Source organism: Physcomitrium patens, chromosome 4 (assembly GCF_059467195.1).
Source record: "Physcomitrium patens ecotype Gransden chromosome 4, ASM5946719v1, whole genome shotgun sequence".
In the NCBI taxonomy this organism is placed as follows: Eukaryota; Viridiplantae; Streptophyta; class Bryopsida; order Funariales; family Funariaceae; genus Physcomitrium; species Physcomitrium patens.
The window spans coordinates 15494041-15566129 of record NC_143413.1 but is presented as its reverse complement, the minus strand read 5'-3'; the positions used below and the strand labels follow the sequence as shown (position 1 = coordinate 15566129).

The 72089-nt window shown below is 33.2% G+C and overlaps 3 protein-coding genes, 1 long non-coding RNA gene and 4 other non-coding genes across 12 annotated transcripts; 3 read left to right on the top strand and 5 right to left on the bottom strand.

The window, feature by feature from the left end:
• The first annotated feature begins 3105 nt into the window (after window positions 1-3105).
• Window positions 3106-5167, top strand: LOC112280867 (uncharacterized). 5 transcript variants are annotated; one of them, XM_024516763.2, is made up of 6 exons: window positions 3106-3289; window positions 3528-3770; window positions 4111-4242; window positions 4446-4502; window positions 4663-4744; window positions 4914-5167. In XM_024516763.2, the coding sequence occupies exons 2-6, from the start codon at window positions 3558-3560 to the stop codon at window positions 4916-4918; spliced, it is 489 nt and encodes a 162-aa protein (XP_024372531.1). In that variant the 5' UTR covers window positions 3106-3289; window positions 3528-3557; the 3' UTR covers window positions 4919-5167. The 5 variants fall into 5 exon arrangements, with proteins under 5 accessions (XP_024372531.1, XP_024372532.1, XP_024372530.1 ...); XM_024516764.3 differs by having other exon boundaries at window positions 3150-3289; window positions 4114-4242; XM_024516762.3 differs by having other exon boundaries at window positions 3150-3289; window positions 4093-4242.
• A 530-nt stretch (window positions 5168-5697) lies between these two features.
• Window positions 5698-8140, bottom strand: LOC112280866 (uncharacterized protein At4g37920). Its single transcript, XM_024516759.3, has 6 exons — window positions 7657-8140; window positions 7182-7451; window positions 6884-7052; window positions 6475-6719; window positions 6035-6225; window positions 5698-5929 (listed from the first exon to the last, which is right to left on the bottom strand). Exons 1-6 carry the CDS (start codon window positions 7957-7959, stop codon window positions 5743-5745), a joined length of 1365 nt encoding a protein of 454 aa, XP_024372527.1. The 5' UTR covers window positions 7960-8140; the 3' UTR covers window positions 5698-5742.
• A 1346-nt stretch (window positions 8141-9486) lies between these two features.
• Window positions 9487-11163, bottom strand: LOC112281118 (mannose-P-dolichol utilization defect 1 protein homolog 2). The gene is made up of 2 exons (XM_024517315.3): window positions 10978-11163; window positions 9487-10824 (listed from the first exon to the last, which is right to left on the bottom strand). Exon 2 carries the CDS (start codon window positions 10683-10685, stop codon window positions 9963-9965), a length of 723 nt encoding a protein of 240 aa, XP_024373083.1. The 5' UTR covers window positions 10686-10824; window positions 10978-11163; the 3' UTR covers window positions 9487-9962.
• Window positions 11164-36609: 25446 nt separating this feature from the next.
• Window positions 36610-38556, bottom strand: LOC112281783 (uncharacterized). The gene is made up of 2 exons (XR_002969692.3): window positions 37555-38556; window positions 36610-37080 (listed from the first exon to the last, which is right to left on the bottom strand). It is a non-coding gene; the product is annotated as an uncharacterized LOC112281783 (long non-coding RNA).
• Window positions 38557-38569: 13 nt separating this feature from the next.
• TRNAI-AAU (transfer RNA isoleucine (anticodon AAU)) lies at window positions 38570-38643 on the top strand. Its single transcript has one exon. It is a non-coding gene; the product is annotated as a tRNA-Ile (tRNA).
• Window positions 38644-38649: 6 nt separating this feature from the next.
• On the top strand, window positions 38650-38721 carry TRNAC-GCA (transfer RNA cysteine (anticodon GCA)). Its single transcript has one exon. It is a non-coding gene; the product is annotated as a tRNA-Cys (tRNA).
• An 11162-nt stretch (window positions 38722-49883) lies between these two features.
• TRNAC-GCA (transfer RNA cysteine (anticodon GCA)) lies at window positions 49884-49955 on the bottom strand. The gene has a single exon. It is a non-coding gene; the product is annotated as a tRNA-Cys (tRNA).
• A 6-nt stretch (window positions 49956-49961) lies between these two features.
• Window positions 49962-50035, bottom strand: TRNAI-AAU (transfer RNA isoleucine (anticodon AAU)). Its single transcript has one exon. It is a non-coding gene; the product is annotated as a tRNA-Ile (tRNA).
• Window positions 50036-72089: the final 22054 nt, after the last annotated feature.

Sequence of the window (72089 nt, the reverse complement as noted above, 5' to 3'; positions counted from 1 at the left end):
ATATTCTTAGAATAATTCAAGATATCATTTAAGTAACAAACAACAATGTCATCAAGAAACTCACAAAAGACATCATTCAATTAGTACATTTGTAAGTCCAAAAGACATGATATTATATTCAAAATTCTCATACTTGGTTTGAAGTATAATTTTTTATTCATCTTCTTTTTTAATATGTACTTGATTATATGTTCCTTATAGATTTATTTTGGTATAGTTCTTTATTTAATTGAGTTAATGAAGAAGTCTTGAAATCAAAGGTAGAAGATACCTATTTTTGATGAGTGATCTAGTTGAGTCCTTGATAGTCTATACACATCCACAAAGATCCATATTTTTTTTTCAACAAATAAGATGAGAAACCATATTAGAGATTTAGAATAACAAATGAAGTTTTAGCCAAGTTCTTACTAATATATTCATTGAATGCAATCAACTCATTTTGTAATAGGCTATACATTGGTCCAAATAGTGGTTGAGCTCCTTCTTAAAGGTCAATGGAACAATCATAGAAATAATATTCTAGAAGAATATCTATATTTTTCTTCTCAAAAATATCTTAATAATCTCAATATTGACTTAAAATGCCACTTGAAATCTTTTTTTTATAAAAAATAGGTGTAATATGTATAGCAAAAATTGATTCTTCTTTTGTAGCATACATGAAAGCTCTTGCACCTACTAATAAAGATTTATACTTATTGGACTTATGGATTTTTATTTAATTAGTAATTTTTTTTTATTAAACTATGAAAAAAATTAAGGTTATATGAAATCCAATCTATTTGGAGATTATATTTTTTTAGCCACAATGATCCTAAAAGAACTAAATTAGAAATAGATCTAACAATATTAAATATTATTAAATTATTATGACTATTAGTTGGTATATTTAAAGGAATAATTTCATGGATTACATTTATTTATTGTAGAAATCATCAAAACTTTGTTCTTGTTCTATTAAACTTCTCCAATATACTTATCCTTGCCTCCCTCATACTTATAGTAGCAAGATTTTTCAAATTTAGTTGTAATTTGATTTACTTGCTTTTCTTAATTGTACAACTTCTTGGTGTAGTCTTTGAATTTTATTATTGACCTCTTCTATATGCATTGGAATATTACCTCTATAGTTTAAGTTAGAGATATATGAGATTTCCACTCTAAGAGTGTAAATAAGCTCATAAAGATGTGCAATGGTTGCAAATCTATTCTCACTTTCACTGAAAGTAGCATTTAATTTTTTTTCTTTCATAGACAATTCAAAACAAATCTATAAGTCAAATTAGAAGAAGATAATCTGCAATCTCTAATATCAAATGAACATTTCTATGAAAAAAGATAGTTTACTTGTTTTAACGAAGAAATCATCGTTAAAGAACTAAAATGCTAGATTGAAGGTGGGTAGTCTACATCCTTCAAAATACAATAATAGAAGTGGAATAGTTTACTCACTTCTAACAACAAGAAAAGAATAATGAATAAGCACTCATGTTAAATTATATTGAACCAAAAGATCAATACACTCTCATGTCACTTGAAAAGGTTAAAAAAACACTCAAAGATGGTACAGTATTAAATTAAAATGGCTATTATCAAAGACAAGAAGACTAAAAAATCTTGAAATGAGACTATGGACTAGAAGGCATTAATAAGAGTAAAGAAGGCTTCATTCTTGCCTCCATATATTCTATTTAAGTATAAGTTATATGGTGATGTTGTATCGAACCTTTAAAACATGTCTAATTTGCAAGATACATGTTTTAATTTGCAAAGAAAGTTTCTTATATGTGCACCACATTGATAGCTTGTACCATAAGCTATAAATACATATGACACATGACTAACTTGATGGCCAAGTTTCTAACCTACCAATCACCTATAAATACATTTAAAGGTGAAACCGTATCTATGAAGCTTCTAATAAGCTTTTCTATAAGATATTATTAAATTAAACTACTTTTATCTATTCATAATATCTAGATAACTTTTGAAGTGAATATGTATGTTTGTGACATATCATCAAATAGTTACAAATTATATTTCTTGTATATATTAAGATATATTTTTATTAATTTAATTTTTAATTATATATTAAATATATATACTAAAATAAATTTCATCAATTATAGATAAGTTATTATAATTATGCATATGATTTCGATTTCTTATATTTCTCCCAATATCTTTAATTATAGGTTAAAAGCATGGAATCTCAAAGTCTTGTGATTAACATGCAAGAAAACTACTTTACAATTCAAAAGTTAGAAAATATGAAATATATTTATAGCATAGAAGAAACTCACTATGAAACCACATATAAAAGTTTAGTAGCAATTTCAATGAGCCTCCTTACTAAAATTTAAAAATCAAAATCAAAATCAAAAAAATTAAAATATATAAATAAATAAAAGAAGTCACTCTCAAGTAAGGAAAGGATACTCTGACCTAAAGATGACTCCTTTGGGCGCACTCAAAAGGCTTGCACTGATGTTTCACCTTATCTAAACTCACTTGACATCATGTACAATAGACTATACATTTACTGGTAAGTCACAATGACTCCAGCTTATCATTCATTCAAAAGATTATTAAGAGTCCAACCGCAAAAAGCCAAAAAGTGAGGTGTGTGCCGTGGTAGTAGCCCTCCAGGGAACTGTGAAGTCACGGAAGTGAGTCCATGGCCTGGGTCGGAAGTAGGCCCTTCAATTTTGCCAGCTCATTTCGTCACCCCCCATCCCTCAATCAATCAAGCCCTCCCTCGAAGGTCCACATCGGACTGAAACTTTAATAACTGGCTTTGTAATTTTTATACTTTAGACTGAGTGATGCAGAGAGCCTCGTTCCCTTCGCTAAGTTGGCGTCTACGTGGACAACCAAGTGCTTGACGTGGCAGTCCGCTACCACTGTGACGTGTCCTTGATGAAGCGAGCTCGAGTCTACGTGGACGAGCACCAGAGAAGGAGGACGAACGAAGTGTCTCGTCGAGGTGGACGTTAGCAACTGACATATCGCCGCTCACAAGACCGTTGTCTCTATTCGTTCAAACGGCCAGAAATACGTATTTATCCACGTATTTGTACGAGGCCGTGTGGGTTCTGAGTATTTCATGCTCCGATACCAACAAAGCTATCTCGCAACAGTGAGCTCTGAGTCATCGGTTGTTACTTGATTTCTTCACCCGCAAATTTCCCTCCGCGTGCGTCAGTTGTGGTTGTTGTCTGCGCTTGCACGTCCAAATTCCAGCTTAGTTTTTCTTACACCGCAATGCGCTTTCTGTTAATTTAAGGTGCGCGTGAAACGGCTTCTCCCTTGCACAGGTCCTGTTCGTAGCGCCTGCAGGGGTTTTGAAAGTTGATCAGACGCGATAGCGTTGCTGTGTGTTGTTTTTTTAATGTGCTAGAGTCTTTTACAATTGTTCTCTCAGTTGGTTGCTGCAGTTGTGAAGGGTGGCTTTCTTGTGGTTAGTGGTAGGGGGAGAGTGGTGGGTGATGGAGGTTTTGACATGATGAGTGCGTATCTCGCAGGATTCTTGAGGTGAACCGGTCAGGCTCAGCATGTCTTCGTGGAATGCGCCTTACGCGACGTTGCATGATCTGCCTAAGTATGAGAAGCGACCCGACGTCGCTGGAGCGCCGTGGTCCAGGGACCAGGCTGCTGTTAAAAGCTCGCGTGGTCAAGATCCCCTTCCCTACGTAACTTGCAACTCGCGGACTGCTCCCTTCGCCACTTTCCACAACACTCCTAACGAGGCTGACCCGAAAGCCGAGGTAACCTTTCTAGCCATGAATTTACTCATTTGCACCTTCATATCCAGTGTGCTCGTGCAGGATATGGTTCTAATGCCGAGTGAAAAAAATTGCGCAGATGTTCCACTCATCATATTTTTGTTCTTGTGTGTTCGCCATCACGTGTGCTGCAGTTTCTTTTCATGTTACCGTACGAAATCATCATGCATGAACTTAGACGGTCAAAACATTCTTTACACAAATACGGTTTTAACAAAATAGAAACTTATGGTGTCAAATAGCATGATCTGTTGATGGAGTCTCTTGATATTTCTTGTAGATTCTCAGAGATTCTCAACCTCAGGTGGTTAACGTATTGCAGCAGTGTGCATCAATACCTGAATCTTTTCTAGTGCATCAACGGAGCCCCATCAATGGCTTTCAATTCCTCAATGAGCACAAACATAGCGCACCTTCTGACATTTCTCATGATACTGATCACCACCTAACGCAGGCATGTCCACTTTCATATAATTACTTTCGATCTTCTCCTCAAGATTGTAGACATCTAGCTGAGAGCGGATTTATACGAGAGTTGTTTCATGAACTGTATCTTTTCAGAGCACTCTTCAAATTTTCTGATGTTTATGAATAGTAGTTCTGTTGGTCTCCTCTTTCACGGTAAGGTTTGGAATGACGATTGTGCGGAATTTGCAGGCCAGCCTATCAAAGATTCACCAAGCTCCTTGGGATCGTAACGATGTACACTACAAGGTAACCTCCTCCTCTTCGACCAGATTGCTCCATGCCCGATCAGTAGTTTCGCGTAATAATCTGTGTGTCCTTCGACTTACCCCTGTTCAGATGTTGGAACTCAGTAATAAATACCAATGAGCATATGGTTTTTTCTCATTGGTTAGCTCTATCACTGCAGGTCCAGCCAAGATTCCCACATGGGGAGGACGAGCCACACTACACCTCTTCTCATGCACCGTACGCAACAGATTCTCAACGAGGTACTACACTCCTCCAGCAACACTGTTTAAGGAATGCTTGACCTTTGTTTGGGCATGATCGTGAAACGTATTTCCCTAGAATTATCTTTCTTCCTTGTATTTGCAGTTTACATAACTAAATTAAGGATGCTTCTTCATTGCTAAGGTGATGTAAGTATGCTTTTGGCAGGCTGAAGTTGATGGGAAGCACTGCACATTCAACTGTTACCAGTTACCATGCACCTGTTGCCACGAACTTTTTGATTTACTGGCACGTCGTGAACATCTGTATGGATCGAATAATAGGATATATATAGACCACGGCTGTAGACGTTGTGTAAACGATTTGTTTGCCTAGCTTGTTATATATTTTTCTCAGTAGAACCATGTTGATAACTCTTATTGGCAACGTTCATATCTAATACAGATATTCCCATTCTGCTCCGACTGTGTACCTTTATTCATTTGTTCTTATATCGTAGTGACGTTCTGGTCACTCTATCGAAGTCGTGATAACTAACTGATAAGTTCGGTTTTGTATATCAATCTACCCCACATCTATGCGAGCTCACTATGGTGCTACCGGCTCTATACTGCCAACGGACAACGGCTAAAATCTCATGTATTCAAACAAATTTTGATTTAAAAAGAAAATGAGCAAACGATTAAAGAAAAAAGAACAGAAAAAAATAGCACAATGTAACATTATTATGAAGAAGGGTGTGTCATTCAATCTTTACAATTGAATCTAAAAAATGGAAGTAAAATGTGGTGAAGCTATTGTTTGCCCATATGGTACCGGAGTGGATAGTAGTTGTAAAACAAAGAAATTTCTGTTTGTAATAAAATGTTTAAATCATAAAAACACAAGTACTTTAACACTACTTTCTATGGAAAAGAAATACCAAGAAAATATATAAAAAACTACCACTAAAAGTTATTCAAGAAGTAAAAAGAAAAAAATATTACCATACTGACTAAAAAAAAGATATTTTATTCAATGACACGAAACCTGTTTCTCATGGGTTTTCAAAGGACATGTCATGGTCTATGAATTGTTCTTTTATCACGTCCCTAAGAACCTCCAATCTAGATATGACAGTAGGATTTAACAAAGATTGAGCTTCTTTAATAAGTGTACCTCTTTTGTTGAGATAAAAAGCATCTAAAATGATGTTAATCCACTTCAGTAGGCTGTCCGGACTCCTATAAAACAACAAACAGAATATACCAGGTCAGTTAGATCGGAGAATGCCGTGTTTTAATTGCTCCAAAGCCACTTAGTTGAAGAGCAAAACAATTGATACTTACGTGTAAACCCTGCCGACCTCGTTCCTCACATCCAACTCATCACCAGGTGAAAATGCCGTTGTCATCTCTGCAAACCGTTTACGAGGATCGTCTATGCTAAGAAGGTGATATATTACTTGAATCTCTTTCGGGGTGCTTTTGGCGATGTTTTGCCTTGCAACAGAATACAGATAGAACATAACATCCTTAGCCTGCAAATCCCCCAAATCCAACAAAACCTCTATTAGCGTAATGGACTAACATCGACGCCACTTGCAAACAGAAACCTACGACTACTGAAACATGGAACCCATTGACTAGCAATAAAGAGTGAAACCATGAAAAGAAGCATTACCAGGGCTCAAAAGCTGAGGTAACGTCGTCAGCTTAGAAACCCAGCAAAGAGAGTAAAGATGACTGCATGACACTCTTTAACGTTGTGTTAGACATAAAAGACTAACCTCGTCTGTCATCAAGGTAGACACCTTCGCTGAAGCCCAGGCCTTCGTCAGTAAAGCCATAAGCGTAGAATCCAATTGCTTGTTCTTTGCGAGGTTTTCAATTCTTTCCGCTGCTTCTTCCAAAGAAGGGGCACTCAAGATTTCGTAGTATTTCCTTTTTGCCTCTTCTATGGATTGGCTATCTTCGAATGCTCTGTCATGTGATTCAACAGATATGAGGATCTTTGAAGCAATGGTTGCGATTTCTGTAACACAAAACGTGTACTGATCTCAGCACTGGAACAATTAGCCATTCAAATCAAACATATCAAACAATTGCTCACGGTTAAGCAGTAATGTAAAAGAAATAATGAGCTAGTATTCCTTGGAAATTATGAAGCAGAACGATGGAAGATGAGTGAACATATACCTTCTCTTCTATTCCACTCATTTTTATTAGCCTCGGTAAGTATATTTAGATGCTGAAAAAACTCTCCAGTGAATTCCTCCCGGTGCCGTGCCACAATGGCATCAAGGTCTTGTGGTGATTCTTCAACCATGGCAAGAATTTTATTATGATGCTGCATATCCTCGTCCACCTGTCAAATCAATCACTACCAAAACTCAGACCCCTACATCCTCCATGAAGCGGAACTATACCAAAAAATTACAACATGTTGTAGTCAGTTGCTCCGAAGCGATCAACCCCCTAAAATCCGACAACTCACTGATTTCATCTCCATCGCAAGCTTAAGGAGGGCCGCCTTTCTGTTGGGATCGTCCGCCAACTTAGCCTGGCGATCACAGCGCCTAAAAAAATACGGCCTTATTTTATTCCACTCCGGGTTAGTAATGAGAACTCGCCACTGCCCGGGCTTCGTCCGCTCCGTCAAGAAAACTTGTATCAACTTATCACATACGCTGCTCATTTTAAAGCCTTCCTCTACTTCAATATCTTCCATATCTCCAAATTCGCTATCTTCCTTAAACTGAGGCACCTGAGCAACGCAAGAAATCTGGAAAGGTTACGAAGGGCTTGCCAGCGGCGAAGTGTTCAATCTCGAACATCAAGATTTTGCGAGAAAAATCAACAAAACTAGAGCCTCAAATTCACAAAATTTAAACCCTTGAACCCTAAACCCAGACAAAGAGAGACCACCCAAAACTGTGATTAAATGCCTTCAAGCAAATGAGCCTTCGGACCTTGAGTGCCAACTCACTGCCTTCCACGCAAGAATCCGGACGCTCTCCCTGAAGAACCTTATCCTCATCAGCATTAGTCGCATACGCCCCATTGGGCGCAGTCCAGCACACGAAATGTTGGAAATTTCTCCGACGACCGCAGCTAGATCTAATCCTTGCAGCCTTCCAAAGCAGCTGCGCCCGAGAGCTGAAATGGGCTAGCGATAGCGACGCAATTGGGACCTTCAAGCTCCCAGCCGTCGCTTGCTCCCTCCAAACACAAGCTCCCGGGGGCAATACCTTGCTGGCTAGACCAGCTGCCATACCTCCCACCCTGCTGCAATTCCACACCCAATTTTTCGTAGAACCCTCGCCGATTTGTTTGTTACTCCTTCAGATTTCGCAATTTCGCTTCTCGCGCTTCTGCAATCCCACATCGGCACACAGAACCATCACTAGCGACGTCAAATTGGAAGAAGCACCGACGGAGAAACCTTCAAGTCAAGTCCCGGATGGATAGACTTCCGCTTTGAAGATGAATCTTGAGGTCTTAGGGTAATGCGACGGCGCAGTAACTAGACCGACGGTGAACTCAACGGCGATGAGGATAACTTCATCCAATCGCCGGGTCTTCTACATTTATTCGTCGAGTTCGTGTTCTGGTTGTTTAGTTCTCAAGGTCATCATTTCATGTTCGAAACAATAGTGGGTTTCAAACATGGCCTTTTTGGCTGATATTTCACCTCTGATGCAAGTTCAAAGTGCCCCGTGATACTTCAAAATATCACTTGATATTTCACCAAATCACCCATCTCGCGAGGTGGGTGATTTTAAAATTGAAATATCAAAAGAAGGACAAGTCAAATATCAAAAATTGTATAACTTGTCTCAACTCTCTTCCCTCTTTGAATCCATACTATCTTTGACTCCATACTATGAGGGTAATAAAGTTTGAATTAGGAGAAAATATTAAGGGGTAATAAAGTTTGAATTAGGAAAAAGTATCAAGGGGTAATAAAGTTTGAACAGTGATATTTTAGATTTGATATTTTGAGTGATCCTGGAAATATTAGGTACTAAATCCCAGTTATTTGGTTTTGCACAAGTGCCATGTTTGAAACCCCCTAATGGACAATTCTGCAAACTTGAGTGAGATAACAAGGATTCTATATATCAATATGGCTTTGAGGAATTGGGATTGGATTATGAAGCCATTGGGCTAATACATCTTAAAAGGGAAGTTGGTAAGAGGGACAATGATTTTAATTCCAACTTTGTATTATTCTATTACCATTTGTGAATATTTCAAAAAAAAAAAAAAATTGTTTGGACTAAGAAAAAATCCAGAAGAGATCTTCAATTGACATGAAACATGCAGCGTATGCTTCTATATTGATAATGATGGTCGTTAATTATAATTATAATTATATATGACTTTTGTGGTCTATTTCAAACAAAAACTAATCAATTTCTTTTGTATAAAGCATTATTTCACAATGAATTTCAGAAAAAAATACATGTAATATTTTAGTAATTTTATATTTCTAAATTCTGAATAAATTCTGACCTAAAATCGTCAGTATATAGATCTTTCAAAATGTTATAAAACTAGATTTTTTTATTTTTATTTTTTTAATTTCAATATTTCTCTCTCTTGGTATGAAAACCACATGCACACAAAATAAAATTATATTTTGAATAGTTTAAAAAAATTATGTTGTTATAAAATAACATTTAATACCGTAAGCTGATTGAGAACCTATTCTGAGAAACAAAAGTTTATAATCGCAGCAGCTCTAATGAAAGACTAATATTTATAAGACCAAAGCTTAGTACTGACTCACAACCGAGTTTCTGAGAAAAAAAAACAGCTGAACGCAGTTTGCATACTTGAACAATCTTTACCAACGAGTTTACAGCAATCTTTAGGACAACGTACGTGGTTAACAAAAATGAAACTGCTCCATAGAGAAGCTTATATGCACCGCCAGGGCTAAATAATATCTGAAGGCCTCAGATACCTATCCTTCACAACACAAGGATCATGGGAGGAATAACGCTAAAACTACACTGTCTCCTTGGTTCAGTGAAGTACTTCTCTACAGGTCATACAACCAACTCAGTCAACACCAGTCTTTCGTTACATTTTGCAGCTTGGGATCAATGGTTTCGAAAATAACTAAGCCTGCACAGCAATATACACTAGAACATGTCTCTATAGGGTAAAAAATTCTTATCAGTAAGTTCGAAAAATTGAGGTCCCTGATGACACAGAATCTCGAAGAGAAACATATGAGGGACACGGAGAGCACTCGGAATAAATACATCTATTCCTTCTTCTCAGTCTTGCGTTCTGCTTCAAGCACTCCAGACTTTGACTTCGGTGCGTATGCAACCATTTGCGCTACCACGATGCCGTTTGTTAGAAGACCAAGCAAGCAACCAACTAGCATGCTGAACGGAGCATTCTCCTGAATGCTAGTGAAGGTGCGCACCACGATGCCTACTAAGGACATGAGATTTGTGGTGAAGCTTAGCTGGCCCGTGCTCTTGTTCTGGAAGTTCTCGTATATCTGCGGCATCCGAGAGAAGAAGAAAATGGCATGTTGGCATGCGTAGAGCGCCTCGAAAAGAGTGGCGTCGAGCTTGCCTCTTAGCAGCGGGGGCACTAGTGCGCAATACAGCGCAGTCTTCACCCAAGTGGACGGGCCCTCGTTGGGGGAGTAGTAGTAGACTAAGGCCAAGCAGACAATGCTCTGAGCTAAAATGAAAACAAGCTCACCGTATGCGGAGAAGGGGAGTTGCTTGAACAAGCAGTAGGCCAAAGCGATCGTGAATCCCGCCACTTCAAGCTCGAAGGATGCCACGCTCAACCCCTTGATGCTCTTATTCTTCGCAATCACGTAAATTTGGGGCACCTTAAGGAATACCGAGGTGACAATGATAAGGTAACCTAGAAACTTCGACAGCAAAGGAAGAGCGCAATCCCTGGAGGGTAATTGGTGCCTCTCCACGGAATCCATCACGCAGGACAAATCCATGCCGGCCATCTCCAACTTCAACGTTGCTCTCTTACAAACTCCCTGTAACGGAATCCACACCTCTTGTTTAAGCTTCACGTCGAACGCGAATATATTTTCACCAAGTTCATGTTAGATCGTGCAGCTGCACTCACTCACTCTCCTGAACCTGCAGCAAGTGTTCCAGAAGAAGCACTTCAGAGAACTGGGTGGAAAATGTAGCGACTGCAATCGACGTTCGGAAGCTCAACCAGCTGCAAGCTGAAGCAAATTGGTTGAAAGCTGAAGACAGTGAGAGGAAGTGCAGAGTTCAGTGACGGACCTGCACATTGTAAGTGGATCTTTGGGGCATAAAGAGTCGCAATGAGATCACAGAAGCAAAGAGTTTGTGACTATTTCGCAGGGCCAAGGCGTTTTTCTTCGGCACCAGCGCAGATCCAACATATCGGTGCCACGCTCTAGATTTGCAAAACTTAGTATACCACGTGGAGATTTCATCACAGGTGGCGGTGACTATTGTGAGCTGCGTTGAGAGAGTCGTGGCAATGCAGATTTATATGTCTAGGCATCTTTTGGGAGGGGGATAGGAGCCATTTGTCACCGGCATAGCCATCAGATTCTGGCAGTTTCTATTGCAATGGAGCACTCATCTCCTTTCGGTAGTGGTGTAACATCCACACGGATTAAAAACTTAAATTGAAAAGGAAGATTTCTTTTGTAAAAAATAAAACTCAACATGTGCATGCATTCACACATGCATTTTATATTACCTATTAACTGGATTACTTGTATTTCTTTGACTTCTGTAGACATAACTTGCTGATCTCGATTTACACTTAACCCATAATGGGAATTAGTTTGATTAATATCACTGTTTTTATCCACATCAAAGAAATCAGAATCCTGTGAAATATCCCATCCTCATCAAGAAAAAAATTATATTTATATTTATAATACAAATTAGTTAAATATAAAAAACTTTTAAATAATTGAAAGTGAAAAGATGATTGACCTTAAAATAATGTTATAATTATAATAAAAATATATCTCCTGATCTATTAGCTGTTGTATATAAATATAAATATATACATATGTATTAGCATTAGCACCTTACTTTGTTTCAAGAATAAAATGTTGAAGTGAGATAAAGAAGTATAATAAAATCTAAAAGAATAATCAATTTTAATGCAAATAATATATTTATGAGTCACATAAAAATGCTCCAACATCATTAACATATATATATATATATATATAAATACATGTACACATACAAATCTAAATATAATAGAAAAGATATCAGAATTGCCTTTAGAAATTTTTTATGGTCTTTATTATTATAAATAAATAGATTTACTAAATATTTAAAGATTTGATTTTATATTTTTTATATTAAAAAATACAGTTATAGTTTAATTTCAGAATTATAATAATATAATAAAATTATAATTTTTTTTATTGATTATAATTTATTCCTAATGTATATGTATATATACATAAATAAACATGCTAAAGATACTTTAAAAAAACTATTCAATTTGACATATGTATGTATATGTATTTATATAGGAGAATGTTAAATCAACCTTAACATTTATTAAATCAATCTACCTATCAAAACCATTATTAGATTTCTTATCTTCCATCTATTGTTTTCGATCTCTATTCAATATCCCTTGTTCTATGTTCCTAGCCCTATTCCGTATTCCATGTATTTTACCTCCATCCCCTCTTCCTCTGTCACTATTTCTAGCATCCATTTTTATTGCTAGCCTATGTCTTAACTTCCTTATTTCTATTCCTAGTGTTTGTCTTCTATTCTTGTTTCCATTTTATAGAGAATAATATACAACTTTCAAAAAAAATTATGTTTTTAACTTTGAGAAACCAACCCTAAATCCCAAAATCTTTATTTATGGATTTTATACATAATGCCTATTTCAAAAGACTTGTACATTTAAAATTTTGAGTTGGAAAATTTTAGATTCTACAAGTACATAGAACACAATCAAGTAATCCAACAAATTTAAATTAAAAGAAGATATTTTATCTTTTAATCGTAATTAGATTACAATGCAATACTATTAATGTTTTAGTTACCAAACAATTCTATAAAAAAAAAAAAAAAAAAAAAAAAAAAACTTTGTTTGAGGACACTAATGCTATTAACAATCATAAGAAATAAGAATGAAAAATAAAGGTTGGAAGTATGGATGAGTGCTAGGAATAGATATGGGAGTTGGGATGGAAATTATGATGGAAGACAAGAAAAATATAGACAAGATACATGGGTCTAATATTGATTTTGATAAGATGGTCAATTTAATAAGTAATGGGATCAATTTAGTATTCTTATATATATGTATATATATAAAGAGAGATATAAAACCTAAAACTCTAGTTGATATTGCTCTACCTCAAGTGACTCTCATATGCCTTAAATTGATTTAAAAATATGCTTAAGACTTATTTGAAATTCCAATACTTAACTCTAATATTAATATAATAATAGAATATATATATATATAAATAAAAAATAAATATTAAGAATTAAATAATTTTTTATATAATTTTTACTATTTTTAAATTAAAAAAATTATAATTTTTTTTATAAAATATTCATTATATCCTTTTTAACCACTACTTTTTATCAAAGCAAAGAAAGACAAAAATACATACAAAAAAGAGACATATTATTAGCTAGTTATTTATAAAGAGGTTATATAAGATGTAGCAATATCAATTAAAGATATAGTATTAATAACTCTCCATCTTTTTTTTTTTTGCTTTGGATATATATAAAGATTAAAAATATTAAATAATTATATTTTTTAATTATTTAAACCTTAATAATTTAAAAATATTAGATTAAGTAACCTTAATTAATTATATAAATATATAATTATTATATTTATATTTCGAATCCAATCTATTATATAAAAAAATATAGATAAAATACAAAGAGACAAAGAAGTCATTTGATTGGTTATAAAGAAGAGAACATAAGAAATTCAAGGACCATAGGAATTGAAGAACATAGAAACACACAAAATATAAATAAAGAAATAGATGGATGTATCAAAAACTAATGTATCTATGTCATGGACATATATTTACTGTAATTATTACCTAGGTGATATGAATAGGTAGAAGTAAGTAAAAGTAGATTAATTTCATAATATCTTCTAGAAAAGCTTCTTAGAAGCTTCATAGATGTTGCTTTGACTTTACATGTGTTTATACTTGATTGATAGGTTAGAAACTTGGTCAAAAAATTAATCACATGCTACACATGTTGGTAGCTTGCGGAACAAGCTAACTATGTGGTGTCCACATAGAAAACTTGTCTTGCAAGTTAAGATATGTGTTGTACAAAGTCAACACATTTTTGAAGGTCCTATAGAATGTCGCCATATAGCTTTTACGTAGATAATATATATAGAGGCAAGAGTAAAGCCTTCTTCACTCTTGTCAACTCCTTTCTTACTTCTAGTCTAGTTTCAAGGGTCTCTAATTTTCTTATCTTTTGGCAATAGCCATTCTAGTTTCTTTCTTAATATACATATTTAGTTATTACTATTTTATCATCTTTCTTTGAGAAAAGTCTCACTAATTTATTTGTTTTTATCAAGTTCTTGTCCTTGAAAAATTGATAAGAGTGCACTTACAATATCTATGCTTTGTCTAATCTTGATTAAGAGTGGATTACCCCTTTCTTTTAATAAGACATAAGCATATTAGAAGTTGCAGATTATCGTCTTTAAAATTGATATTGTTTTTAGTATTTTCTTTTTTCTCAAGTCTTTTCTTCTATTTGTCTTGAGTAATATTAGACATCTTTTCTTTTCTAAGTATTATCATGGCAAAACTTGCTGAAATGAAGACTGCAATGGCATAAATGTAAGAACAATTAAAGGAGTTAATGCTTGCGATATATTAACTCAATTTATTACCATAAGAATCAATAAGATTGGTAGGAAGTGAAGATATAGAAATGATTGGAGTTGGTTCAACATCTGTACCAAATCATGTCCTTTTTCCTATAGTAGAACATCCTTCCAGTGTTTGAGAACCAAGAATTGTCCTACTCAAGAAGTTTGATGGCACCAAATCAAAGTTTTGAAGATTTATCAATCAAGTACAACTTGTGATTGAACTTTAATTCCAAAGCTATCCAACTCTAAGATCGCAAGTTAAATTCATTGGTATGCTTCTTTCAAGTTCAACATTATCATGGTTTTCATCTTTTCTTGAATGATGAGATCTAATATTGGATAATCTGGAGGCTTTTTTGACAGAGTTTCGATCTATATATGAAAAACATGATACAATTCGTGTTGCAACCAACGAGATCTATATTTTGCGACAAGACAATCGATCAGTAACATTGTATATTTCATAATTTTGAGAACTTGCAACTAATATCAAGTGGGATGATGTTGCACTTATTAATCAATTTCTCTATAGATTACAATATGAGATAAAAAAATTAATGCTCAACTTATCTGATCCTCAAATATTGAGTCAAAAAATTGACTTTGCTGTAAAGTGTGACAATTGTGTTTTTGAATTTTGATCTGAGAATCGTACAAGTGGACCTCAAAATTACTATAATTCAATAGCAACATTAACATCGCTTCAATACATACATTCAAAAGTAGACAATATGTAAATTGATGGAGTATGTTTCAATCATCTTATTGAGCAAGAAAAGACTTGTTGTCATCAAGAAGGATTATACTTATATTAAGGAGAACCTAAGCACACTGCTCAACATAGCCCTTAAAAGTAATGCAACCATAAAATGAGAAGTATGACTATCAAAGAAGATAGTATGTCGGAAAACAAGTTTGTCCAGCTACAATAGGGACCTTGCAGCTGGAACCTTGTATAACACCTAGTGAAGGTCATATTTTCTCTTCAAAATCCTCACTTTGTTTTACGATAAATATTATTTTAGGACCTAAACATCACAAAGCCTCTGCCTTGCTAGATTCAAAAACCTCAACATGTTTCTTAGATGAAAAATTTGCTAAAAAACATAGCATATTTTTAGTGAAGAAAATTTAATCTGTTCATGTAGAAGTCATAGATGGTCGTTCATTGTCTTCAAGAGATGTTACTCATGAAATCCTTCCTATAGAAGTAGCAACTAATGGTCATAGTAGCTTTGTAATATTTAATATCATTAGATCTCTTTTTAATCCAATCATTTTAGGTTTATCATGGTTAGAAAAATATAACTCTTAAATAGATTGGACTTCTTGTAGTCTTGATTTTTTTGAAAGTATAACTAAGAGCATAGGTAATCAAGTAAAAAGTCATAATTCTAGTACAATTAAACCTTTATTTGTAGATGCAAGAGCTTTCTTAGATGCTGCAAAAGAAGGATCACCTTGTATTATTTATGCCGCACCTAATTCTACTGATAGAAAGACTTCAAGTGGCATTCTAAATCAATATCAAGATTTTTAAGATGTATTTGAGAAGAAGAATGTGGATACTCTTTCAGAATATTATTCCTATGACTGTTCAATTGACCTTAAAGAAGGAGCACAATTGCCATTTCGACCAATCTATAGTTTATCACAAAATGAGTTGGTTGAAATCAAGGAGTATATTGAAGAGAATCTGGCCAAGAACTTTATACTTTATTCCAAATCTCCAATAGGAGCTCTAATTTTATTTGTGAAGAAAAAAGATGGGTCATTGCAGATGTGTGTTAATTATCAAAGATTCAATAAAATCACCATCAAGAACAAGTACCCGCTACCTTTGATATTTGGACTCTTTGATTAGTTGAATTAAGCTAAGATCTATACAAAAATAGATCTATGAGGAGCATATAATTTGGTACGCATCAAAAAAGGAGATGAATGGAAGACTACGTTTTGAACAAGGTATGGACATTTTGAATACAACATCATGCCTTATGGACTTACAAATACACCAACAGCATTCCAACATTTAATGAATGATGTCTTTGAGGAGTTTTTAGATGATTTTGTTGTCTGTTACCTAGATGACATTTTAATTTATTCTAAGAATACAAAAGAATATAAACTTCATGTTCATCATGTGTTACAAAAACTAAGAGATGCGGGACTCTATGCCAAGATAGAAAAGTATATATTTCACACTATTCAAGTCGACTTCTTAGGATAAATCATTTCAAATGATGGACTTAAGATGGATCTTAAGAAAGTTCAAGCTATTATGGATTGAAAGATGCCAAAAATGATAAGAGATGTTCAATGCTTTTTGGAATTTGCTAACTACTATCAAATCTTCATCAAAGACTTTTCTCAAGTTGCATCTCCACTTACATGTTTGACTTATAAAGAAAAAATCCAATGGAATCAAGAAGTAGAAGTACCATTTGAAACTTTGAAGACATTCTTTGTTTCTGCACTAATCTTGTATTGTTTCAATTTTTCTAAGCCATTTTTTATAGAAATGAATGCATCAAACTTTGCTTTGGGTGTCGTATTGTCACAAATGGGAACATATGATAAACTTCATCTAGTAGCTTTTCATTCCAAAAATATTTCAGCAATCGAGATCAACTACAAGATCCACGACAAAGAACTTCTTACAATCGTGGATTTGTTTCAAGAATGGCTCCATTATCTAAAAGGTGCTTATAGTCTTATGAACGTGTATACAAATCACAAGAATCTTAAATATTTTTTGTCAGCATGTATTTTGAATCATCGCCAAGTTCGTTGAAATATGTCTTTGTAAAGATTTGAATTCAAGATCACTTATCGACTAAGAAAACAACAAAATTTGTCAGATGTACTCTCTAGACAATCTTACCTTCTACCAAAGGAAGGAGATTCTACTTTTGAAAAGCAACAATATCATATTATGTGTTGTTTTCCTCAGGAATACATCAGGAAGATAGCTATAGAAGATGAGATTGTGTTTCACAAGTAGCCAAGAAATTCTAATAGGTTTTATTCATATGAGAAGAATATAATCTAAATTTCAATTAAAAAGTACAAAAAATACTCTTCTTAGTTGTCTTAACTATACATAAATTCCAATTACCTTGTTACTTTTATATTTAAGCAATTTAGTTTTTTTTTTTTTTTTTTTTTTTTTTTTGAAAGCTCCAATCTTAATCAGTGAGCTTTAATAAGCTGTAACATCTAATCCGACCGTCCACCTGATGTATAATTTTGCATGTAATTTTTAATATAAGTCTTTTATGTGTTTAAGAATTTTTAGCCCAATCCAACTTAAAAATTGTGAGAAAACCTCCAAAAATTACACCAATGTCACTTGGCCACCAACTTGAAAAGTGAAGTAAAAATACTAGTAGTGATTTCTCCTTCTTCAATTGTTAACTTTAACTCAAAATTGGATTACAGCTTGATCTTCAAGTCCTTCAATACCATGCCAAATTTCACCTTAATCGGACTAGTATATCTCTAGATATCACAAAAATCCTACCCAATTCCAAACTACCAATTTCTAAAATCTTCTTGTGGTAAAAAATAGATATCTCTAAACCATAGTGTTAGATTATCACAAAATTTTGTGTACACTTAGCACACCTAATAATCCAAATAGTTTCAAATTTTTAATTATAGATAATCTACCAATTATACAAACTAGCCAAAATTGCTAGCCCTAAATATATTATATAAATTCCAAATCACTAATACAAACCTTCACTTCGAACAACAATTGCTAAGTCTTCAAAAATCCTCCCAAAACAATTCTTACCTCTTTGAAAAGAACTTTAAGCTAGCTCTCAAATCATAATCTTCAATCTTCAAATGAATCTCTAACTTGCCGTTGGCAATCATTTTAGTGACTAGAGGTATGATTTCAACCATGTTTCACAAATGGTCAACCTTTGAGTATTAATCTAACTTATCTTAAGGATTTTTTAGCCCAATTCTATCCTTAACTTGATCCTAGTATCAACCATACCAACCATTTACCTCTTCTATCCTAATTTTATCTATTTATTGTCTTTCTAAGGTAGTAGAAGAGTCTCTACAACCTAGAAGGTAAAATTACTAACTTACCTTCAACCTACTAACTATTAAGATAAAAAATAACCTAAAAGGCTTTTATAAAAATCATATTTAGATACCTCAAATTATTATTTAATTTATATAATTAGATATTAAGTAGAAATTTAATTTTTATTATAATTTCACTATATAGTCATAATACATCATGACAACAAATAATTCTCTTGAAGCCAAAGCATTTTCATCTTCAAGCAATGAAATCAACACCAATTGTTGATTCAACTTTCATTAAGCAAGTTTAGTCAAGTATGTCTTTTGATCCTCTTATTCATGATATTAAGAGAAATCCTTCAAAGTCTCATGATACTTCTAAGTTTGAATTCAAGAAAAATCTACTATATTTTGAAGGATGCCTATATGTTCTAGAAGATGAAGTTCAATTACGTGTTCTTCATGCTCTTCATGATTTTCCAATAATAGGAAATTTTTAGTACAATAAAACTTTAAAATTAAGATCTAAAATTTTTTGGTGGCCGCAAATATGGAAGGCAATCAAAGTTTTTGTATAATCTTGTGATGTTTGCTCAAGATCAAAAACTCTTCATTATCGACCTTACGGACTTTTTCAGACATTATTCATTCCAAAACAACCATGGTCTTTTGTTTCTATGGATTTCATCATGGATCTTCCAATCTTAGGTTTTTATGACTCTATATTCGTGATAGTAGATCATTTTACCAAGATGGCATATTTTATACCATGTACAAAATCTATCACATGTGAAGAAATAGCTAAATTCTTCCTTGACAATATCTATTGCTATTATGGATTATCCAAGGATATTATATCAAATAGGAGAACTCAATTTGTATCAAGATTTTGGTAGACTCTTTTTAACATTCTAAAAGTAGATATAATACTATCTTTGGTATTCTATCTTCAATCAAATGTACAAACAGAGTATGTTAATCAAGTTTTGGAGCAGTCTCTAAGATTTATCATCAACTACCAACAAGATGATTGGAAAATTCTTTTACCATTGGTAGAGTTTGCTTATAATAATATAATATATTCTTCTATAAAAAAAACACCTTTCTTTGTCAATTATGATTATCATCTATGACTTGATACTTTTGACATTTCAAAAGCTTATAATCCTCTGGTAAAAGATTTGGCAAATCATTTGTCAAAGGTATATGCAACAATGAAGATAAAGTTAAAAGAAGCTCAAGAACAATAAAAGATCAATGTGGATGTCTATCAAAAAGAACAACCACCATTCTATATGATTAAGCTAATACAATGTACTTCTTAGAAAAAAGAATAAAATGATAAAAAAAAAATTAATTAATTTTTTGTGGTAGTTTGTGATTTTACATATCCGTTTTACAAAAGAAGCTCTTGTAAAGGAGAGGAGAATCTAGAGACACTTGGGAATCACATTTTCCAAGCATTGAAAAACATCAGTTTGTTGTTGATCATTGTATCTAATTACTTATCTTCTATTTACGCAGTCGAATGGGCTCTTCCTGTTGTATTATTTTATAGCATATTCTCAAGAGGTCTGTCCTGGTGCTCAGGACTCAATTGTAAGTGGAACACTAATGACGAGTATCATCAAGCAACTATTTTTTCTAATTTCAATCATGTTTGGATCAGTTTTTTGCAAGGTGAAAAAATTAGAATATTTTGCAGTTACATCAAAGTGGAAGTGGTTAATATACAAAGACTACTCAAAATTAGCCACATTGTCTGTTCTTCTAGAAATTTCTTAACTATCAACTTCCTAAAGAAAAAAAAAAAAAAAAGAATTTTTTAAAAAACAGAAAAAAAAAAAAAAAAAAAAAAAAAAATGATTCTATAATATGGTCTATATACATGTTTAAAGAATACAAGGACATAGAGCAGATAGAAGTTCACAAAATGGAGTATCTTCATGTAACAAATGAGGTTCTATTTTATTTGAATGTAAATCTTAGTACTATCTATGCACAAGAGAATTGTTTCTATGTACTGTCTAATGACTAATGTTAATCAAATCAACATGTTAGAACCAACTAATATGTCTATCATATATGTATGTTAATAATGATTTTCAATAGATTTTTATTTTCATGATGATGTTATTACCTAGTATAGAATAGGTAAATAAACTTGATAGTAAGTTATTGGTTGGTTATTGACAATCTTGAGAATTAAACTTATGGTTAAGTAGTTTAGCTGGTAACAGTAGGTTGTTAGTGAAATAAACGGTTAAGAATTCAAAGGGTCATAACCTTTGGAATCCATTGGCCAACAGATCATCTTTTTGGTAGGATAAATAAGTTGAGGAAAGAGAGATCAGAGCCACACTGTGAGAGTCATAAGTCAAGAGCCAGACTATGAGAGTCGTAAGTCAAGGACCAGACTGTGAGAGTCGTAAGCCAAAGGCCAGACTGTGAGAGTCGTAAGCCAAGAGCTAGAATGTGAGAGTCGTAAGCCAAGAGGCAGACTGTGAGAGTCGTAAGTTGAGGGCCAAGCTGTGAGAGTCGTAAGTCGAGAACCAAACTGTGAGAGTCATAAGTCGAGAGTCAGACTATGAAAGTCGTAAGCCGAGAGTTAGACTGTGAGAGTCGTAAGCCGAGGGCCAGATTGTGAGAGTCGAGAGCCAAGGTACACTTTGTGCTACCACTTTGTTTTCTTTACTTTTATTATTTACTTATGAAGAATTGTGATTGAGAGAAGTATTATTGAATTGATAATCGAAGAATGGATTATGGGTTGAGCTAAGACAGAAGTAGTAAGCCACGGTGTTTTGTAGTTTGATAATTGATTTTAGATAGCCAGAGTACAGTCAATTGTGACACTAATAGATCCAATTTATATAACCAATCTTTCCCTATGTTTGAACCCACTTCTATTAGTTTAATTGCTTTGGTATACTAAAGCTTGAATACAACGAGAACAACATTTTGGCGCCACTGTCGGGGAAATGATAACAATATGAAATGTTAGAAATTAATTGTATGAAAAGAATGAAAGATTATAAGTGATAATCATGAAGGGAAGGATTATCAAAGAATTAATCGACAAGCGGAAGAAAGACAGGAGCGATTACGCATAAGAAATATCCTACGAGAACGATAAAAAAGAATTACATGTCCAAGAAAAACCAAAAGGAGAAAAATTCAGATTCAAATAGTAAGGAGACCAATGATAATACCAATAGCCACGGGAGTGCCAGAAAAAACAATTGTAGTACAAATGGAAGCACTAGGAGACTGAACTATAAGTATAGCACTATTACCTACTTTTAGTGGTTGCTCGGGCTCTGATCTCGATTATCATATATCTCAATTCTTGACAGCTTGCATGGCTAATAATGGTAGAACTGAAGACATTTGGTTGAGATGGTTGCCAGCAACTTTAAAAGATATAGCTTTTGAATGGTATATTTAGCAACCAATGGATAGATTTTCTAATTGAGAGGCCTTGGGGAATGCCTTCCTAACCCATTTTAAACCAATTGGATTTGAAGATCGGCTTCGAGAAAGTTTTATGAATAGTAAGATATTTGCGAAGAAATCCGTAGAGTCCTATTATGGCCGGATCGTGGATATACTTTGTAAATGGTCAAATAATCAACTGCCAGATGCATTTATATTATCGATATTAATTAACGGTTTGCATCCACCAGAATTAAAAATATTTGTAAAAGAGGCTCGATCAGCTATGGTAGAGACATTGTTGGCACGAGCAAAGTTGTGGGAAGAATGTCATTATGACCAATTGTTAATAGTGGAGGCCACGATAATTCCAAGTTCAGAAAGCCAAAAAATACAACCAGAAAATGTGTTGATGGGTAATTATTCAAAAATGGTTGCATCCAATGTGAAGAATGTTATGTTGCAACAACCAATTAATGCTATGCCACTCTAAGCAATAGCGCCAATAACAATGATACCTTATTTTACATTACCGAAGTTGTTCACAAATGCAATTATTAAAAATCCAAATGAAGCCTTGTTATTAAATCTAATAAAGAAGATGGAAGAATTGGCCGTGAATTTGACTAAAAATAAGGAGAAACGACATAAGCCTTCTAATATGAGACCTAATGTATGGTGTAATAATTGTAAGGGACAAGGTCATTTTGATACGAAATGTCCATCATCCAGACAAACGGGTGTTCAATGTATATTTTATAGAGGAAAGTACACTACTTAAAATTGCTGGCATTTACAAAGGCAACAATAATTCAGTAATTAGACCATGATCCCACCGACTCCATGGGAAGTCAATCAAGTTCAAATGGAAAATACGTATGGATGGAATGGAAATCGATCTAATTGACAAAATCAAATATTCAATAATTTTTAAAGTTCCAATTTTAATCAAGGATCTGCATCAAACTTCTAGAACTACAAGAAGGAGCAGCAGAGATATCAGTAATATGCTCCACCGGTGTCATCAAATCAAGTACCCTCCGTACCAATGGGACAACCAGGGTCATTTTCTAACCCTACATGGAACAAGTCTAGTAGGTATATACCGATGGAGACACCCAATATGTTGGATGGAGGTACAAGAAGACCACTTTGTTATTTCCGTTGCAAACAGAATGATCATTATCCCAGTGAATGTCCCAATCCTAGAGCCAGTGACAATTATGCACCAGTATGTGTAAATTGTAAGAAATCAGGACATACTTATCAATAATGTAATGCTCCGTTCAATTTCAATAATCGAGATCAGCAAATCCAAAGTCAAGAAAAAATACAGGAGATAAATCAAGGTCCTCAAGATTCACTAGTTCATCGGATAGAAGTAGTCCAAGCTGTCTTTACAAGAAGTCAATAAAAGAAAAAATGACCAATTCAACATTTGGATGATCCAAAAGTGACGAGCCAATTAAAGCCAATTACGGGGACATCCAATCCAGGTCCTGACATGGGCCCCTTACTCAGTATAAGACCTGAATCGGTTGTGCAACCCAATGAGGTACCAATTACAAAGGCTTTGGTTTCGTGTTGAGCTCTTTCATTTTCTACATAGTTTCGGGAAACATCATTTCCGTTGAAAGATCTTCTAAGAGGCGTGAATTCCAAATAACCAATATCAGCCCAATTGGGAGAACAATCTTATCTGTTGAAAGAACTGATTTTACAAGCTTCATCAAATTCAGTTCCAATAGCTCTATCAATATCCAATATAGAAAAAATCAATTTACTTGCATCGGTATCTAGGACTGGGAAGAAGAAACGAACATTGGAAATTACCACTAATACAGAACCATATGATATTCTAAAAGATTTGGGTACCATACAGCCCACGACTCCATGAAGCAACTATTGGCGGTAGCACCTAAGTGCCAAACTATCTTGAATTCTTCATTAATTTGTCGTAGATCTCGAAATAAAGAAATTCGAGAAGTAAGTTTGAATCCCGATCCGGGTGCACCAATGATTGATGTCTCAATTGATGGAGTATTATCATTGAGAGTGTAAGTAGACGGAGGATCTAGTATAAATCTTATGAATGCCGCTACAATGGAGGAGTCGAGTTTGGATCACTTATTGCCTACTATAGTAGTTTTGAGAATGGCTGACTCAAGTCGAGTTAAACCTATGGATATTTAATGAAGTATTGATACAGTAATTGCGAGGATTACCTACAAAATTGATTATATTATTTTTTGATTGTAAAGCTCTATATTATCATACCTAATTTTATTGAGGCGACCGTGGTTGTATCAAGCTAAAGCTCGAAATGACTAAGGCCATGGTACATTGACAATTGAGAAAGGTAATGATAAAATTGTGCTTCAAATGTACTTTGTCCAATATTATGAAGAAATTCAAGTTGCCAGTTCAGAATTCACGTCAGATTGTAAAGATGAATCTATAGAAGAAGAAATTGGTGCACCTGACTCAATTTATGCTAATACAAGGCAAGTTATTGAGCACACTAGAATGAACTACTAGTATAGGGAACCGAGATAGTACTTAGTTCCTCTAGATGTTATTGACGATTTTGATCATATGATTGCATATTAAATGAATAGACGGGATATTAATCACGTTAGTGCTATGGAACTGGAGTTGGAAAGTTCTAATGTGTCAAATTTTATGAAAGATTCTGGAATTGAGCAATTAATTTAGGTACAAGAGATGCTCTCCAAATCATTCAGATTTATGACGGTATAAAAGACAAGGAGAAAGAAATTTACGTGGATTAATTTTTAACACATAAAACTACTTTTGTATGGTCGTATGCAAATTTAAAAGGAATTCTAGCTGAAGTTTGTGAGCATCAAATTATAATGGAGGAAAACACTACACCAGTACGCTAAAGACAACATCAACTTAATCCAAAATACTCTCTTATGGTAAAAAAAGAACTCGATAAACTCTTGGAGGTTGGATTTATCTATCTGATTACTTTCAGTGAATGGGTTTCATCAATTGTTATGGTACCAAAAAAGAATGGAAAAATTTGCATCTGTCAAGATTTCCAAAAATTAAATGTGGCTACTAACAAGGATTATTTTCCTTTATCATTTACGGATAGTATATTGGATGTTGTCGCTGGATATGAATGTTATTCATTTCTTCATGGATTCTCCAGTTATAATCAAGTTAAGATTGCAAAAGAAGACCAGATAAAAACTACTTTTACTATGGATTTGGAGACCTTTGCCTATAAGGTTATGCCATTTAGGCTTTGTAATGCACCAGCTACATTTCAAAGGATAATGACGCAAGCATTCCAAGATTATCTAGGAATTTCAATGAAAATATTTCTAGATGATTTTTATACATTTAGTACAAGAACCAGGCATTTAGAATGTCTAGGTCAATGTTTGAATCAATGTGACAAATATGGAATTTCTTTAAATTTAGAAAAGTACTAATTTAGTGTGTCTTCTCGTAAACTGTTGAGTCATATAGTTTTGATGGCAGGCATTGCTACAGATCCGGATAAAATAAAGATTATAGTAGAATTAAAGCAATCAGACACTATTACGGATGTTTGAGCATTTGTCGGCCATGTTAGTTATTATCAGCGATTTATCTATCTATTTGCAGTTATATGCCTTTCCTTGACAAATCTCTTGAAGAAACCACCAACCGATGGGACCAGTCCATTTTGGACAAAGGAATGTACAATTGCATTTGAAACATTGAAACAAAAATTGGTTTCAGTACCAATATTGGTGGCACCTTATTAGACAAAATCATTCCAATTTTATGTAGATGCATCTAATATCGCGATTGGTTTGGTATTAAGCCAGAAAGATGACCGAGATATTGATCACCCTATTTATTATGCAAGTCATCAATTAGTAGCAACTGAAAGAAATTATACCATAATCGAAAGAGAAGCATTGGGGATGGTTTGTTCTGTACAAAAGTTTCAACATTATCTTCTTGGTTATAATTTTTTTTTCCATGTCAACCATAATGCTTTAAAATATATAATTAATAAGCCTCAATTGAGTGGTCGTATTGCACAATGGATTTTACTATTGCAAAAATTTGACTTTATTATTCAGGTAAGATCAAGAAAATCACATTCCAATGTGGACCATTTATCTCGGTTATCCAATATATTGGGTAATGAACCCATTAACGATGCACTACCCAATGCGGAACTATATGCAATAGATGTAATTACTTCGGAGTATAGTGAAATAATTCAATACTTGACATTTCAAACCTTTCTACCCAATTTCAATGAAAAGCTTAAACAATGCTTAATATTAAAATGTGCACCTTATACGATGATTGGTGAAGCTTTATATAAACAAGGCAAGGATGGAATTTTGTGACACTATATTTATCAGACTGAAGTGCGTACTTTATTGGAAGGTTGCCACTTGGACAATTGTGGTGGATATTTTGCAGGAGACAGGATGGCTCGTAAAGCTTTACAAGCTGGTTTTTGGTGGCCAATAATGTTTGCAGATGCCCACCAATTCGTTCATCATTGTGACCCATACCAGAGAATGAGTTGACCTACTAGAACTTCATTAATGCCATTGGTACCAATTTTGGCTCAAGAGCCTTTTAAAAAAATGGGGAATTGATTTTGTAGGACCAATTACACCAGCCTCGAGAAATAGACAAAAACAGTATATATTGGTAGCAACGGATTACGTAACAAAATGGGCTAAAGTAGTAGCTACAAAAATCGATAGTGCAAGAACAGTAGCAACCTTTTTATATGAAAATATTATTATACAATTCGATTGTCCACAAGAATTGGTTAGTGGTCGAGGAACTTATTTTATAAATAGTACAATCGAAGCACTTATGGCTAAATACGAGATAAAACATCAGAAGACTACATCGTATCATCCTAGAGCCAATGAAAAAATAGAAATAACTAATGGAATTTTATGTAAAATCTTAACAAAATTAGTTTCAAGAGCAGGAATAGATTGGGACACTAAGTTGTTTGCAGCTTTATAGACATACCATACTCCGTATAAAGTTACTACCAATACTACCCCTTTCCAATTGATTTATGGCCACGAAGCAATATTACCTATTGAATTGGAAGTCCAAAGTTTACAAATTGCTATAGATAATAGATTGAGAGTTCAGGATTCATTATGGCACCGTTTAGAAGAATTGGAAAAATTGGATGAAATTAGAGCCAATGTATTAATGATAATGGAAACTATACAAAAACGAAAGAAGACTTATTATGATAGTAAGCTTAGACCAAAGGCTTTTATGCCAAATGATTTGATACTTCTTTATGATAGTCGATTTAAAAAATTTTCAGGCAAATTTCAAGTTCGATGGCATGGGCCGTATCAAGTTATTGATAGATTTCCAAATGATTTAGTACAATTGGAAGATTTTATGGGTACTAAATTTATAACATGGATCAATGGCAATTGGCTTAAACTTTATTATACCTAAACTCAGGACGGATTTTCAATTCCAAAAAGGAAAGTCGATCCAATTGATTGGATCATAGTAAGAAGTAGGAGGGGGGCTCTTGACAAGCATTGTATTTTCTTTTGTGGTTAAGGAAAAGATGGCGAATATGGTATTTGAAAAAGCAAGCATAGATACCGATTGGAAGGAACAGCAAGAGTGGCTACAAGTAGAGGTTGTGATGTTATAGACTAAACTAGCCGCATTAGCGAAGGAGGCCAATAATTTAGTGTGGACCAATACGCTAGTTTCAGCGATAACACCTTTGGAGATACCTTTGAAACCGAGAGAAGAATGGTAGAAGATGATGGAGGAGCATGACAACCAAATTGCCTAACATGAGTCTCAGGTACAGGAATTGGATTTGTTGAACGAAGATCTGACGGCATGTTTGGATGAAGAACCCTTGAACACTGAGGCAGATGACAAAGATATAAAGCAGAGAAGATGACCAATTCAAAAGGTGGTAAGCCAATGCCATTGATTGAAGAAGCCAATGCTGCTACGTCTTTATAAGTTGAGGCTAAATAATGTTTGTGAGGATGCTACACAATTAAGAGTGGGACTATGTAAAATAGGTAAATAAACTTTGTGATAAGTTATTGGTTGGTTATTGACAACCTTGAGAATTAAACTTATGGTTAGGCAGTGCTTGTAACAGTAAGTTGTTAGTGGAATAAATGGTTAAGAATTCAAAGGGTCATAACCTTTGGAATTTGATGGCCGATAGATCATCTTTTTGGTAGGATAAATAGGTTGAGGAAAGAGAGATCAGAGCCAGACTGTGAAAGTCGTAAGCCAAGAGGCAGACTGTGAGAGTCGTAAGTTGAGAACCATATTGTGAGAGTCGTAAGCCGAGAGCTAGACTGTGAGAGTCGTAAGCCGAGGGTTAGGCTGTGAGAATCGTAAGTTGAGGGCTAAACTGTGAGAGTCATAAGCCGAGGGCCAGACTGTGAGAATCGTAAGCCGAGAGCCAGACTATGAGAGTCGTAAGCCAAGAGTCAAACTGTGAGAGTCGTAAGCCGAGGGTTAGGCTGTGAGAGTCGTAAGGTGAGGACTAGACTATGAGAGTCATAAGCCGAGGGCCAGATTGTGAGAGTCGTAAGCCGAGAGTCAGACTTAAAAAGTCGTAAGCTAAGAGCCAGACTGTGAGAGTCATAAGCCGAGAGCCAGATTGTAAGAGTCATAAGTTGAGAGCCAGACTGTAAGAGTCATAAGTCGAGAGTCAAACTGTGAGATTCGTAAGCCGAGAACCAAACTGTGAGAGTCATAAGTCAAGAGCCAGACTGTGAGAATCGTAAGCCGAGGGCTAGACTATGAGAGTCGTAAGTCGAGAGTTAGATTGTGAGAGTCAAGAGCTGAGGTACGCTAAGTGCTACCTCTTTGTTTTCTTTGCTTTTATTATTTACTTATGAAGAATTGTGATTCAGAGAAGTATTATTGAATTGATAATCGAAGAATAGATTATCAGTTGAATTAAGACAAAAGTAGTAAGCCACAGTATTTTTTAGTTTGATAATTGATTTTAGACAGCCAGAGTATAATCAATTGTGACACTAACAGATCCAATTCATATAAACAGTCTTTCCCCGTGTTCAAACCCACCTCTATTACTTCAATAGCTTTGGTATACTCAAGCTTGAACGTAATGAGAACAATACCTAGGTTCAATGACATTAATTACAATATATATATTTTTTTACTAAACTTTAGTCTAATACTTTTTGTCTTGTTTATTTGGCAAGTGTTGAGAACATTGTTGCTTACATTTGTACATTTGTATAATATGTACAATTATATTACAAATACTTTCAAAGTACTAATAAACTTATAAAAATAAATAATAGCCTATAAGATAAAAGTATAAAATAGTAATAATAGTATCAAATATGTTAATTTTTTAATTTTATTTTTTATAATAAAATTTTATCACAATACTCAGAAGATTATGATAAAATAAAATAAAATAAAAAATTCATGAGTAATATGATTTCTAAAAGCATTATTATATAAGGTTCATTATAAGTAAAATAAATCAAATAATTGACTTATTAAAAAAATTCAACTTCCATGATTCAGATTCAAAAGTTAAAATCTACTAATAATATCAAATGAATACAATTAACAAAAAAAATCCAAAAATCATTGTTTTAAAATTATTGGTTTGATTTCTTAATAAACTAAATATATACATTATTTATCTTATTAATAATAAATAACTTATAAAAAACTTGTAAATATCTTAGTTTTTTGTTGACATGCATTAAGAACAATATAAAAATATTAGAAGAAACTCATTTAGTAAGCTAATGATTGTATAATTATTGCAATAACCTTAAATCACTCATATATGTAGAAATAGAAATTATAAATTATTATCATTCATAATAAAAATTATTTTATTTTAAAAATTTATTATAAAATGTTTACTAAAAAACATTGCAATCTTTAAAAGTTATACACGACTTTTTTGGTTGAGAATGAAGTTTTAATAATAATTTAATCCTTTTCAATAACTTAAATTGATGAATGAACAAACATGAATAAATTAAGTTTATTAAATTAATTTACTATTATTTTTAAAATAATTTATTTAAAAAACATTTATTATTGTAAAAATAGAAATTTATATAGAATATATATGGAAGATGTATCAAATAAAAAAAATGTGATAGATAAAATTATGCAAGCTATTGTATTATATGTATATATATATTTTGTGAAAATTGATAAATATGATATTTTTTTTACTCATCTCCAATATATATATAAAATAATTTTAAAATTATAAAAATTTACTTTAGTGAATGAAAATTTATATTTGTAGCATGCGTACCATTATATCCTAACTAATTCAAATTATAATAGATCTTAAGTAATATGTATATATATATATATATATATATATATATATATTTTTATCAAGCTGGTGATCTATTTTATTTTAGTGGATTAAATTAAGCATAGAAGTGCTCTAGACAAAAATTGGAAATGAGAATAGGAAACAAGGGACACGAAACAAGGAGAATAAAGACAAAAGCCAAAGAGAATGGAGACAAAAGATAAAGAGAACAAAGATAAGGCATAGAAGACAAGGAAAATAGAGACAAAAGACATAGAGAACAATGACATAAAACAAAGAGAATGGAAATGAAAGAAATGAAGAACAAAGATACGAAACAAAGAAGTTGGGATAGTAGAAGGGAGATGGGAGCTTGGAATAGGAGACAATAGAAATGGCAGAGGAGAAGAATTAGAATGGAGACATGGAAACAAGTGACAAGAACCAAGAATGAGAGATAATTCAAGATGAAGTAAAATTGATTATAAATGGTTTAAATTTGTGATTCTAAATGGTTCTAATATCTTTAGCTCAAACCATAATAAAAATATTAAACTTATTTAATTGAAGATAATATGATATAAAATATGATATATAATGTATTGAAGAACAAGCACTATAAAGTCACAATACTTAGTATCAACAATGTTGTACACAAAAAGAGTATGAAATAAGATGTCTCTCACTTCTAATACCCGTTACTTATAGATCGTGGTTGCTGCCCTAATGATCAACTTCTATCCTTTGATGAATACATCCATCCAACATTCTACTAAGACTAAAAATTGTTATCTTATCTACTATAAAAATATACCTTTAATATATTCTTTATATTCTTAAGATCCTTGGTCCATTCATCTACTTTATCTCATGGCCTTCTTACATATGAAGAGCCAATCCATTAACCAATAGCAACTTACTTAAAGTACTATCATTTATAATATTACTTATTCTACTTTATTATTTACTTGTATACTTTAACACTCCCACTTTGCTATTGGTCAAAAGCTTTCAATCCTAATATCTTTGTCAACATGTGATGTTTATCTTTTACTAATATTTATGTCAATAAATCAACAAGCATATCTTTTGTTGTTCAATACTTCATATCAATTACTCCCATTTCAATCTTCTTTCTTATGAAGTGATCTTGAATGTTAATATGCTTGGTCTTTGAATGATGCTTTGGATTCTTTGTAAATGCAAGACATCCTTGATTGTTACATTCTATTGGAGTTGCTTTCATTTGTAATACTCTAATGTCATCTAGAAGTTGTCTTAACTATATTGCCTCTATTGCAACATGGCTTGCTGCTATGTACTCCGCCTCTATTGTTGATCTTAAAATTATTAGTTTTATCTTATAATTCCATGAGAGAGCTCTCACTCCAACAAAGAATACATATTATGTTATTGATCTTCTATCATTTGCATCTCAAATCCAATCCACATCACAATAACCATACAAACTAATGTTATCACCTCTAAAGCATAATTTGAGATGTAAAGTATCTTTTAAGTATCTCATGATTCTTCTGATGGTTACTCAATGGATTGGTCAAGCCTTTGACATGTATTAGCTCACAATACTCACTACAAATGCAAGATCCACTTTTGTGCCAATCATTGCATATATAAATAAATCCATTGCTACCTTGTATGGAACACCTTGTATTTGACCTTCAACTTCAAGAAATTCTTCATCCGTAAGCTTCATCAACTTCAAATTGGCCTCTAAAGGTGTTCTAATAGGCTTACATTCTTTTATATTAAATCATTTCAACACTTCTTTAATGTATTTGCTTTAGTTTATTGTAATAGTCTTTTTAATACAACCTCTTACAAACTCCACTCCTAAACAATAGTGAAGCTATCTTAAATCACTCATTTTATATCTTTTTTTTAACTTTACCTTCAATCAATCCATCATCTTCATAGTATCAATTAAGATGATTAAATTATGAATATACAGAACGACAATCAATATGAACTTATTTGATTGCATCACATACAAGGAATGATCGGATTCATTCCTTAAAAAAATTTTATTCACAAAAAATGTATCAATATGTTGGTACCATATCCTTAGAGATTGCTTGAGCCTATACAAAGTTCTTTTTAACTTACAAATAAGATGTTGTTTCTTTTCTTCTTAAAATCCTTGAAGTTACTCTATGTAGATGTCTTCTTCTAGATTTCTATTTAAGAAAGCCATCTTCACATCCATTTGATGCATCTCAAAGTATATTGCTGCCCCAATTGCAACAATGGTTCTAATGGTAGTGAATTTGGCCATGGAAGCAAATGTTTCATTGAAATCAATATCATCAATTTGTGAGTAGCGTTTAGTAATCAATATAGATTTGTATCTCACAACATTATCCATTGTATCCTTTTTGATTCTAAACACCTACTTACAATTAATTAAAGATTGATTTGGTGGAAGTTGAGTCAATTTCTATGTTTTGTTGTCCATGAATAATTTGTATTCTTTTTTATGGCATTCTTCTACTTCATAGCATTCGTGGATTTCATTGCATCATACAAACTCAATAGATCAGCAATGAGTGCAATATTAATATGTTCTTTATTTATTTGACAAAAAATATAATTCTTCTATCATGCACTAAGATATTTTTTTATCTTTTAAAGGATATCACCTTTCACTTGATGAAGCTTCACCTTCTTTTATTCCTAGGTTTCTTGTAAGCTTCTTCTCTCTTAAACCTTGCTTCTTTATATTCAAAAGTTGGTGCTCTCCATCGTCATCATTATTTTCAACATCTTCATAGTTTTTATTGCTGGTTTCAGCAATTGTAGGCACACTATGGTCTATCTTCTTTGGCTCTTCATCTTGATTTGAATTTCGACTATCATGAATGTCATCATCTTTTTCTTCTTCCTTTGTTGAAATTAAAGATGTATCCACAAACATACCATTATTCCTATTTGAATACATCTCTAAGTACTTGTAAGCATTTTTATGCTCAAAAAATTCTACATCACAATTCTTAATGATTTTCTTGGTTTCTAAACACATTAGCCTATATGCCTTGGTACCTTCACAATATCCAACAAACACACATTTTGTATCTTTTGCACCAAGTTTGAACCTCATACAATCTGATATTTTTATATAAGCAATGTATTTAAAAATCTTCATATATGAAAAATAAATTAACTTGCCATTCCAAGCTTCTTGTGGAGTCATTGATGTGAGTGTATTTGTTGGGTACTTATTTCTTATATACACCACATTTACCAATGTTTTCGCCTAATATTCATGCCTAAGATTTTGTGCATGAAGCATACTCCTTGTCATCTCTACAATGGTGCAATTTTCTCTTTCAACAACTCTATTTTGTTGTAGAGAATAGGGAGTAGAGGATTGTCTTGTAATACCTTGAATCTTAAAGAATTCATCAAAATATTTTGATATGTACTCACCTCCATTATTCATGCACAATACTTTGAGCTTACATTCATATTGTTTTTCTACAAGAGCCTTAAGCTCCTTAAACCTTGGAAAACATTCACTCTAGGCTTTAATAATATAAATCCACACTTTTCTTGAAAAACCATTAATAAATGGGACAAAGTACCTTGCTCCTTCAATTGATGGTATCTTCATTGGTTTAAAAACATCAAAATATACAATCTCTAACAATTTTCTTGTATATATTGTAACTCCTCTTGAAAATGAAGTTTTTTATTATTTGCCTTGTATATAATCTTCACAAGTAAGTGTGAAGGCATTGTGGCTGAATTGACTAAGATCTAAGCCACTTACCATGGATTAGAACTTCTTCATGGTTTTGGCATTCAAATGTCCAAGTCGTTCATGTCAAATTCCAAACTTGTCTTGATTTTGTGGAAAATCAGCAAATGCTGCCACTTCTATCTCATTTACCTTCTTACAATCCATGAAGTAGAGATTGCCATCTCTAAAGCCTTTAATAACATGTTATCGATCCAATGTCTTCACAAAACATCTATTTTTATAAAATTGAACCTTATAACCATGTGATATAAGTTTGCTCACCAAAAGAAGTTTTTTTTTTTTTTTTTTTTTTTTTTTTTTTTTTTTTTTTTATCTTTAGCATATATAAGGTTTCTTTCAACCTAATCATCTTGATTTGGTTCTTCACAACAATTTCTACAACAAGGGATCTAATTCCAATGGCTTATACCATGCCATTGTCTCCTAACCAAACTTTGGTTGCTAGAATTTCTTTATAAATGTCAAAGAAATACTTATATGATATCATGTACATAGTAACATCCAAATTTATAATCTACTTGGACATAGCAACCATAGAGGCTCCTTCACTTGCCATGAAAGCATAGTTATCTCCATCGAAGTTATCACGAGCATTGATTGTATTCTTCCTATCTCTTTTCTTGACTTTGTAGCAATTTCTAATAAAGTAACATAATTTTTTATAAACATAGCAATTTTACATGTTGCTTTTTGAATTATCACATTGATGAGAATAACTATCTTTGCCTTGTTTTAAAAATAGAATAGAATCATTACTTTGAATTTCTTTTTATTTCTTCTTGGACATTTCATGAGCAAGCCTTGATGTGATATAGTTCATGGTAAGCTCTTTTATGTTGATAGACTCCAATGTAACAATGAGGTGGTTGTAGGACTTGAGAAGGCTCAGGAGTAATATCAATATAATGATCTTATCATCAATTGACTTGTCAACAATTGTTAGTTGGTTTGCAAGTGCTTTTACCTTGTTGACATGGGCCATGAGGTCATCTCATTCTTAAATCTTTACTATTAAGAACTTCTTCTTTGTCCATAGAATGTTGGCAAGGTTTCTACTCTCATAGATATTGCAAAGAATCTTTCATGCTTCTTTTGGTCCATTACAAGCAATTATATGTAAAAAATTGGCATCATCCAAATTTGATGCAATCATGTCAAAAGCCTTCTTTTCATGATGTATATACTCCTTCTTCACCTTAACATCAACATCATTACTTGGAGGATCTTTACTTTCATCCATAATGTTCCAAAGGTCTAATAAAATCAATAAAAGTTTCATTTTTTCTTCTAATGGTAGAAATTGTCACCCTTAAACTTCTTAATCACTTTCAAACCTTCACTCTCATTTGAAGCCATGTCTAAGAAAAGGGTATATCAAAGAAAATCAAAAAAAGAGAAAAAAAAAAGCTTTCAAAATCAACAAAAATATGTTGGTGCATTTGAAACCTAGAATGCCTCCTTTGTAAGTGAATTAGTAATATTAATCTTAAATCACTCTCAACTTCACTTATAGGACTTCTCGCAAGTCTTATATTCTATCTTAACCTCTGATATAAGCTTTGTCACTCCTCAATCACCCTTTTTCTTTCATAAAATACTTCTAATCTCATAAAATACTTCTCATCACTACAAGAAGATCTCAAGAGAAGTTTATCACATAAAACCACAATGTTAGATCACAAGTGATGTAAATCAACAAAAAAATACAACACTAGTATTTTAAAACATCATTCTAAAGTATCTAACAACCTCGAAGATTATCAATGCACTTAACAATAAATAAGAGCAAAACTACATCAACAATGAGATGCAATAATGGAATTAGATGATACCAAATCCTAATATCAATAACAATCAAAAGATCTACTCCTCAGAATAAGTAAGACTTCAAAGAACTTCAAAACTTACAACTAATTGTCAGTGGATCCGTAACCTATTGAAGAACAAACACTATGAAGTAACAACACTTAACATCAGCAAGGTTGTACACAAAGAGAGTATGGAATAAGATGTTTCTCACTTCCAATACTTGTTACTTATAGGTGGTGGCTCTTGCCCCAATGGACAACTTCTATCTTTTGATGAATACATCCATTCAACATTTTACTAAGACTATTTATTGTTATCTTATCTACTATGAAAATATTTTTTTAACATATTCTTTATATTCTTAAGATCCTTGGTGTGTTCATCTATTTTATATCTTGGCCTTCTTACATACCAAGAACCAATCCTTAAATCAATAGTAACTTACCTAAAGTAGTATCCTCTACAATGTTACTTATTCTACTTTATTATTTACTTATATACTTTAATACAATGTTCTTTCTACTTGCAATTTTCTTATCAACATCTTATCTATGAAACCAAATCTAAACTCTATAACACAAAGTAAAACTATGAAATATTGACAAATATTTGAAATTACAGCACAATCACAATTGATAAAAACATGTTGATAAGGCACACTAGCAGTATTTTTGGTGTGCTATTTTGCTCGGCTGCAAATGCCAAACACTGCTATTTCGAGGTGGTGTGGAATCAAATCCACTTCTAGATTTATTGCTGTTATGAGATTTCACTAGCTACTCAGTGGCCATGCACCCACAAGAGCAATGCAGGAACTAGCAACTACTACGCATAGGTGCCAGCTTTCTTCCCTCCGGTGCTAACCGGCTGCGACTCACTATAAATGAACATCTGCATCAATAGCTTATGAAGAAAGTGGGGTTAACACTGCAATCATATCTCATCTTAAACGTGCATGCTAATAGACTGACCCAAAATGAAAGAGGCGAGGTTCTCTGGGTGCATGACATGTGTAACAATGTTGATGCTCCGAATCCCAAAGAAGTTCAAGGGCGCAACGAGCACCGCTAGCTGCAAAAGCCATCTATGTGAGATCAGTATAAACCCAAGTCACTTTGCATCGTGCTCACTGCAATCCAAGCAAATTTGCAGCTATGTGCTCTCAAAAATATGGAGCTTGGATCTTATAAAGCCACGTGCGTGCGAATAGAATGCCCGTAATCAGTACAAATCTAGTCAATAAATTCTCGATTGGCTCAACTCGATATCTTTATGACGACACTAGACAGCACCCCATGCGTTGACACTGAGAATACATCACAAACATATACGCGCATTCAGCATAAACAAGGCTGTAAAGATACTTGCCCACACCAGTAGCAGTCTGGTATCTCATGTGAAACTTTATACAAGACTGTACCTGCAACGTTCACATTGGTATTCTTCATTCATGCGTACGAACACAATCAGCAGGATCCAAGTTACAATTGACACAATGTGCACCAGGGAGCGAGGACTGCGATTGTGAACTCCGAAGTCTCGTACCTAGAGGACGTTGATCTCCAAGATAAACTGCTATGTAGAATCTGAATGAGGGTGGTTTGGGGAAGGGAGCCCGGCTTCGATGCCAGGACCAGCAGCAGTTGGAAGAGGCGACGCTGCTTCAGCAACCTCAACTGTAATAGCTTTACACGATCTCTGCAGCCAATGTACCCTAGTGCACGGCAGTCCTGAGCCACCAAAGAGTCTTCCAGACTGTCCAGGTCGAATATGATATTATAGGTGCCATCAAATCTATTTCTTCAGGTTTCTTATAAGTGATCCATGTTTTGAGAAACATAAATCGAAAGACGCGCGAGTCTTGGCAAGGGCTGCATGCTCAACCGAAGGAGACACATACACTCACACGCAGACTGCCAAGAGTGGAGAGTGACATATTTCAAGAGAGATCGATAAAGAGAGGGAAATGTGATGCACGAAGGAACCGCTCATGAAATCTGTTCGTGACCTTAGTTGAGCGATGGCATGGAAAAGCGCGAATTCGTGAACACGCCTCCGCACTAAGTCGCTTCCTCCGACTAGAATCGATAACATGGCCAGAGCAACTTCAGTCCACTTTCAAGAATCAAGAGAGAAAGAGCCACCCAGTGAGTGCGCTGGAAGGGATTCACGATGCACGATTTCGCGCAGGCGGGAGTCCTCGGACGTGGGCTGAACGGCCGGTCTCATCGAAGACCAAGCCGCGCCTGCCATGGAGCTCCGGCGCACTCCATGTTACACAGGCGAAAGGAATCAGATTCCAGAGACTTCACAACGGGAATGATTGTGGCGACACCCAAACCAGGAAAGTCTTACGACAGCATAGCAGGAGGAAGAGCACAAATGTTCGTGACAACCACAAAGAGCCAGTGCCACGGCAGTCCACAGCGCGTGCTCGGCGCCACCGATGCCCAAAGAGGAGCTCTCAGAGAGGGAGAGAGAAGTGGATGGGTGGAGGAGGACGAGGCTGGGAAGAGATAACGGTATGGGTATTGTGATAGGAATCGGAGCTTGCATCTGTGCCTTCTTAGCTCAGCTGGTTAGAGCGTCGTGCTAATAACGCGAAGGTCACAGGTTCGAGACCTGTAGAGGGCATGTGAAGGAGGTATAGCTCAGTGGTAGAGCAATCGGCTGCAGTCCGATAGGTCAGCGGTTCAACCCCGCTTGCCTCCTCTGGTTGGATTGAGGTGACAACCGTTATCGCTCTCGCCGCGCACCACATTTCTCCCTTTTCGCTGCCTTCGTCTGTTCTCACAGCATCGAGCACGAAGCATGCTTCCAGAGGCCCTCAAGTGCGACCCCGCACCCACTACGTCACACTAGGCCGCATGGCCCTCGGTCTCCACCTTTTCGAGGAAATAACGAGGAGATTCAAGGAAGAGATTCAAGGAAATATAAATTAATAATACTCAACTTTGTTACCACTGTGGATGATGCATAGAGTATAAGCAGACTGGTTGAGATCCGGATGAATAGGATCTCATCGTGTAGTTTGACGTGTATATCTATCTGTGGACGTCATCCATGGATGGATGTCGAAGGTGACAATAAAGGTTATTGTAGTTCCAACACCCCCTCTTGCTGCAAGCATCACATTGCTGGTGAGCGGCAGAGTTGTATTAGAAGTGGTAGAGATTTTTTTTTATCATGGTGTATTCTCAAAGTACCTACATTTTCTACTTTTGGTCGATTTGGAAAAATAAATAAATAAAAATGGATTGGATTGCTAAAGAAACGATGTAGAGGTATTACCTTTGATTTGTCACTTATTCATTAGCTCGATGTAGAGGTATCACCTTTGATTTGTCGCTTTGCTCATTAGCTCGATGAAGAGTGGCACCACCTTTAGCGAGTGTGCCATCATGTTTGCCAAGTGGGATCACTTCAACAACAAAAAGAAGAGCAAATTGGTATGCTAGAGTATGAAACATATATAAGATGGAGTTTTTTTTCATATACTAAGTTTGAAGAGAGTGGTTGTCGGTGAGATTGCATGTAGATAGAGTTGTGTAAAGTTTGTATTGTTGTAGTCTCTTTTGTATCAATCAAGTTGTTTCCAAACATCATTGATTATTTTAGCTATGAACTATGTTGTTGGGTGTTTTTGTTTTGGTTGACAAGTTTAACCTTTGTTATTGAGGAGCAAAGGGTTGACAAGATAAAAAGCCTTGTATGTGTCATGGACATACATATTTATTTAGATAAGAAGTATTATGTAGAAGGTGAATGTAGGTAGATTTAATATTATCTTGTGGTGAAGCTTCATAGATGCATATTTGATTTTATACATGTTTATAGTTGATTAATAGGTTAGAAACTTAGCCAACAAGTTAGCCATGTATCGCATATGTGGATAGCTTGTGGTATAAGCTAACAATGTGGCGTCCATATAAGAAACTTGCCTTGTAAGTTAAGACACATGTCTTGCAAATTTGACACATATTAGAGATCATGTAGGATATCACCATGTAACTCCTAGTTGGATAGTATATATATGGAGGCAAGAGTGAAGCCTTCTTCACTCTTGTCAATACCTTTTTAGTCCTTAATCTTGTTTCAAGTCTTTCTTATCTTTTTATCTTTGACAATAGCCATTCTTATTCAATATATTATCATCTTTGAATGATTTTCTAGTCTTTTTAAGTGACATAAGAGTGTATTGAGATTTTTTTTTTGAAATTCATGTTCTTGACAATTTGGCAAGAGTGCTAATTTGTTGTCCTTATTTTGTGTTAAAAGTAAGTGCATTGCTTTACTTCTATTGTTATGTTTTGAAGGTTACAAATTACCTATCTTTAAACTCATTTTTAATTTTTTAACATTGATTATTTTTCTTAAAAAGAGTAGACTATCCCTCTTTGTGGAAACTCTCATTTGATATTAAAAGTTATAGATTATCTTCTTTTGATTTGACTTTTAGATTTTTTTTTTGAATTATCTATGTAAGAAAAAATTATAGATGCTACTCTTGGTGGAAGTAAGAATAAATTTGCAACTATTATAAATCTTCATGAGCTTGTCAATACTCTAAGGATAGAAATCTCATGTATATTTAATGTCAATTATTAGAATATTATTTTGACACCTATAGAAGATGTCAAAAATAAAGTTGAAAGTCTATTTCAAGAAGTTGTGTAATTGAGAGAAACAAGTAGATCAAGCTCATAACTAAATCTAAGAAGTCTTATTATTCTAAGTATGAGAGAAACAAGGATAAATATCCTTGAGAAGTTTAATAGAACAAGATCAAAATTTTGAAGGTTTTTACAATAAGTAAAGTTCTATCTAAGGTTGTATTATTCTTAATATCTTGATAGACTTATTCAAGTTGGATTCATGAGTGCACTTCTCTCTAAGAATGTTCTCTCTTGCTTTACATCTTTGATGGAAAATAAATTCACATCTTTTCTATGATTTGAATTCATTCTTAAAAGTATTTACTACTACTTTTAGAGAAAGTGATGAAAAAAGGGTAATAGAGACCAAACTTGTATTTTTACAATAAGAATCACATTCAACCATCATATATGTTGTAAAATTTTAAAATCTTACTTATAATATAGATAAGAATGATAAAACCTTTGTTAATCAATTTCAATATAGATTAATAAATAATGTCAAATATTTGATATTGATGATACCAAGAGTAGGCTCGTTAGAGCAATTTATTGCTCAAGCCATTGTATTTGACAATTAACTCTTTGAAAGATGCCAAGAACAAAGATTTGGTTGGAGATGTACAAATCAAGCTATGGTGACAATCACTAAGTTTACAAAAGTTTATTCATTAAGACCAAAATCTATACAAATTCATACAATATGTTTTAAGCTTCTTATCAAGCAAGAAAAAACTTGACATCATCAAGAAGGTTTATACTTATATTGTGGAGAACCTAAATATATTGCTTAACATTATCCAAAGAAGCAACGCAACTACAAAATAAAGAGCACGATAGCCATAGAGGACAATGTGTTGGAAAACAAGTTTTTTCAATTACAATAAGAATCATGTGGTTAAAATCTTATGTAACATCTAGTAAAGATTTTATTCTCTCTTCAAATCCCTCATCTTATTTTATAATTGAAGTTTGTTTGGAACCAAAAAATCACAAAGTCTTTACCTTGCTAGATTTAGAAGCCTTAGCTTATTTTATAGACAAAGGCTTTATTAAAAAATAAGAAATAGCTTTAGTCAAGAAAAATAAACTTGTGCATGTAAAAGTCATAGATGGTTTTTTATTATCCTCTAAAGATGTTATCCATGAAACAATTCCTTTAATTGTAGCAACTAAAGATCATAATAACTTAATAATATTGAATGTCATTAGATTTTCTTCTAACATAGTTATTTTAGGATTATTTTAGCTAGAGAAGTATAACCTTCAAATAGACTAAATTTCTTATAATCTTGATTTTTTCTATAGTTTAGCCGAAGATTCTACTAATTGAATAGAAATCGATAAATTTAATACAACCAAACTCTTATTGGTAGGTATGAGAGCTTATATGCATGTAACAAAAGAATGATCAATTTATGATATATATGTTACACCTATTTTTGATAGAAAAAATCCTTCAAGTAGAATTTTAAGTTAATACCAAGATTATCAAAATATTTTTGAGAAAGAAAATATAAATATGTTTTTAGAATATCATCTCTATAATTGTTCTATTGATCTTTAAGACAGAGCTCAACCACTATTCAGACAAATTTATAGTTTATCGTAAAATAATTTGGCTGCATTTAAGGAGTATATTGATAAGAATTTGGTTAAAAACTTCATATACCATTTTAAATCTCTAATAAGAGCTTTCATCTTATTTTTGAAGAAAAAAGGTGGATCTTTGTAAATGTGTAGATTATTGTGGATTCAAAAAAATCACTATTAATAATAAGTATCTTCTATTTTTGATTTTAGGATTTTTTAATCAATTCAATGAAGAAAATATAGATCTATAAATAGCATACAATCTAGTATGCATCAAAGAAAGAAATAAATAGAAGACTATATTTCAAACCAAGTATGGACATTTCAAATATAATGTCATGTCTTTTAAACTCACAAATATACTTGGTGCATTCTAATATCTTATAAATTTTATCTTTCATGAATTTCTTGATGATTTTATCATCTATTATCTAAAATTTATTTTAATCTAATCTTAGAATATAAAAGAGCATAAACTTCATATTTGTTGCATACTACAAAAACTTAGAGATGTAGGATTATATGCCAAGATAAAAAAGTGTACATTTCACACTATTCAAGTTGAATTCTTAAGATATATTATTTTAAATAATGGCCTTATGATGGAACCTAAAATGATGCAGACTATTATGAATTAGAAGATTTTTAAAATAATTATAGACATATAATATTTTTAGAAATTTATCAATTATTATCAAATCTTCATCAATTTTTTTTTTTAAATTGTGGCTCTTCTTACACATTGTTACAAACATACATAAGTATTTTAATAAATAATTATATGATTAGATAGGAATAGATAAAAGTAGATAAAAATAGGCTAATTTTATAAGACCTTTCAGAGAAGCTTCTTAAAAGCTTCATAGACGCTGCTTGATTTAACATGTGTTTGTAATTGATTGGTTGGTTAGAAACTTGGTCAACAAGTTAACCACATGTTGGTAGCTTACGGAACAAGCTAACCATATGGTGTACATATAAAAAACTTGCCTTGCAAGTGAAGATACGTGTTTTGCAAAGTCAACATATTTTAGAGATCTTATAGGACATCGCCATGTAGCTCCTAATTAAGAGTATATATGGAGGCAAGAGTAAAGCCTTCTTTACTCTTGTCAACTCCTTTCTAGTCTTTAGTCTTATTCTAAGACTTTATAGTCTTCTTATTTTTAGTAATAGCCATTTTAGTTTTACATTATATCACCTTTTGAATGACTTTCTAGTTCTCTTCACTGATACAAGAGTGTATTGAAGATTTTCTTTCTTCGAGATTCATGTCCTTGATACACACTTAATATATAAAGACAAACTTGAGTAGAAAAAAGAAGTTGAAGTTTTTATTTTTAAGCTTTTTTTTAAAAAATCATTTATTTTTATATCAAACTTATATTGTGTCATATTTTTCAAGGCATTTTTTTATAAAAATAGATACATCAAATTTTATTATGGATGTGATGTTGTCACAAATGGAAGCAAATGATAAATTCTATCTAATAGTTTTTTATTCAAGAAAGTTTTTAATAACTAAGATTAATTACAAGATCCACAACAAAGAGCTTATTGCAATCATGGATTCATTTCAAGAATAGCATCATTATCTAGAAGGTTCTTTTAGTCTAATTTTCGTATATATAAAACACAAGAACTTCAAGTACTTTGTGTTGGTATGTGATTTGAATTGTTGTTAAATCAGTTGGAGCATGTCTTTATTAAGATTTGATTTTAAGATCAATTTTTAATGAAAAAAATAATAAGATTTATTAGACACCCTTTTAAAATGTTCTTATCTTACATCCAAAGAAAGAAATATAGCTTTTAATCAAGAAAGAAATTTTTTCTTGAAGTTAAAGCATTCTCATCTTTGAACAATGAAATTAACATTAACTATTGATTCAACTTTTTTCAAGCAAGTTCAATCAAGTATATCCTTTAATCTTCTTATTCATGATATTAAGAATAAATTTTTAAAGTTTCATGAAACTTCTAGGTTCAAGTTCAAGAATAATCTACTCTATTTTGAAGGATGATTATACATTTTAGAAGGTGAAGTATGATTAAATATTCTTCAAGCTCGTTTGGATTTTCTAGTAGCCAAATATTTTGAATGCAATAAGACTTTAGAGCTAATATCTAAAGATTTTTGATAGCCTCAAATGTAAAAAGCAATTAAAAACTTTGTACAATCTTGTGATATTTATGTAAGATCAAAAATTTCTCATCATCAATCTTTTTGACTTCTTTAGCCATTATCTATTCTAAAACAACTATGATCTTTTATTTTTATGGGTATTTTTATGAACCTTTTAATCTCAAGTTTATATGATTGTATATTTGTGATAGTAGATCATTTTATCAAAATAGCTCATTTTGTACAATGTATAAAGTTTATTACTAGTAAAGAAGTAATTAAATTTTTTTTAATAATATCTATTGCTATAATGAATTATCAAGAATATTATATTAGATAGGAGATTCAATTTATATCAAGATTTAAAAAAATCTTTTTTAAGATTTTAAAGGTAGACATAAAACTATCTTTGACTTTTTGTCCTCAAATCAGTAGACAAACAAAGCATGTAAACCAAGTTTTGGAGCAATACTTGGGGTGTACCATCAATTACCAAAAAAATGAGTAGAAAATTCTTTTACCATTGATAGAGTTTGCTTATAACAATATGATACATTCTTCTATGCAATAAACATCTTTTTTTGCTAATTATGATTATCATCCATGATTTGATGCTTTTGACTTTTTAAAGTTAATAATTTTATAACAAAATATATGAAAAATTATTTATCTAAGCTACATACAACAATGACGACACAAGTAAAAGAAATTCAAGAATGACAAAAGAATAACATTGATGCCTATTACAAAAAAGAAACCTCAATTTTATGCTAGCAATAAAATGTAATTACTTTGTTGCAATATTAAGACTAGTCACACTTATGATAAGTTGGATTATTGCAAGCTTAGACCATTTCTTATTTGTGAATAAATCAATCTAATTGCTTATTAATTATATTCACCAAAGTCTATAAAGATCCATCCCGTATTTTATGTGTCTCTTCTTAAATCATAAAAAATAATAAATATCTTGGAAAGAAGACAAATGCCATCTCTTCCTATAAAAGTGGATAATAATGAAGAATTTGAAATAAAAAGAAACTTAAACTCAAGGCAGTGCTAAAATAGGTTGGAATATTTTGTTCATTAGTGTGGATATGATATTAGTGAATATATATAAAAGCAAGCTAAGAATCTTGCAAATGTAGCAAAGAAGATTAATGCTTTTCATCAATGACATCTATCAAAATTAAGATAAAGAATAGCAAATCTTTGCTATAAAAGAAATAAACTTTAAAAAAAATTGTATTTTATTTTCTAATTTTATTTAAAAATTTTATATATTTTTAGTATTAAAAAGATAGAGAATTAACAACTAGTACATTTAATTCAAAACTTATCATTTGTTGATTTATTAGACAAGATATTACGATTGTTATAGCCTTCAAGAAAATATAATTTAAATGAAGACCTTTAAAAATGGTAAGTTCTTCCTTGAATAGATAGTGAGATACAATGCATTTGATATCACAACCTTGGAAGAGATTCTTAAGATTTGGTGATTTTATTAGAGATAAAAACGACTCTTCATGATCTTACAAATATTTTGTTTGAAAGAAGTTACAAAGGCCTCAATAATAATTAAATAATAGGGTAGTCTTTTTGCCTAGAATAAGACATTATCAATGGCTAAGAGGACCTATCAACCACCTTCAAAAGGAACAAAGATTAGAATATGTGACAAACATAATTTGCTGCATGTTGGACTTCTTCAACATATGATGATCGCTTCTCATAGCACTTGGTTTTAGAAGAGAGGATAATGCCATGAATATACATATTTACCTAAATAAGAAGTATTAGGTAGAAGATAAATGTAGATAGATTTGATATTATCTTGCGGCAAAGCTTCTTAGAAGCTTCATAAATGCATATTTGACTTTATACATGTTTATAGTTGATTAGTAGGTTAGAAACTTAGTCAACAAATTAGCCATATATTATATGTATGGATAGCTTGTGATATAAGCTAACAATATCACATGCACAAAAGAAACTTGCCTTGCAAGTTAAGACACATGTCTTGTAAATTGAACAGATATTGGAGGTCCAATAAAACATCGTCACATAGCTTTTAGTTGGATAGTATACATGGAGGCAAGAGTGAAGCATTATTTACTCTTGTCAATGCCTTTCTAGTCTTTGGTCTTGTTTCAAGACTTTTTAGTCTTCTTATTTTTAACAATAGCTATTCTAGTTTAATATTATACCATCTTTAAATAATTTTTTAGTCTTTTCAAGTGACGCAAGAGTATATTGATCTTTAGTTCTTTGAGATTCATATCCTTGACAATATGTGAAATTTGATTATCTATTGATTATAAAGGAGAGATTGCTCATGTTGATTTGTGTGATGTTTCTTTGATAGGGTCGTATTTGATTGCTTATTATTGTGACTATTTATAAGATTTTAATAAACGTTTCTTAAAATCAATATAATGTCCATCTATGACTTTTACATGCACAAGTTTATTTTTCTTGACTAAAGCTATTTCTTATTTTTTAATAAAGCCTTTGTCTATAAAATAAGCTAAGGCTTCTAAATCTAGCAAGGTAAAGACTTTGTGATTTTTTGGTTCCAAACAAACTTCAATTATAAAATAAGATGAGGGATTTGAAGAGAGAATAAAATCTTTACTAGATGTTACATAAGATTTTAACCACATGATTCTTATTGTAATTGAAAAAACTTGTTTTCCAACACATTGTCCTCTATGGCTATCGTGCTCTTTATTTTGTAGTTGCGTTGCTTCTTTGGATAATGTTAAGCAGTATATTTAGGTTCTCCACAATATAAGTATAAACCTTCTTGATGATGTCAAGTTTTTTCTTGCTTGATAAGAAGCTTAAAACATATTGTATGAATTTGTATAGATTTTGGTCTTAATGAATAAACTTTTGTAAACTTAGTGATTGTCACCATAGCTTGATTTGTACATCTCCAACCAAATCTTTGTTCTTGGCATCTTTCAAAGAGTTAATTGTCAAATACAATGGCTTGAGCAATAAATTGCTCTAACGAGCCTACTCTTGGTATCATCAATATCAAATATTTGACATTATTTATTAATCTATATTGAAATTGATTAACAAAGGTTTTATCATTCTTATCTATATTATAAGTAAGATTTTAAAATTTTACAACATATATGATGGTTGAATGTGATTCTTATTGTAAAAATACAAGTTTGGTCTCTATTACCCTTTTTTCATCACTTTCTCTAAAAGTAGTAGTAAATACTTTTAAGAATGAATTCAAATCATAGAAAAGATGTGAATTTATTTTCCATCAAAGATGTAAAGCAAGAGAGAACATTCTTAGAGAGAAGTGCACTCATGAATCCAACTTGAATAAGTCTATCAAGATATTAAGAATAATACAACCTTAGATAGAACTTTACTTATTGTAAAAACCTTCAAAATTTTGATCTTGTTCTATTAAACTTCTCAAGGATATTTATCCTTGTTTCTCTCATACTTAGAATAATAAGACTTCTTAGATTTAGTTATGAGCTTGATCTACTTGTTTCTCTCAATTACACAACTTCTTGAAATAGACTTTCAACTTTATTTTTGACATCTTCTATAGGTGTCAAAATAATATTCTAATAATTGACATTAAATATACATGAGATTTCTATCCTTAGAGTATTGACAAGCTCATGAAGATTTATAATAGTTGCAAATTTATTCTTACTTCCACCAAGAGTAGCATCTATAATTTTTTCTTACATAGATAATTCAAAAAAAAAATCTAAAAGTCAAATCAAAAGAAGATAATCTATAACTTTTAATATCAAATGAGAGTTTCCACAAAGAGGGATAGTCTACTCTTTTTAAGAAAAATAATCAATGTTAAAAAATTAAAAATGAGTTTAAAGATAGGTAATTTGTAACCTTCAAAACATAACAATAGAAGTAAAGCAATGCACTTACTTTTAACACAAAATAAGGACAACAAATTAGCACTCTTGCCAAATTGTCAAGAACATGAATTTCAAAAAAAAAATCTCAATACACTCTTATGTCACTTAAAAAGACTAGAAAATCATTCAAAGATGATAATATATTGAATAAGAATGGCTATTGTCAAAGATAAAAAGATAAGAAAGACTTGAAACAAGATTAAGGACTAAAAAGGTATTGACAAGAGTGAAGAAGGCTTCACTCTTGCCTCCATATATATACTATCCAACTAGGAGTTACATGGTGATATCCTACATGATCTCTAATATGTGTCAAATTTGCAAGACATGTGTCTTAACTTACAAGGCAAGTTTCTTATATAGACGCCACATTGTTAGCTTATACCACAAGCTATCCACATATGCGATACATGGCTAACTTGTTGGCTAAGTTTCTAACCTATTAATCAACTATAAACATGTATAAAATCAAATATGCATCTATGAAGCTTCACCACAAGATAATATTAAATCTACCTACATTCACCTTCTACATAATACTTCTTATCTAAATAAATATGTATGTCCATGACACATACAAGGCTTTTTATCTTGTCAACCCTTTGCTCCTCAATAACAAAGGTTAAACTTGTCAACCAAAACAAAAACACCCAACAACATAGTTCATAGCTAAAATAATCAATGATGTTTGGAAACAACTTGATTGATACAAAAGAGACTACAACAATACAAACTTTACACAACTCTATCTACATGCAATCTCACCGACAACCACTCTCTTCAAACTTAGTATATGAAAAAAAACTCCATCTTATATATGTTTCATACTCTAGCATACCAATTTGCTCTTCTTTTTGTTGTTGAAGTGATCCCACTTGGCAAACATGATGGCACACTCGCTAAAGGTGGTGCCACTCTTCATCGAGCTAATGAGCAAAGCGACAAATCAAAGGTGATACCTCTACATCGAGCTAATGAATAAGTGACAAATCAAAGGTAATACCTCTACATCGTTTCTTTAGCAATCCAATCCATTTTTATTTATTTATTTTTCCAAATCGACCAAAAGTAGAAAATGTAGGTACTTTGAGAATACACCATGATAAAAAAAAATCTCTACCACTTCTAATACAACTCTGCCGCTCACCAGCAATGTGATGCTTGCAGCAAGAGGGGGTGTTGGAACTACAATAACCTTTATTGTCACCTTCGACATCCATCCATGGATGACGTCCACAGATAGATATACACGTCAAACTACACGATGAGATCCTATTCATCCGGATCTCAACCAGTCTGCTTATACTCTATGCATCATCCACAGTGGTAACAAAGTTGAGTATTATTAATTTATATTTCCTTGAATCTCTTCCTTGAATCTCCTCGTTATTTCCTCGAAAAGGTGGAGACCGAGGGCCATGCGGCCTAGTGTGACGTAGTGGGTGCGGGGTCGCACTTGAGGGCCTCTGGAAGCATGCTTCGTGCTCGATGCTGTGAGAACAGACGAAGGCAGCGAAAAGGGAGAAATGTGGTGCGCGGCGAGAGCGATAACGGTTGTCACCTCAATCCAACCAGAGGAGGCAAGCGGGGTTGAACCGCTGACCTATCGGACTGCAGCCGATTGCTCTACCACTGAGCTATACCTCCTTCACATGCCCTCTACAGGTCTCGAACCTGTGACCTTCGCGTTATTAGCACGACGCTCTAACCAGCTGAGCTAAGAAGGCACAGATGCAAGCTCCGATTCCTATCACAATACCCATACCGTTATCTCTTCCCAGCCTCGTCCTCCTCCACCCATCCACTTCTCTCTCCCTCTCTGAGAGCTCCTCTTTGGGCATCGGTGGCGCCGAGCACGCGCTGTGGACTGCCGTGGCACTGGCTCTTTGTGGTTGTCACGAACATTTGTGCTCTTCCTCCTGCTATGCTGTCGTAAGACTTTCCTGGTTTGGGTGTCGCCACAATCATTCCCGTTGTGAAGTCTCTGGAATCTGATTCCTTTCGCCTGTGTAACATGGAGTGCGCCGGAGCTCCATGGCAGGCGCGGCTTGGTCTTCGATGAGACCGGCCGTTCAGCCCACGTCCGAGGACTCCCGCCTGCGCGAAATCGTGCATCGTGAATCCCTTCCAGCGCACTCACTGGGTGGCTCTTTCGGAATGGGGTTGATCTCCCCCCCCCCCGCCCCCCCCAACTTGCTTTTGAGTTTATGGTCGCGGATGCGTCCGATTCTAAGCTAGCATATGGAAACTGAGGTCGTGAACTCTTCTGCCAAACGCACAGCGACAATATCGTCGCTAGCTACTGAAGGAAACCTGCCAGGATTTATTGAGCACCCAGTGTGTGAAAAGCAGGGATGTAATTTAGGCAATGCTTGTGCTCATTATTCACTTGCCGTGGACTGATTGATTGCAGGAATGTCAATATCCACAAGTGCCCTCATCTGAGCTGGTTGCACACAAGTGAGACGGGACTGCTTTAGCAGGTGAACCTCTACACCTAGCCAGCCTGCCCCCAGATGAATACCGCCCACCCGATACCCATCTGCAAGGTTGAATTTGCTGCCGGAGTAGTTGGCTGGTGGGCAGGAGGTGGAAGGTAATACACTTTTTCTTGTAAAGCGTTGTGTGTTACAAGTTGTTGGTTTGGCCACAGAGGCTATGAGATACGGTTAGGGTGATTCTCACCACCTCGGAGGATTTTGGTTTAAATCCAAGTGGCAACGTCGCGGTTTTACGTGTTCCTTCTGTACCAAATGCTGAGTCAAGTATGCATGGCGTCCCCGTGGTGACGTGTTCTTGCATATTGTTGGAGTTGTTGTCGGATTGTTAATGGCAGGCGTTGTTGTTTGTTGAGGTTATACGAGTTGTATTATTGGTGCTGCTTCCTGGCAAAGGAAGTTCTGAGTTCAGCGATTTCAGATTGGTATATTGCCTCTTCTTTGTCAGTTCACTGTAGTCTTTGATTCCAAGTTATAGGCTCAGGTTGTTCTGGTGGACGAGGTGCAATTGAGGCGAATAATTCTTCGATGGCAATGCGTAGTGCTGGGTGAGATATCGGCCATGGCTCTTCTTTAATGAGGCGGAGGCGGACGGCTGGCTCCTCAGTGATAAATAGTGGAGGTGGTATCAATCTCTAAGTAAGGGGCTCTCGGCTTGCAAAAATTGTATGGTTTGTCCAAATGTTGGTAAGTAGGGTCACTCTTTGGTGGTGGTGTCACGGCCATAATCATGTAAGCTAATAATTACATATAGAAATAGGTAGAAGTAAGTAAAAGTAGATAAAAGTAAGTTAATTCTATAATATTTAATATGGAAGCTTCTTAGAAACTTCCTAGACGCTGCTTTGACTTCATAGGTGTCTTTAATTGATTTTTTGGATTAGAAACGTGGTCAACAAGTTGGCCATGTGCCACACATGTTGTTAGCTTGAAGATCAAGCTAACTATATGGCCCACACGTAGAAAAACTTGCCTTGTAAGTCAAGGCATGTGTCCTACAAAGTCAACACATATTAGAGGTCCTATAGAACGTCGCCACGTAGCCCTTAGTTAGATAGTATATATAGAGACAAGAGTGAAGGCTTCTTCACTCTTGTCAACTCTTTTTTTGCTCCTAGTCCAGGTTCAAGAGTCTTTAGTTTCTTATCTTGTGGCAATAGCCATTCCAGTTTCCTTTTAATATACATATTTGTTTATATTTTGACTTATTATATCGAGATAGCCTTTTTTTGTATATTTTCCTTCATCGAGTCTTTGTCCTTGACAGATTGACAAGAGTGCACTTACAATATCAGAGCTTTGTTTTTCTTGAGTAAGAGTGGATTACCCCTTTCTCTTGACAAGACATAAGCATATTAGAAGTTTGCGGATTACCCACTTCTAAACTGATATTGTTCTTAGTATCTTCTTTGTTATCAAGTCTTTCTTTTTTTTTGTCTTGAGCAGTATCAAACAAATTTTTCTTCTTAATGTCATTATGGCAGAGCTTGTTGAAATGAAGAGTGCAATGGCACAAATGCAAGAGCAAATGAGGGAGTTAATGCTTGCGATGCATCAACTCAATTCATCAACACATGAAAGAACAAGAATAGCAAAAAGTGGGGATATAGAGATGATCGGAGCTGCTTCAACATCTACAACAAATCACGTTCCTTCTCCAATTGTACAACACCCTATAAGCACTAGAGAACCAAGAATTGCCTTACCCGAGAAATTTGATGGTACGAGATCAAAGTTTCGAGGGTTCATCAATCAAGTACAATTGGCAATTGAACTTCAACCACAAAGCTATCCAACTCCAGGATCACAAGTCAGGTTTATTGGCACTCTACTTTTTGGTTCTGTATTATCGTAGTTTTCATCTTTTCTTGAACAACGAAATCCAATATTGGACAATTTAGAAGCTTTTTTGGCGGAGTTTCGATCTATGTATGGTGAACACGATGCAACTCGTGTTGCAACAAATAAGATCCAAATTCTGCGACAAAGAAATCGCTCTGTAACAATGTATGCTTCACAATTTCGACAACTTGCAATTGACATCAAGTGGGACGATGCTGCACTCATCAGTCAATTTCTTTATGGATTGCAATACGAAGTAAAGAAATTGATGCTCAACTTACCTGATCCTCAAACTTTGAGTCAAGCAATCGATTTTGCGGTAAAATGTGATAATCGACTTTTCGAATTTCGATCCGAAAATCATTCACGGGAACCTCAACGTTATTACTCAATGGCAACATCAACATCTTTGTCAAACGTACATTCGGAAGTAGAAGACATGCAAATTGACGCGGTACGTTTTAAACCCCTAACTGAGCAAGAAAAGATTCGTTGTCGTCAGGAAGGATTATGTTTATATTGCGGAGAACCTAAGCACACTGCTCAACATTGTCCAAAGAAACGACGCAACTATAAAATGAGGGATACGACGGTCAAAGAAGACAACATGTCGGGAAACGGATTTGTCCAGCTACAATAGGGACCATGCAGCTGGAACCTTGTACAATTCCTAATGAAGGTCCTATCCTCTCCTCAGAACCCTCTCCTTGTTTTATAATAGACTTATATTTAGGACCTAAGAATTACAAAGCCTCTGCTTTATTAGATTCGGGAGCCTCAACATGTTTTTTAGATGAACAATTTGTTAAAAGTCGTAAAATACCTTTTATACAGAAACCTAAACCAGTACATGTAGAAGTCATAGATGGTCGTCCCTTGTCTTTTGGAGATGTCACTCATGAAACTCATCCTATAAAAGTAACAATAGATGGTCATGATAGCTACATAGCTTTTAACATAATTAAATCCCCATCCAATCTAGTTATTTTAGGTTTATCTTGGCTAGAAAAATATAACCCTCGAATAGATTGGAATTTGCATAAACTTGACTTTTCCCAGAGCGTTATTAATAGTTCTACCAATCAAGTAAAAAACTATAAGTCTAGTATAGTAAAACCCGTACTGATAGGTGCAAAAGCATTTATACACGTAGCAAAAGAAGGATCAACTTTTGCTATTTATGCTGCTTCTATTTCTGAAAACGTAGAGACTTCAAGTGGCATTCCAAGTCAATATCAGGAGTATCAAGACGTTTTTGAGAAAAAGAATGCAGATATTCTTCCTGAGCATCGCCCATATGATTGTTCAATCGACCTCAAGGAAGGAACTCAGCCACCATTTGGACCAATTTACAGTTTATCGCAAGATGAGATGGCTGATTTCAAGACATATATTGACGAGAATTTAGCGAAGAATTTCATACGCCATTCAAAATCTCTAGCAGGAGCTCCAATTCTATTCGTAAAGAAAAAAGATTGATCTTTACGAATGTGTGTTGATTATCAAGGACTCAACAAGATCACAATCAAGAATAGGTATCCATTACCTTTGATATCAGGACTCCTTGACCAGTTGAATTAAGCTAAAATCTATACAAAAATAGATCTAAGAAGAGCATATAATCTAGTACGGATCAAAGAAGGAGATGAATGGAAGACTGCGTTTCGAACCAGGTATGGACATTTCGAATATAATGTCATGCCCTTTGGACTCACGAATGCACCAACTGCTTTTCAACATCTTATGAATGATGTATTTCGTGAATTCTTAGACAATTTTGTCGTCTGCTATCTAGACGATATCTTGATCTATTCTAAGAACATCAAAGAACATGAAATACATGTTCGTCAAGTATTACAAAAACTTAGAGATGTAGGATTGTACGCCAAGATGGAAAAGTGTGTATTTCACACTACTGAAGTTGACTTTTTAGGATACATCATTTCAAATGATGGTCTCATGATGGATTCTAAGAAAGTCCAAACAATCATGGATTGGAAGATTCCAAGGACAGTAAGAGATGTCCAATGTTTCTTGGGATTTGCCAATTACTATCGGATCTTTATCAAAAAAATTTCACGAGTTGCAGCTCCACTTACACGCTTGACTAGTAAAGATAAATTCCAATGGAATCATGAAGTGGAAGCAGCATTTGAAGCCTTGAAGACATCGTTTGTCTCTGCACCAGTCTTATATCGTGTTGACTTTTCCAAGGCATTTTTTCTGGAAACAAATGCATTAGATTTTGCCTTGGGTGCAGTTTTATCACAAATGGGAACAGATAACAAACTTCATCCGATAGCTTTTCATTCAAGAAAATTCTCAGCAGCCGAGATCAATTATGAGATCCACGATAAAGAACTTCTTGCGATCGTGGATTCCTTTCAAGAATGGCATCATTATCTAGAAGGCGCTTCTAGTCCAGTCACTGTGTATACAAATCACAAGAACCTCGAGTATTTCATGTCAGCAAGCGTATTGAATCATCGTCAAGCTCGTTGGAGTATATCTTTGTCAAGATTTGAGTTCATTATTACTTATCGGCCTGGAAAACAACAAGGTTTGTCCGATGCCCTATCTAGACGTTCTTATTTTGCACCAAAAGAAGGAGATGCAGCTTTTGAGCAACAAAGAACGGTCCTCTTGAAACCGGAGCAATTTCATCTCCGAGCAATGAAATCAACATTGACTGTTGATTCAACTTTTCTCAAGCAAATCCAGTCCAGTATGTCCTCAGACCCTCTTGTTCATGATATCGAGAATAATTCTTTCAAGTCTCATGATCCTTCTAAGTTCGAGTTCAAGAATAATCTATTATATTTTGAAGGATGCCTATATGTTCCAGAAGGAGAAGCACGTTTACGTGTTCTTCAAGCACGTCATGACTTTCTAGCAGCAGGGCACTTTGGATATAATAAGACTTTGGAATTCATATCAAGAAATTTTTGGTGGCCACAAATGTGGAAGTCAGTCAAAGACTTTGTACAATCATGTGATATTTGTTCAAGATCAAAAATTCCTCATCATCGACCTTATGGACTTCTTCAGCCATTACCTATACCAGAACAACCATGGTCTTCTGTTTCTATGGATTTCATCACAGATCTTCCAAGCTCAAGATCTTATGATTCTATATTTGTGATAGTAGATCATTTTACCAAGATGGCACATTTTGTGCCATGTACAAAATCTATCACAGGTGAAGAAACAGCTAAGCTTTTCATTGATAATATCTATCGCTATCATAGATTACCTAAAGATATCATATCGGATAGGGGAACTCAATTTGTGTCAAGATTTTGGAGGATCCTTTTCATGATTTTAAAAATGGACATAAAGCTATCTTCGGCTTTCCATCCTCAAACTGATAGACAAACAGAGCGCGTAAACCAAGTCTTGGAGCAATATTTAAGGTGTACTATCAACTACCAACAAGATGATTGGACAACCCTTCTGCCATTGGCAGAGTTTGCTTATAATAATACGGTACATTCTTCCACGCAACAAACACCTTTCTTTGCCAATTATGGCTATCATCCACGACTTGATACTTTTGATTTTTCAAAAGTTGATAATCCTGCAGCAGAAGATATGGCAAATCGGTTGTCAGAGTTACATGCAATAATGAAGACGCAATTGAAAGAAGCTCAAGAACGACAAAAGATAAACGCAGATCTATATCATAAGGAGCAACCACAACTCAACGTGGGTGATAAGGTATGGCTACTTCGTCGCAATATCAAGACTACTCGACCTTGTGATAAGTTGGACTATCGTAGGCTTGGCCCCTTTTCTGTTTCTGAACAGATCAACCCAGTTGCATATCGGTTACATCTACCGGAGTCAATGAAGATCCATCCTATATTCCACGTGTCTCTTCTTGAACCATATAAGACAGTGGATATACAAGGAAGAAAACAAATGCCACCGCCTCCTATAGAAGTAGATAATAATGAAGAATTTGAGGTGGAAGAGATATTAGACTCAAGGCCGCGCCAAAATAAGTTAGAATATCTTGTTCATTGGCGCGGATATGATATTAGTGAACGCACATAGGAGCCATCCAGGAATCTAGCAAATGCATCAGCTAAAGTCAAAGTTTTTCATCAACGACATCCATCAAAACCAAGATGAAAATCTCTCTTATAAAAGAGACAAGATTGAGGCAAGATAACATTCAATTTTCTATCCTTGTTTCTAACTTCTTTGCATTTGTGACGCTAATTAGATGGAGAGCCAACAACCAGCGGATTCAACTCAAGAACTTTCGTTTGCTGACTTGCCAGACGAGACATTACGATTGTCACAACCTTCAAGACGACGCAATCGAGATGAAGATCTTCAAGAACGACACGTTCTTCCTCGAATAGATGGTGAGATACAATGCGTTTGGTATCACGATTTGGGAAGGGACTCCCGATGTTTGGTGATTTTGCTGGAGGTAGGAACAACTCCTAATGGTGTTCCAAATATTCTATTCGAAGGAAGTTACGAAGGCCTCAACAATGATCAAATAACTGAGTGGTCTTCCCGCCCTGGTATGGGACACTACCGATAGTTGAGAGGCCCTATCAATCATCTTCGAAGAGAACAGAGATCAGAGTATGTGGCAAATACAATTCGTCGCATCTAGAATTTCTTCTACATATGATGACCGCTCCTCTTGGAACTCGTCTCTAGAAGGGGGGGTAATGTCACGGCCATAATCATGTAAGCTAATAATTACATATAGAAATAGGTAGAAGTAAGTAAAAGTAGATAAAAGTAAGTTAATTCTATAATATTTAATATAGAAGCTTCCTAGAAACTTCCTAGACACTGCTTTGACTTCATAGGTGTCTTTAATTGACTTTTTGGATTAGAAACGTGGTCAACAAGTTGGCCATGTGCCACACATGTTGTTAGCTTGAAGATCAAGCTAACTATGTGGCCCACACGTAGAAAAACTTGCCTTGTAAGTCAAGGCATGTGTCCTACAAAGTCAACACATATTGGAGGTCCTATAGAACGTCGCCACGTAGCCCCTAGTTAGATAGTATATATAGAGACAAGAGTGAAGGCTTCTTCACTCTTGTCAACTCCTTTTTTGCTCCTAGTCCAGGTTCAAGAGTCTTTAGTTTCTTATCTTGTAGCAATAGCCATTCCAGTTTCCTTTTAATATACATATTTGTTTATATTTTGACTTATTATATCGAGATAGCCTTTTTTTGTATATTTTCCCTCATCGAGTCTTTGTCCTTGACAGATGGTCTCTTGAGGGTCGACTTGCAAAAATTGTATGGTTTGTCCAAATGTTGGTAAGTAGGGTCACTCTTTGGTGGTGGTCTCTTGAGGATTAGTAGTGGAATTCTTTCTATGATTCTTGGCTTATCTGGACAGTTGTTTCATATGATTTGAAAAATATTTGGCCAATATGAAAAGAATCTCTATTTCTATCAAAGCTACATTTTGCACATTAGATATTCCAAAGGGTTATAGTCTTTAGAATAATCCAAGTGGCCTCTTTGGAAATGCATACCATGGTGGTAAGATTTGTATCCTCCATGAAGATGTTCAAGTTTAAATTATCATAGAGTACATTATGTTAGCTATTTATTATGTTTCATATAACCGATTGGCAGAGTATATTTTAATATTTCCACATGAATTGTATAGCTATACAATCCCAAAAGAAGTGTTGTATCATCTCAATCTTCCTAATATTACTTAGGTTGCATCTTGGATCTATTTCCATGACTCTTTTCCAATGTTACATTCATACGTCTTTAGCTAAGGTTAACCATTGCATGGCTGTCACCTTCCAAAGAAGCCAAAGGTTCTATACAAATTTGTAAAAGAATATATAATAGGCGTCGATGTAAGAATTGGCCTCTAAGAGACTCTTGCCTTTGAGTGGTGCGGACGTTCTATTGTTTCCTATCCGATACCTTTTTTGTATTGTATAGTCATAAATTAGCCGAATTTTCTTTATTTTTAGTTTTGTTCACATCCATTTGATTAGGTCAAAGGTAAAATATTATATGGATTGATTATTTGTTAATCATAGAATTTATAGCCAACAAATAGGGCCTTCAAGATTGAATCCCACACATTCCTACTTCTTATTTTTAATGGTAATACATACTTATTGTAATTATGTTGTTTTGAACTATAACAAGTCTTGATGTATCATTTTAAATTCTTCTAAGACTAGTATAATATACTTAGTACCTATTAAGTATCTCGCTTTTAGGCCTTGAATGTGATAGACTTTGATTATTGGATTGTGAGTAACTGGAATCTATCATTTTCTTGTTGAATATGAAAATGTAATATTCAAATACCAAGGGATTGCATGTATAATGGTTATGCTAGAATTCTAAATTATGACTCCCTATTCATTTTAATAGTCTATCAAGTGTATACCAATCTTATTGATTCTTATTCCAAATATTACGTAGTGTATGTATTTCTTTGTATAACTACATTATGAATTTGTCATCTTTATCCAATTTTTATATCTTTCTTTTGACATCTACTAACTAAGAGTTACTGCAAATTGGTTGTTGAAATATTTTGTTGTTGTACTTTGGTAGAAGAGAGATCAAGTTGGATAGCACACTTTGCTAGGCAATGTACTTTTTCAAAGTTGGGGGCCCAATGTGATGACAAGTGTATTATTGCTTATTATCCAATACTTGTTGGAATGCTATATACTATAATGTTTCCATTTCATTGCATCCATTTTATATCTGAGTAATATTTTTGAAGATTCTAGTCCAAATGTGAAGCCTTGTATTAAAAGTTTGGCAAGAAAAGCTTTTGTTTGGATGGCAATATGAAAAACTTTTAATTTCTATATGTGAACTAAAATAATCTCCTATTAGTTGGAAGTCTATCTTAGTTGATAATAATTTAGTTATTTATTAATTCTATTATTTTATGATTATCATTCAATTCATGTCTAAAAATTCTAATAACTCTTCAATTATGAGCTAAATAAATCCTTCTAATAGGCAATTTATTTTAATTCACAACTATTTCTTAATTTGTAATGTGATTAAATTAAATATCTTTTCATTTCTTATTATAAGACCTTTGAATTTTTTAACTAATTAAATTTCACACTCATACATTTGCAACAATAATGTAAGTTATTTAACAATATAAAAAACCACACATATTTGAAAAGAATTTTTTATTTGAATTTATTTTATTTTAATATAATTTTATTTTATTTTAATTATCTAATAATAAAAATCTTCTAAAATTAAAATATATCTAAGATAAATTTTTATTTATAAATAATTTTTTTATTTATAGATAAAAATTTATCCATCTTTAAATTACATTCATTTATAAAGATTCATCTATTCAAATCCTAATTCATCTAATATATTTATTCACCTAATTAAGCTTCTCATTCAATTTGAAATTGTTTATCAAATCTAAGATTTATTTAATTTTTAAAAAATAATTATTTTCTACACCCTATAATCTTGGAATTTTTTACAAATTCTAAATGTTGATGATAGATCAATACACAATTCAGAAGCTCTTCTAATTGAACATCTTGTTGTTTTAGGTCATTGGTGAACACTACCTCTGGTATTTCATCAAATTCTATGTTGCTTCCAATGACTTCTTTTTATTGTATCTTGGCCCTGCTACTATGATTTTTTTGAACCTCTAAAATTCTAAGATCTAATTAAATCCCTTGCCTATGTATTGAGTCTTGGATAATCAAGCTATTTAATTGATATCGAGGTAAAGAAAACAAGCTCCATTACACAAGCAACCAAATATAACTTCTAGGTCTCAGCAATAAGGCCACCACTCTATCAAGAATCCTTCACAATTTATCCAATGCTACAAATTTTGTGACTACACCGCAAGGACATACTAATTCTACTTCAATCTACTCAACATCAATGATATTAAAGGCTACTTTGTACTTCCAAGCTCACATCTTTGTGCTATCAATCTCTTATTTGTATTCCAATCTGAACAATGATTGTAATTCACTCAACAAAACCTATACTTTGCAAAGTTGTTATGTGCAATGTCAAGAAACTATATTAATTGCACAACTATAGTCTATATGGAAGGTGTTCTAAGTTGCTTTTTAAAATTCTATTTATAATAAAAATTTGTTTTATCTTTAGATCAAATTTTTACTTTGGCATATAATTGTTGCTATCATAGTGATCAAGGACTAAAGCCTTGCTGCACTAAATCAAGAATAGATGTAGAGAGTGATGATTGTTCTACTAGTAAGAATTTTTTGTTGCTCCAATTGATTAAGTGTTTAGTAAATTATTGGAGCACCTTATTGCTTTTATCTTCTTCTATCATTTTATAGCCTATAAAGAAGCCAATGTATTTAATGGATTATTCCTTTGTTTTTCAAATTAGATTTAGCTCCTCTCTCCATTGCCACTATCTTTTGTATAGAACAACCCATATGACACATGTTTTATGCCAATTTACTTTTTCTCCTAAGACCTCACAAAATCTATTTAATGTTAACATAATCCATGTGAGATTCTTCAAAGTACCAAATAGGTATAGAGTTGTGTCATTGACAAAGATTTGATTGTTGATTGTTGAATTATCTAATAGGCAAAAGCCTTGTATATTTTGTTTTGAATCTTCAAGCATATGTCCAAAAATATCTAATACAAATAAAAGTAAGTATGGTACCAAGGAGTATTTCTAGCAAATTAATTGTTCTTGAATGAAGGTCAAGCCTTACTGCCCATTGATGGTAATAGTAGTAATAACATCACGATTGAAGGCCAATACTGTTTTAATTTATTTAGCTAAAAATTTAATTTTAATTAGTGTTGATTTAAAGAAGCTCTAATTGATACAATCGTAGGCTTTTTCAAAGTCCAATAATACTAAAACTAAATCTTATTGGCTTTCTTTTGTCTATTCTATTGCTTCTATTATCAAATATGCATCTTCTTTTGACAAAATCAGTTTAAGATTTTTGAATCTATCTAGGAAAGAATGGAAGTAACTTATTTGCTAATTTTTTTTTTTATTATTATTTTTTTTACAGTGCCTAAGAAAGAAATTGGCCTATAATTGGTGAAAAGAATAAAATTATCTTATTTGGATATTAAAGTTATTTTATTGGTGTTAAGTTCTTTGACGAACACCATATTGGCTACCACCTCTTGGATCAATTGAAGCATATCTACTTATATCTCTTGCCAATATGTTTGGAAATATTTAGTTGGAATGATGTCAAAATTAGGAGCTTTTCCTATTAGAAGGCTGTTTATTATTTTGATGAGCTCATGCATTATGATTTATTGCTCCAACACCTCATTTTGACTTTAGATTATTTGATGTGGTAGTTATGTCAAGTATTTGACATGAGCTGTTGTATTGCTATTGATCAATTCATCTCTACTATATAGAATTTGATAATATTGTTGGTCATATTGTGCCATATATAATTAGTAGGTTGATATTTTATCTTGATTGATAAATTCTTATATTCAAATTTTTCTATTTTTTTTAGCTAAAATGATTAAAGAACTTGACATTGTACTAATTTTTGACTTTTTTCTATTTGGTAGTAATTGTGTTAAAGTGTTTAGTTAATCTTGCTTGTCATATTTTTTACAATTTTTTTTGTTCCAAATTGAAGGCGTCGTATGTACTTGAATCATTTTAATTGTGTTGGTGATGTAATTCTCCATCTAATATTTTGGTGATCTACTTCTAACATATGATTTGCCACTCTTAATGTTATTTTGTGGCTTTATATGCATTGATGTCTTGAACTGCTTGGAATAAAAAAGAAATTTATTTTATATATGTTTTATTTTAGTGTCTTTAGATGGCTAGCTTCTATGCTTGAATTAGGATATCTATACCATATTTCGTATAAAATTGATATTAATCAAAATAAGATATATAAGAGAGTATGGTTCTTCTTTATTTTAATTTTAGATATATTTAAAAATAATTAAAAATAAAAGATTATATGGACTATATTTCCATTAGGCTGCATCTTTTATATATTGCAACTATGATGTATGATTTGTCAATTTGAGTATCCACTGTATGTCAAGGACAAGAACTCAATGAAAAAACAATTCAAACAAGTGAGCCTTCACTCAAAAAAAGGTAACAAAATATAAATAAAAAAATATGTATATTGAAAGAGAAACTGGAATGGCTATTGCCAAAAAAAAACTAAAGACCCTTGAAACTAGACTGGAAGCAAGAAAAGAGTTGACAAGAGTGAAGAAGACTTTACTCTTGTCTCTATATATAATATCTAACTAGGGGCTATATGGCGACATTCTATAGGACCTCTAATATGTATTGACTTTGTAGGACACATGCCTTGACTTACAAGGTAAGTTTTTCTACATGTGGGCCACATAATTAGCTTGGTGTTCAAGCTAACAACATGTGTGGTACATGGCCAACTTGTCGACCACGTTTTTAATCCAAAAAGTCAATTAAAGACACCTATGAAGTCAAAGCAGCATCTATGAAGCTTCTAGGAAGCTACTATATCAAATACTAAAAAATTAACTTACTTTTACCTACTTTTACTTACTTCTATATATTTGTATATGTAATTATGAGTATGTCAGTGATATTACCTTCCCTTCTAGAGATGAGTTCCATGAAGAGCGGTCATCATATATTAAAAAAATCTATGATGTGACGAATTATATTTGCCACATACTCTGATCTTTGTTCTATTCGAAGATGATTGATAGGGCCTCTCAACCATCGGTAGTGTTCTATACCAGGGCGGGAAGACCACCTAATTATTTGATCATTGTTGAGGCCTTCATAACTTCCTTTGAATAGAATATTTGGAATACTATCAAGAATTGTTTCTACCTCTAACAAAATCACCAAACATCAGGAGTCCCTTCCCAAGTCGTGATACCAAACGCGTTGTATCTCACCATCTATTCGAGGAAGAACATGTCATTCTTGAAGATCTTCATCTTGATTGTATCGTCTTGAAGGTTGTGACAATCGTAATGTCTTGTCCGATAGGTCAGCAAATGAAGGCTCATGAGTCGAATCCATTGGTTGTTGGTTCTCCATCTCCTGAGCATCACAACTACAAAGAAGCTACAAACAAGGATTGAAAGTAGAATGTTATCTTGCCTAGATGTTGTTTCTTTTATAAAGAAGGTTTTTATCTTGATTTTGATGGATGTCGTCGATGAAAAGCTTCCACCGCCTTTGTTGCATTTGCAAGATTCTTTACTGGCTCCCATGTGCATTCACTAATATCATATCCATACCAATGGACAAGATATTCTAATTTATTTTGGCGCCGCCTTAAATCTAAGACTTCTTCTACTTCAAATTCTTTATTATTGTCCACTTCTATAGGAGGAGGTGGAGCTTGTCGTCTTTTTGGTATATCCACTGTCTTGTATGGTTCAAGAAGAGACACGTGGAATATTAGATGGATTTTCATTGACTCTGGTAGATGTAAATGATATGCTACTGGATTGATTTGTGCAGAAATAGAAAATGGTCCTAGCCTTCAATAGTCCAACTTGTCACAAAGACGAGTGGTCTTGATATTATGACGAAGTAGCCATACCTTATCACCCAAGTGGAATGGTGGTTGTTCTTTTTGATAGACATCCGCATTGACCTTTTGTTGTTCTTGAGCCTCTTTTAACTGTGCCTTTATCGTTGCATGTAGCTCTGACAAATGAATCGCCAAATCTTTTGCAGCAGGATTATCAACTTTTGAAAAGTCAAAAGTATCAAGTTGTGGATGATAACCATAATTAATAAAGAAAGGTGTTTGTTTTGTAGAAGAATGTACTGTATTATTGTAAGCAAACTCTGCCAATGGCAAAAGAGTTGTCCAATCATCTTATCGGTAGTTGATGATACATCTTAAATACTGCTCCAAAACTTGATTAACACGCTGCGTTTTTCCATCAGTATGAGGATGTAATGGCGAAGATAGTTTTATATCCACTTTTAGAATCTTAAAAATAGTCCGCCAAAATCTTGATACAAATTGAGTTCCCCTATTTCATATAATATCCTTGAATAATCCATGACAGCAATAGATATTGTGAAGAAAGAGCTTAGCTATTTTTTCACCTGTGATAGATTTTGTACATAGTACAAAATGTGCCATCTTGATAAAAGAATCTACTATCACAAATATAGAATCATAAGAACCTGAGATTAGAAGATCCATGATGAAATCCATAGAAACAAAAGACCATGGTTGTTCTAGAATGGATAATGGCTGAAAAAATTCGTAAGGTCGATGACGAGGAGTTTTTGATGTTTAGCAAACATCACATGATTGTTTAAAATCTTTGACTGCCTTCCACATTTGAGGCCACCAAAAATCCCTAGATATCAGCTTCAAAGTCTTATTGTATCCAAAATGTCATGCTATTGGGAAGTCATGATGAGCTTGAAAAATACGTAAATGTGTTTCTCCTTTCGCAACATATAGGTGTCCTTTGAAATAGAGTAGGTTGTTCTTGAATTCAAATTTAGAGGGATCATGAGATTTAGAAGAATTATTTTTGATATCATGAACAAGAAGGTCTAAAGACATACTTAACTGGACTTGCTTGATAAAAGTTAAATCAACAATCAATGTTGATTTTATTGCTCGAAGATGAAATTACTCCGGCTTCAAGAGAACTGTTCTTTGTTACTCAAAAGCTACATCTTCTTCTTTTGGTGTAAGATAAGAATGTCTAGACAAGACATCGGACAAACCTTGTTATTTTCCTGGCTGATAAGTGATGATGAACTCGAATCTTAATAAAGACATGCTCCAACGAGCTTAACTATGATTTAATAGACGTGTTGACATGAAATACTCGAGGTTCTTGTGATCCGTATACATGGTGACTGGATTGAAAGCACTTTTTAGATAATGATGCCATTCTTGAAAAGAATCCACAATTGCAAGAAATTCTTTGTCATGGATCTCATAATTGATTTTTGCTGCTAAATTTTTTTTTGAATGAAAGACTACTGGATGAAGTTTGTCATCTGTTTTCATAAAGAATGCTTTGGAAAAATTAACACGATAGAAGATTGGTACAGAAACAAACGTTGTCTTCAAAGATTCAAAAGAAACTTCTGCTTCTTAATTCCATTGGAGTTTGTCTTTACATGTCAAACGTGTAAGTAGAGCTGCAACTCGAGAGAAGTCTTTGATGAAGATCTGATAGTAGTAAGTAAATCTCAATAATTATTGGACACCTCTTACCATTTTTGGGATCTTCCAATCTATAATAGTTTGAACTTTCTTAGGATCCATCATAAGTCCATCATTTGAAATGATGTAATCTAAGAAATCGACTTGAGTAGTGTGGAATACACACTTTCCTATGTTGGCATAGATTCTCGCATCTCTTAATTTTTGTAATACATGACGAACATAAAGTTCATATTTTTTTGAATTCTTAGAATAGATCAAGATGTCGTCTAGATAACAAACCACAAAATCGTCCAAAAACTCTCAAAAAATATCATTCATTAGATGTTGAAAAGCTACTAGTGCATTTGTAAGTCCAAAAGGCATGACGTATTCAAAATATCCATACGTAGTTTGAAACGCAGTCTTCTATTCATCTCCTTCTTTGATGCATATTAGATTGTATGCTCTCCCAAGATCTATTTTTGTATAGATCTTAGCTTGATTCAGCTGATCAAGAAGTCTAGATATTAAATGTAGTGGATACTTATTCTTAATGGTAATCTTGTTGATTCCTCGATAATCAACACACATCCATAATGATCCATCTTTTTTCTTCACAAATCGAATCGAAGCTTTTGTTGGAGATTGAATAGTGTGTGTTTTGGTTCTCCACAATATAAACATAATCCTTCTTGACGACGATGAGTCTTTTCTTATGTAGTAAGAGGTTTGAAACGTACTACATCAATTTGCATATCTTCTACTTCCGAATGTATGTGTTGAAGAGGTGTTGGTGTTGCCATTAAATTATAGTAATGTTGAGGTCTACTTGTATGGTTTTCAGATCAAAATTCAAAAAGTAATTGTTGCACTTCACAACAAAGTCAATTGCTTGACTCAATGTTTGAAGATCATGTAAGTTGAGCATTAATTTGTTTACCTCATATTGTAATCTATAGAAAAATTGGCTAATAAGTGCAGCATCACCCACTTGATATCAGTTACAAGTTGTCAAAATTGTAAAGCGTACAACGTTACTGATCAATTGCCTTGTCATAAAATATGGATCTTATTGGTTGCAACACAAATTACATCATGTTTTCCATATATGGATCAAAATTCTATCAAAAAAGCCTCTAGATTATCTAATATTGGATCTCGTTGTTCAAGAAAGGATAAAAACCATGATAGTGTTGAACTTGAAAGAAGCGTATCAATGAATCTAACTTACGATCCTGGAGTTGGATAGCTTTGGGATTGAAGTTCAATCACAAGTTGTACTTGATTGATAAATCTTCGAAATTTAGATCTGGTGCCATCAAACTTCTTTTGTAGGGCAATTCTTAGTTCTCTAATACTAGAAGGGTATTCTACCATAGGAGAAAGGACATGATTTGGTGTAGATGTTGAAGCAGCTTCAACCATTTTTATATCTTCACTTCTTGCCAATCTGGTTGCTTCTTGTGGTGATAAATTGAGTTGATGCATTGCAAGCATTAACTCCCTCAACTGCTCTTACATTTGTGCTATTGCACTCTTCATTTCAATAAGTTCTGCCATGATAACACTTAGAAAAGAGAAGATGTCTAGTATTGCTCAAGATAAATAGAAGAGAGGACTTGAGAACAAAGAAAATACTAAGAACAATATCAGTTTAGAAGAGGGTAATCCGTAACTTCTAATATGCTTATATCTTATCAAGAAAAAGAGATAATCCACTCTTAATTAAGATTAGACAAAGCTCTGATATTGTAGGTGTACTCTTGTCAATCTGTCAAGGACAAGAACTTGATGAAAAAATAATTCAAATAAGTGAGCCTTCACTCAAAAAAAGGTAACAAAATATAAATAAACAAGTATGTATATTGAAAGAGAAACTGGAATGGCTATTGCCAAAAGAAAACTAGAGACCCTTGAAACTAGACTGGAAGCAAGAAAAGAGTTAACAAGAGTGAAGAAGGCTTCACTCTTGTCTCTATATATACTATCTAACTAGGGGCTACGTGGCAACGTTTTATAGGACCTCCAATATGTGTTGACTTTGTAGGATACATGCCTTGACTTACAAGGCAAGTTTTTCTTTGTGTAGGCCATATAGTTAGCTTGGTCTTCAAGCTAACAACATGTGTGGTACATGGCCAACTTGTTGACCACGTTTCTAATCCAAAAAGCCAATTAAAGACACCTATGAAGTCAAAGCAGTGTCTATGAAGCTTCTAAGAAGCTTCTATATCAAATACTATAGAATTAATTTATTTTTATCTATTTTTACTTACTTCTATATATTTATATATATAATTATGAATATGTTTGTGACATTGTATCAAGATGTTGGTGCATATTATCGTATGTAAATTTCTTTAGGTTTATGTGACAAAATTCTCCAATTGTGAATATATGTTATAAGTCAAGTTGAATCATCAAGGTTATTCAGGAGAAGTAGAAGGAGGTGATGAACAAAAATAAAGGCTAGGTAAAACATGACGAAACTATTTCAAAAATCCAAGATCCTTCTAATCTATAACTATATAAAGCTTTATTATAAAATAAGACAAAACAAATCTGAATAAATTAGACAATTTTAATTAAAATAATATATGAAAGACAAAACTAAAGAAATAAAAACATAAAAAAATTGAACTAAATAAAAGGATGCAAAATCAAATTTTACTAAAAAAAAGAATCCTAAGCTATTTCTAATAAGTTTTCCTTAAGGCCTTGGCCAATCTTATTTATAACTTATCTCATCACTTTGGACTTTTTAAAATATTCTTAAGTAGTGGGCCTCTTCTAAATATCGACTCTAAGTCTTTTTTAGAAGGTTCTTTGGTAGGTCCTATCTACATTATTATCCTAAACTCTTACTAAAATATTCTATAGTGGGTCCTACGAGATCCACTAACATAACTCTAATTCTAAAAACTTCTATAATTCTAAGTATCTATATAATTATCTTATCTATATCTTGTTATAATAAATCCTTTTCTACCAATGTGGAATGTTTTTGTTTTGCTCTTGATGGTATCTCAAAATCATCTCTTAGCAATTGATGAGATTTTATACAAGTTCTCACATTGCATTGTAAATGGGATAATCTTTCCGAAGAACTTTGTATTGAAGTTGTAGATGTCCACTACTATGATAAAGGTAGCAATGTTCCAAAATGCTATCTACTTCATATTCTTTTTGATTATCAACTACAATTGGTGGTAGTGATTGATATCAATCTAAAAAGCACTTTGGCTTGGTATAAAATTCCTTCAATTGTGAAACATAGAAAATTGGATGGACCCAAATATGTGGCAAAAGCTTGAGGGGGTATGTGTCATCAAAAATCACTACAGAAATGTAGAAAGGTTTAAGCCACCAAGGTGCTAATTTATGGATTTGAGTTGATGTAGCAAGTGGCAAGTTGGCATTGGAGAGTAACCTCTAATCACACTCTCGGAAGGTCTTGTATTACCAATGATTATTCTCATATTACTTATGTCGATTTTGTGTAGTATGGAGGTGGTGCCATGCTTCTTGTAAGGCCATTGTAAGGCCATTGTAAGCCATTGTATAAATTCTTCTATTATCAAGTTGTTGGTGTTGATGGAACGATGGAGAGTTACTGGCATAATTACATATTGATTGATATTAAGAAAAAATGATCAATGATTGGTACTTGTTTGAATACTATCATTATAAATAAATTCCAAAGATGTCAAGTATTCATCCCAATTATTATAATGAACTGCCACAAATGCCTCTAATATATTTTTCAAGGTTCGATTTGCATGCTCTATTTGTCCATTTTTTTAGAAATGGAAGACTGTAGACATGGCAAGTTGTATGCCTAACATCTTGAATAAGGCTTGCCAAAAACTAACCTTGAAGCGTGGATCTCGATTTGAAATTATGACACAAGGTAATCTATGGTGATAAAAGATGATATCAAAGAAGACTTGTAGAAGCATTGAGGCATCAATATTTGAGTACATTACGGCCAAGTGAAGTTGCTTCAAGAGTTGATCTATAAAGATAAAAATTCTGACGTGATTATAAAGCATCTATGGCACACACATAATAAAATCCATAGTTACTTGCCCCCAACAAGCCGTAAGTAGCAAAATTGGTTGAAATAATCTAGGAGATGCTGCGTTGTGTACTTTATTATGTTGACATGACTTGCAAGAGTGTACGAAGGCTTAAACATCATCATCCAAATTTATCCAAAACTATGTCTTTGAAATCCGTTCTAAAATCTTGTCTCATCTCAAATGTCTAGATATTGGGATGTCATGTTCTTCATGAAGTATGGGCGTGTGAATCATCAAATTGACTCAATAGTTATTTTAGGACAAAAGAATGCATGTAGAGTGCTAAAATTACAATTTTTAGGTGAAGATGTGCTTAGAGGATTTTAAATGAAAGAGAATAGTATTAGTAGAGAAGAAATGAAGTCTAAGTAAGTCTTGGAGGCAATTATCTTAGTTGATTCAGTATTTTTTATTTATTATTGAATATTGAGGAATATTTATTAAGATCAATATTTATATTGGTCTTCTATCTATACATATTATTTATAAGAAAAAACTATAAATTTTAGTTAGTATTTAGAAGAAGTATGAGAAAGAACTTCATGTCTTTTTAGTTAGTTATATAGAAAGTAGGATTTATAGTAGATTTAAATTGATTTTATTACTATAAAAATTATTAAGATAGAAAATTATATTTTTAAACTGATATTAATATTATAGAATGATTATAAGAATTTTAAAATTTATTTAAAATTTATTTAGATTTTTTAAAGAATTTTTAGAGCAATTTCTAAGATTTTGGTAAAAATGAGTTTTACTACCTTAGAAGCTATTATGAAGAAATGAAGCAAGATTCGAAGGCCATAGAAGATTCTTATGCTAGTAGGGTATTTTTAAACACTAAATTGTAGTTGAAAATATAAAAAAAATGAGTTTTATTAGTAGAAAATAGGAAAACCAGCAGCTAGTCCAATCCTTGTAAGAAGGAAGGTGTACGAATCCCATATGGATTGTAGCACTTTGGATATATAGGTAGGAAGATAAGACTAAGACCTCAAGGCTTCTTTAGACAACCAATATATTCTACCTTTGAGCCTTTGTGAGGCTCGAATTCTTGATCTCTTAAGTAAGTTATCTTGGAGGTAAAATTATTTACTCAACTTTTCATTCATTTACTTGTCATTTTTCAAAACTTCATAACTTGCTTATAGTAATTCGGATATACATGTTTCTTATACCATTGGAAAGATAAAAAAAAATAAATTATTAAAAATTTATTTTTAAGTTTTAATTTTTATTAGATAAAATCTCAATAATCAAATTATGATTGATTTTGTAGTATAATTGATTGATTGCACTTATTCCCCTTATTTTGTATTTTAATTCTTTTATTCTTATTTTTACTAATTTTACTTCATAACACCTATTACAAGAAACTTTTAATTTAAGCCATCTTGTAATTGAGTTAAGGAGTGAATTTTATGTTGATATTTTGGTGCATCTGCCTAGTGTGAGGGACATAAATCTTAGAGAAAGAAATTCTTCAATACACTCTTGAATCACTGAAGAGAACTAGAGAGTTACTCAAAAGATAATATAATTTTAACTAGAATGGCTATTGCTAAAAATAAAGAGACTAAAAAGTTTTGAAACAAGACTAAGGACTTAAATGGCATTGATAAGAGTAAAGAAGACTTCATTCTTGCTTCTATATATACTCTTAATTAGGAACTACGTGGCAATTTCCTATAAGACCTCTAAAAAATTTTGACTTTGCTAGCCACATGTCTTAACTTGTAAGGCAAATTATCTATGTATGCACCACATAGTTAGCTTGTTTCACAAGCTATTATATAGAATTAACTTATTCCACAAGCTATCAATACATGAGTAACTTATTGGCTAAGTTTCTGACCTACAAACACATCTAAAGTCAAAATCACATTTATGAAGCTTTTAGGAATCTTTACTAAAAGATTTTATGAAATTAATCTATATTTATTTACTTCTATGTAATTATATAAGTAATTTTTGAGGTAAATATATATGTTTGTAACATTACCTTCCCTTCTACGGATAAGTTCCACAAGGAGCAGTCTTTATATGTTGAAGAAGTTCAAGATGCGACAAATTATATTTGCTATATACTTATCTTTGCTCTCTTTGAAGATGATTGATAGGCCTTCTTAGCCATTGATAGTGTCCTATACTAGGGCAAGAAGACCACCTTCTTATTTAGTCGTTGTTG

Coding starts and splice junctions, on each gene's coding strand:
- LOC112280867 (XM_024516760.3), top strand. CDS start 3,558: ATGTCTTCGTGGAATGCGCCTTACGCGACGTTGCATGATCTGCCTAAG. Junction 4,243..4,445: donor CTGATCACCACCTAACGCAG/GCATGTCCACTT, acceptor CGGAATTTGCAG/GCCAGCCTATCAAAGATTCA. Junction 4,503..4,662: donor GTAACGATGTACACTACAAG/GTAACCTCCTCC, acceptor CTATCACTGCAG/GTCCAGCCAAGATTCCCACA.
- LOC112280866 (XM_024516759.3), bottom strand. CDS start 7,959: ATGGCAGCTGGTCTAGCCAGCAAGGTATTGCCCCCGGGAGCTTGTGTT. Junction 7,452..7,656: donor GCAGTGAGTTGGCACTCAAG/GTCCGAAGGCTC, acceptor TGCGTTGCTCAG/GTGCCTCAGTTTAAGGAAGA. Junction 6,720..6,883: donor TGAGTGGAATAGAAGAGAAG/GTATATGTTCAC, acceptor TTTGTGTTACAG/AAATCGCAACCATTGCTTCA.
- LOC112281118 (XM_024517315.3), bottom strand. CDS start 10,685: ATGGCCGGCATGGATTTGTCCTGCGTGATGGATTCCGTGGAGAGGCAC.